General features: G+C 34.4%; 5 protein-coding genes and 2 pseudogenes across 6 annotated transcripts; 4 read left to right on the top strand and 3 right to left on the bottom strand.

Annotated features, from left to right (window-relative positions):
- Window positions 1-13,020: 13,020 nt before the first annotated feature.
- Window positions 13,021-13,731, bottom strand: LOC148575664 (uncharacterized). The gene has a single exon (XM_088502483.1). The coding sequence runs from the start codon at window positions 13,729-13,731 to the stop codon at window positions 13,021-13,023; it is 711 nt and encodes a 236-aa protein (XP_088358609.1).
- Window positions 13,732-14,086: 355 nt separating this feature from the next.
- LOC107645743 (chlorophyll synthase, chloroplastic-like) lies at window positions 14,087-18,584 on the top strand (annotated as a pseudogene).
- Window positions 18,585-21,199: 2,615 nt separating this feature from the next.
- LOC148575665 (uncharacterized) lies at window positions 21,200-23,119 on the top strand (annotated as a pseudogene).
- A 1,063-nt stretch (window positions 23,120-24,182) lies between these two features.
- On the top strand, window positions 24,183-25,176 carry LOC148575666 (uncharacterized). The gene has a single exon (XM_088502384.1). It carries the CDS (start codon window positions 24,370-24,372, stop codon window positions 24,766-24,768), a length of 399 nt encoding a protein of 132 aa, XP_088358510.1. The 5' UTR covers window positions 24,183-24,369; the 3' UTR covers window positions 24,769-25,176.
- A 6,619-nt stretch (window positions 25,177-31,795) lies between these two features.
- Window positions 31,796-38,738, top strand: LOC107619358 (ABC transporter C family member 3). Its single transcript, XM_021117121.2, has 10 exons — window positions 31,796-34,522; window positions 34,739-34,825; window positions 34,933-35,634; window positions 35,799-35,963; window positions 36,207-36,498; window positions 36,597-36,811; window positions 37,239-37,544; window positions 37,628-37,691; window positions 38,055-38,294; window positions 38,396-38,738. Exons 1-10 carry the CDS (start codon window positions 32,162-32,164, stop codon window positions 38,506-38,508), a joined length of 4,545 nt encoding a protein of 1,514 aa, XP_020972780.1. The 5' UTR covers window positions 31,796-32,161; the 3' UTR covers window positions 38,509-38,738.
- A 720-nt stretch (window positions 38,739-39,458) lies between these two features.
- Window positions 39,459-41,706, bottom strand: LOC107645755 (uncharacterized). 2 transcript variants are annotated; one of them, XM_088500976.1, is made up of 3 exons: window positions 41,450-41,706; window positions 40,627-41,341; window positions 39,459-40,462 (listed from the first exon to the last, which is right to left on the bottom strand). In XM_088500976.1, exons 2-3 carry the CDS (start codon window positions 41,273-41,275, stop codon window positions 39,714-39,716), a joined length of 1,398 nt encoding a protein of 465 aa, XP_088357102.1. In that variant the 5' UTR covers window positions 41,276-41,341; window positions 41,450-41,706; the 3' UTR covers window positions 39,459-39,713. The 2 variants fall into 2 exon arrangements, with proteins under 2 accessions (XP_088357102.1, XP_020963566.2); XM_021107907.2 differs by having other exon boundaries at window positions 40,627-41,706.
- Window positions 41,707-44,518: 2,812 nt separating this feature from the next.
- Window positions 44,519-45,821, bottom strand: LOC148575667 (uncharacterized). The gene is made up of 2 exons (XM_088502484.1): window positions 45,752-45,821; window positions 44,519-45,120 (listed from the first exon to the last, which is right to left on the bottom strand). The coding sequence occupies exons 1-2, from the start codon at window positions 45,810-45,812 to the stop codon at window positions 44,519-44,521; spliced, it is 663 nt and encodes a 220-aa protein (XP_088358610.1). The 5' UTR covers window positions 45,813-45,821.
- Window positions 45,822-72,089: the final 26,268 nt, after the last annotated feature.

Consider the following 72,089-nt stretch of genomic DNA (forward strand, 5'->3'; position numbering starts at 1 on the left):
AAAAAATAGAATAAAGATTATGTGAAAATTATAAATTTTTTAAATAATAAACATGAAAGAAAATTTACTACTTATTATATATACTAATAATATGTCAATAATTTTAAAAAATTACTAATAATACTAATAGTTTAAAGATAATTTTACTATAGTTATAATAAATTTAGTTATTACTCTAAATAAATAAAATATATATATATATATATATATATATATATATATATATATATTATTGCTATATAGGGAATATAGGGAGTCAATGCACAAAGATATGTTATCGTAATAAAATATCAAACTATGAATAATTATATTTGTCAAGTAAATTTATTTATACTCTATATCTATTATATTATTTATGTAAAATTAAAATCTACTCTTCTAATTTAATATTATATATATTTGCTTCTTACATTGTCTAAAATTAAATTGAAATTATGTCTAAAGGCTTAACATGCTAAACAGAATATATTTAATATCTAATATTTTAATAATTAAAAACTTAAAATAAGTTAATAAATAATAATAATTAATACCTAAAATATATATATATATATATATATATATATATATATATATATATGTTTTTGATATTGTCCAAAATTAAATTGAAATTATGTTCAAAGTCTTAATACCGTAATTGAGGTATAATTAATACCTAAAATTTTAATAAGTAAATACCTAAAATAAGTTAATTAAATAGCAACAATTAATACCTAAATTATTGAAAAGGAATTTTTAATAAATGTGAGGAATAAAAATAAAAAAATTAATAAATAATATTAGTGTTTAAATGAAAGAGTTGATAAAGAATAATAATTATAAGTAAAAATAGTATTTTTATTTTGAAAAAAAAAACACATGAAAAATTGTTTAATAATCCGTGCCATGTACATGATAATAAATTGTTCAATAATTTGTACTATGCACGTGATAAGTTTGAAATTATAATTTTAAATTATTTTATTAAAATTAATTTAAATTGTAGTAATTGCGTTTATTTTTTCTTAATCTAGTGTTATATGTATCAACTCTAATATAGTTATTAATCATTTTTGTTAATCTACTTTTTTTCTCTAAATTTATGATTTAAAATAACAATTATATATAAATATTAATAATTAAACAAATTATTATATTATAATTATTTACGTTTTATTCCCAAAATTGAAAACATACTATTTCTTTTTTATTTAATGGTTTTTTATTTATACTACCAGTATATATTAATCGATTAGTCAATGATTTTTTTATTCATAGGATATATTTATTTATTTTGTTTAAATAATTTTAAATTTTTCCTTGTTTAAGTACACATATATTAAGTTACATATATTAATTATTTTTTGATTTTTTATTATAAATAATTTTTTTAGCCTACAATAATTATATTGATTTTGTTATTCCATTAATACCATCATATATATCAATTGTTTAGTTAATAATTTTTTTATTTTTAGAATATATTTATTGTTTTAAATAATTCTTAATACTTCTTTATGAAGTATATATATTAATTAATTTTTTTATCATAATTAATTTTTTTGAGTCTACAATCATTCAATAATTTTTTTATTCTTTATTATTAATGTCATCGTATGTGTAATTTTTATAAATTATAATAATTTCTTTATTTATCTATACATATATATTAATTTTGTTAAATAATTCTAAATATTTGTTTATATATATATATATATATATATATATATATATATATATATATATTAATTGTACATATAAAAATTTAAGTCACATATGCTAATTATTTTTTTGTTATGATTATATATATATATATATGATTATTTTTTATTCTACAATCGAGTAATAATTTTTTTATTTTTTATATCCATGCATATTCCCCAATCTCTTTTCATATGTATGATTAACAATTTTTTTAAACGGTGATATTTTAATTTTTTTCACGTATTTTTATATATTAACAAGAAAGCAAAATCACGTATTGTGACTCTTTTTCCTTTTTCAAGCCTTAATCTTAATTAATCAATCTTGTGTCCAAAACAGATGTTAGTTAATCTTAATTAAACTTTTAATCATTCTAATTTATTGATGAATTGTATTTTTCTTAATAATCTAATCTGAAATACAAAAAAAGGTGATACATATATCAAAAAAGAAAACAAACTTAAAAAATATCATATTAAAAAGTTTAAAAATAACATATCCATAAAGAATAGTCATAATATATAAATTGAGACAACAATTTAAATTTCTCTAAAACTAATTTAATCAACTACCAATATTAGAACTAAATTATTTAAATAATATTTAATCTATTCTAATTCTTAGATACGTATAGATTAGATTCATTCTCGTAACAACCAATCGAAATAACATCATAAGATCAAATACTTAGAATCGGTACAAATTCAGACTATCTTCTTGTTAAAATTGTCAAATTAGATTGACTTTTATTCTCTTCAATGGCATTGCATTAATGCACCAAAAGACCGGTAGTTTCTGAAAAAAATACAATATGTTATAAAATTATTTTTAATACAAAAAGTTTAAGAGAAAAAAATTTAAATATAGTACCAATTTTTGAATTGCATCTTCAAGGTGGCACGAATTTTTCAAAATTGAACCTAAATTGAGAAAATTCGATCTCATTATATGCTCCACTTCGAATATTTTTGGACAAATGTAGAAAACGTAGAGGGGATGTGACTTGAACTTGACGTACAAAGCTCCTTAGAAACAATTGCCCAATCAAAAAAGAATAACAGATTAGAAAAAAATACTTTGATTCTTAGATTTAGACTCACAAACCACAAAAAAATTCTATATATAGCCTTTAGTAGTACAAAAATAATTATAGAAATTAATTATTGTAATATCAATATACCACTATGAACGTTAGTATCATATTTATAGCAATTAGAATTATAAATTTATGTCTAAATTTTTATATAATTATAATTAAGATATTTTTAAATTAGTATAATTATGCATTATTCATTAAATGCTAATTGTAATATAATTCTAATAAAGATATTTTTTAAAATAAATTTAGAAGAGAGAATAGTGCTTTTATTTTGAAAAGAAAATAAATTCATGAGAAATTGACACCTTACTTTCATTAGTCAGGGGAAAATCCAATTTTAGTATATTAAGTAAATTATTTTATATAATTATAATAAAGATATTTTTCTAAATTGGTATAATCATGCATTATTCATTAAATGCTAATTGTAATATAATTATAATAAAGATATTTTTCTAAAAATAATTTTAGAAGAGAAAATAGTGCTTTCATTACATGAGAATAGTACTTTCTAAAAATAAAGATATTTTTCTAAATTAGTATAATCAGGCATTATTTATTAAATGCTAATTGTAATATAATTATAATAAAGATATTTTTCTAAAAATAATTTTAGAAGAGAGAAGAGTGCTTTAATTACATAAAAATAGTACTTTCTAAAAATAAAGATATGTTCCTAAATTAGTATAATTATGTATTATTCATTAAATATTAATTATAATATAATTATAATTAATATATTTTTTATAAAATAATTTAGAATAGAGAATAGGAAAGTTTATTTTGGAGGGAAAACGGAGTCATGAGAGATCGACACGTCACCTTCATTAGTTGGGAAAAAACCCAGTTTTAGTATATTAAGTAGATAGATACACTCAAATATCTTCGTGTTACATCCAAATTTGCTACAAATACAGAAAAATATTTCTTTTAATGCTACATTTTTTTCTTCTTCATTTTTCCTTATTTATTTCTTTCTTTTAGTTAAATTAATGTAAGTTCATCCTCTTCCAAGTAATTTTGTAGCATTATGTGTTTCTTTTTCTTCTTTGTTTGATTTTTTTATTTTTATTCTTGTTAAGATAGTAAAACATAAGAAACTTGAGAAGATAAAACAAAAAGGAAAAGACGAATAAGAAAAAAAGAAGAAGAAGATGGTGATGATGATGAAAAAGAAGAAGAAGAAGCAGCAGAAGATGAGGAGGAAGAAGATGAAGAGTTTTGAATTATGCATAACTTATCAGCACACATACACAAAAAATTCTTAAATAATACACTCAAATATCTTTGTGTTACACCCAAATATCTTCGTGTTACGCCCAAATTTGCTGCAAATACAGAAAAATATTTTCTTCTAGTGCAGTATTTTTTTCTTCTTCTTTTCCTTAGTTCTTTCTTTCTTTTTAATTGAATGAATGTAAATTCATTCTCTTCCAAGTAACTTTGTACCATTACGTATTTCTTCTTCTTCTTTGTTTGATTTTTTTGTTTTTATTCTTGTTAAGAGAGTAAAACAAGAAGAAACTTGAGAAGATAAAACAAGAAAAACAAGTCGAATAAGAAAAAAAAGAAGAAGATGATGATGATGAAAAAGAAGAATAAGAAGCAGCAGAAGATGAGGAGGAGGGAGAAGAAGATTTTTGAATTATGCAGAACTTATTAGCACACATACACTGAAAATTTTTAAACAATACACTCAAATATCTTCGTATTACACCGAAATTTGATACAAATACAGAAAAATATTTTCTTTAATGCAGAATTTTTACATTACATTTAATTCAAACCATCAACGATGAACAATAATTTTCACAAACAAAAGCAATACTATTCACCTATAGAATCATAAACTACTAACAAAAACATTAACCAGAATCGAACCACACCTCAGCCACTTGATTGGATTCAAAACAATAATAAACTTGAATTATTCATTATCTTCAACAACGAGATAACTGTTCGAAACTGATTTTAGAACTTGATTTCAAAAACGTTGAGAACGAATAAAGAGAAACGCAGAGAATGCAGAGATAGAAGAGAACGTAGATCGAAAACGTTGAGAAAATTCAAAAACGGAAACGAAATCCTTTCGAAAAAGACAGTTATATATTCGCGCGTTGATTGAAAAGTTTGTTAAATTAAAAGGCGCATGAGGTAAATTATGGTAAAATGACTTGTATGGAAAAATGACTTGTATGTGGAGAATAATTGAAATATTATTTATATATTAAAAATAATTGTTATATATTAATATATATTATTTAATTTATTTTTAATATATATTTTATATTAATAATTAATTTTAGTATATATAAACAAAACAATCAAATGACAAGCATAAACACCACAAATCTCGTACACTTCATTAAAAGCTTTGTTTAATGTCTACCTAAAATAAATAAATAAAGAAAAAAAAAACAAAAACAAAAGCTTTCTCACTTACAGCATAGAATGATAGAACACACCACTTGTATTCTATAGTGTTCCGGCTGTGGAACCTTTGAAGCTTCTTCCTGAGTTTCAGAATTACAAGCTCCTATCTTTCTAAAATAATGGCTTTACTTTCTCTCAACATGGTTTCAGTTCCACCAAGAACAACAACAATCTTGTTTGATAGCTCGTGTACCGGACGGGTCGGGATGATACTTCGGTTGGTGAGATGGGGTGTCGCCTGATTCCGGGTTGCTGGGTTGGAGGAGGAGTAGCCGACGTCCCGAGTTCTTCGTGAGGAGAGGGGGGTGTCACCTACAAAGACACTCCGACGCTCTAGTCAGCTAAGTGTGCAGGCGAAAAAGGGATAAGATGACGTATGTGACGTACCTTGGGGGAGGGGTAGGACCCTCCCCTTATATACCTTGTCAGACGAGTGGGCCCCATAGGAGAAGGCCTCCTTCCAGGAAGTTTCCTTCTCCCCAGCTGTTGTGCAGCTGGCAAGGAGGAAACGTGGCCGGATCGCCAAACAGACGGATGCGATGACCGGCCCTAACGGACCGGTAGATCTCCGGGTCGGGTCGGCCTCTAGCTGGGCTAGGCCGTAACAGTGCCCCCAACGCGCCAGTTGGGGCCGTGAGTGCCGTAGGTGGCGCGTTCTGTTCCTCTTCGCATGAGGTGTCGGTTGGTTGAGTGATCGTGACAGGGGCGCATTTTCTGGGCGCGTGGGCTTGTTCGTGGCAGGGGTGAGCCGCTTCTCGCCTCATTTCTCGCGCTGCACATTAAATGCTCATAATGGGAAATTCAAAACCCCACGCACAATGACTATTTTACCCCTGTCTTTCGGGCTTCTTCACGCGTTAGTTATCCCCCTCAGTTTCCTTCATTCATCACTTGGTATTTGGTTTTCATCTTGTTACCATCGCATCCCCTGATCACTCTCCTTGTTAGTTCCAATTTGCCGCTGCAGTCTCCCTTCCTCTCTCTAGCCTCTCTAATCCTTTCGACTCCTTCGTTCCAATGCAACTATCCAGGTATGTTTCATTTCCCCTTCTTCAACTTGTTTAGTTTTGCTTTGTAATTGTGCTATTTCTGTGCGTGTGTGTTGTTTCTTTGGGCTGGATTGCGTAGTAAACACTGCTAGCGTTAGGTAGATACATTAGGGGGTTACCATTACAGGGCATCAGTTTTTTAGGCTTTACCTAGAATCTGCTTCAGCCATGGTTGATTTCAGTTGTTGAATAGGCTAAAATTAGTTTCTGGACCTTTTTCGAGCTCCCGACCTCGTAGACTAACCGAGTGGTGCCTCCACTGTAGGTATGCCTCGTATCGTCTCACGAGCTTCCTCCTCAAGCGCGGGTTACGACCGGTACGCTTGGGTGACCTCCGACGTGAAGGACTTCCCAAACCAGATGGGTGAGGAGGAGCTTACAGAGTTTTGTCAAGCCGAGTACTTGTGCGGCGGGACTGACGAGGAGGCCAACTACGATGTTTTCGTTCCCTCCCCACGAACGGTTATACGAAATCAACCTCCACTCCCCCCGAGTTGCCGACTGGATTTGGTTCTACAAGGCAATGTTCACCCAATTGGGGGTTCACATTCCTTTCTCTTCTTTTCAAATGGCGCTCCTTAACCGGATCTCCATGGCGCCGTCGCAGTTGCATCCGAACAGTTGGGCTTCCATCCGCTGTTTCGAGATGGTGTGTGAATACTTAGAGCTGCCGGTGTCTGTCGACATTTTTCTTTTTCTCTTCAACCTCACGAATCCTTCCAAAGAAGGGAAAGCAAGGAAAAGATTCATGTTCTTCCGATCTGCCCAGGGTCGGAGGATTTTTGGCTTGTTTGAGGACTCTTACCATGGATTCAAGGATAAGTACTTCAAGGTGCGCCCAGTCAAAGGTCGCCACCCCTTCTGGTTGTCGTTAGAAGGGCAACGCCTCATCCCGACGTATTGGAGTTTCGGGGTGGGTCCAACACCTTTATTAAGGTGACCTATAAGGGAATGTCCGCTGTGGACAAAAAGATTGCCGACGTGTTGTTGGCTGTCTTTGGGAGAAACCACGTGAACCCCCACCTTCTTATGGGTGACCGGGAGGTCGCTAGAAATTACATTTGTGAGTAGCTTTAACTTGTATTTCTTGCGTTACTGTTGCTTCGATTTGTTATGCCGATTTCACGACTAACTCGTTTTACTTTTGTTGTAGTGGGAATGTCTGCCGAGATGACAGGTCTTGAGAATTTGTATAACACCTTCCTGGCTGATGAAAGCAATGAAGATACGGTCGGCGGGAAGCCGGAGGCCCCGCCTGAAGATAAGAACCAAGCGGTGTCTCCACCCCATGATACCGAGATGAAAGACCGCAATGCTGAAGGGGCGCACATTTCTCCTATTCGTGAGGAGGTGGTCGGTACTGGGGGTTCGGCCTCCAATCCGCAAGTCGAGGAGGATGACTTAAAGGTTATCCACAACCCCAAGAGGCAGAGGTCGTCCTCCAGCCCTGAAGGAGCCCTCACCGTCATGGAGAGGAAATTTGATGTTGGGAACTTCATAGACTCCCAGCTGCTTCCCGGCACGGAGGAACATTTCCATGGCATCGACCTTGCGAGGCAGGCAAGGTGGATGTACCGGACCCTCCTCTGCGGCACCGCCATAGCTCGGAAGGCCGAGTTTGAGCTGTCGGGAATGCAATCGATGCATAGGAAGCTCGAATCTGCTGTTAAGGCCAATAACCAATTCAAGACTCAAGTTGAAACAATTCAGGAGTAGCTAACCGAAGCGGAGGAGAAGCTTAAGGCTGCCGAGGAGAAGGCCACATCCACTGAAGAAAAGTTAAAGGTCTCTGATGCCACCGTTTTCCAGCTAACCGAGCGGGAGATGACTTTGGAGAGCCAGCTCAATGCTGCACAAGGCCGAGTGGTTGCTTTAGAGAAGGAACGCGATGTGGCCGTCTCGTCGGCTAAGACCGCTTAAGCCGAAGCTGAAGAGTTTAAGAAGAAGCACAAAGAGACCGTGAAGCAGAGGAAGAGCGCGATCTGATGACTGAAGAGGCCCTTAAGGCTCAACTGAAAATTGTGGCTCCTGACTTCGACACATCGGCAATCGAGGTTTTCAAAACAATCAAAGATGGCAAGATTGTCGATATGCCGAAGAAATGATGTCTTGTACCTTTGCATATGTCTTGTAGTTTTGTTGTAGAACTTGTCGCGCAGTTTGATGAACTTTGTAGAACTTGTATTTAAACTACTTTGATATCCGCTTGGTTGGCTTATAATTACTGTCTTTTTCCTGCTTACTTGGCAGCGCATTCTCGTTTTATTTTGTTACCGTTTTGTTGGTACTGGCTCGTCGCTCGCGTTTGTTTACCATTGCGTTAGTAATTTTGACGAAGCCAAGTCGTGGCTTTACTATTGCTATAGCCGTTTGTTATCGTGTTGGTTTGGTTGGTTCCCAGGGTGATCAGTCCCGGGGTACCATGTCCATGAAAATTTCGTTGTCGCAGGACGCATAAGAGGGGAAAAGTAAATTTAACAAGTGAACATTAATCGACAGTTGAACAAGTCTATTGCAATGATAAGTTCTTAACAAAAGTAAATTATTTGATGGCAAAGGGGGACCCGGGTCTTGCTAACCTCGTCAAATCGCCTGCTCGGCGTGTTTGAGCTAAGAATAAAATCTTCTTAAGTTACTTGCATTTCATGTTCTCGGGACTTCCTTGCCATCGAGCCTCTCCAATTTATAGGCGCCCATGCCAATCACTTCTTTGACCCTGTAGGGGCCTTCCCAGTTTGCCGCCAGCTTGTCTTCCCCTTGAGTTGGCTGCCCGATGTCGTTGCGCCGCAGGACTAGGTCGTTTTGTTCAAATTCTCTCCTGAGTACTTTTGCGTTGTAGCACAGGGCCATTCTTTGCTTTAGTGCTACCTCTGACAAATGGACCATCTCCCTAGCCTCATCTAATAGGTCCTTCTCTATTGCTTCCTCCACTCCCTGCAGAAGTAATCGTGGGCTCGGCTCGCTGACCTCCACGGGTATCATAGCATCCACCCCGTATGTCAGGCGGAAAGGGGTTTCTCCTGTGGACGATTGCTCGGTCGTTCGGTAAGACCATAGAACTGAGGCGAGTTCGTCAGCCCATGCGCCCTTTTTATTATCAAGCCGCTTCTTGAGGCCTAGCAAGATGACCTTATTTGCGGCCTCAACTTGGCCGTTCGACTGGGGATGCTCTACGATTGAGAACTTTTGCTTTATGCCCAAACCGGCGAGGAACTCTACGAACTTCTTGTCGGTGAACTGCGTCCCGTTATCAGAGATAACGACTTTTGGGATGCCGAATTGGGTTATCACCTGCCTCCACATAAACTTTCGACAACTGGATGAGGATATACTGGCCAGTGGCTCGGCCTCTATCCACTTGGTGTAGTAGTCGATAGCAACAATGAGATACTTGACTTGCCCCGGACCAACCGGAAAAGGTCCCATGAGGTCAACTCCCCACTGTGAGAAAGGTCGGAAGGATGTCAACAGGCTTAGCTCGGAAGCCGTCGCCTTATGAAAATTGGCGTTCTCCTGGCACTTGATGCATTTCCTTACGAATTCTTTGGAGTCCTTCATCATTGATAGCCAGTAGTAACCAGCTCTGATGAGCTTTCTTGCTAGGGCTTTACCCCCGATGTGATGACCACAACACCCCTCATGGACTTCTCTAAGCACATAGTCCATTTGGTCAAGGTGTAAGCACTTCAACAAAGGTTGACTGAGTCCCTTTTTAAACAACTGTCATTGTATGGTCGAGTATTTGGCCGCTTCCCTTCTCAATGCTTTGGCCGCCTTCTCGTCGTCGGGGAGCTTGCCGCTTTCCAAAAAGTCAATGATCGGGTCCATCCAGGAGGGATTTCCTTTTGTCAAGTGGAGGGTGACTGTTAGTTCCTTTATCAAACCCTAAATGAGAGATCGGTTGCCGGCCCCTGGTTTAGTGCTTGCTAGCTTGGACAGAAGGTCCGCTCATGTGTTCCTTTCTCTCGAGACGTGTTGTATCGTGACCTCCTTAAATTGTTTGCTCAACTCTTTAACCTTCTCCAGATATTTCTGTACCAAGGAGTCCCTGGCTTGGTAGGTCCCGTTAACTTGAGAAGTGACAACCTACGAGTCACTGCATACTTCTAGCCTAGTGGCGCCGACTTCCCGTGCTAAGGTTAAACCGCCCAGAAGGGCCTCATACTCTGCTTGATTATTTGACACCGGGAACTCGAACTTGATCGATTATTCATATATGACCCTAGCGGGGCTCTACAGGATGATCCCGGCACCTTCGAACGTCTGGTTGGAGGCCCCGTCTACATAGAGCCTCCACCGTATGCTTGTTGCCTCGGCTGAGCCCCCTGTTACTTCTATCAAGAAGTCGTCCATGGCCTGTGCCTTAATCGCATGCCTGGGTTCATATTTCAAGTCGTATTGGGACAACTCGATGGCCCAAGTCATCATTCTTCCTGCTAGGTCGGGTTTCTGGAGTATCTGGCGGATTCTTTGATCTGTCCTCACGACTACCTAACGCCCTTGGAAGTACTGTCGTAATCTACGGGAAGAGGTTAGGAGTGCAAGTGCCAACTTCTCTAATTTGCTGTATCTCAACTCTGTTCCGTGCAGTGCTCACGAAGTAGATTGGTTGCTGAACCTTCCCTTCCTCCCGTACCAAAACCGCTGCCATCGCTTCCTCCATTATGGCTAGATACAGGTAGAGCGGCTCTCCGACCTTGGGTTTCCAGAGAACGGGTGGTGTTGCAAGGATCTCTTTGAAATGCTTGAATGCTTCCTCACATGCCAGGGTCCATTCAAACGATATCCCCTTTTTCATAAGGTTGAAAAATGGTAGCACTCTAGCAGCCGACGCTCCGAGGAACCGTGATAGCGTGGTGAGCCTCCCTGTTAGCCTTTGGACGTCTTTAATGCATCCCGGGCTCTTCATCTGGAGTATTGCTTCACATTTTTCTGGATTAGCCTCTACCCCTCTTTGGGTTACCATGAACCCCAAGAACTTTCCTGCTTCCATGGCGAAAGCACATTTAAGTGGGTTGAGCCTCATGCCGTGTTGCCGGAGGGAGGCGAATACGTTTTCCAGATCTCCTACGAGGTCGTTAGGTCGGGTGGTTTTTACTAAGATGTCATCGACGTATACCTCCACCGTTTTCCCTATGAGGTTGTTGAATATCTTATTCATCAACCTTTGGTAGGTGGCCCCTACATTCTTTAGTCCGAACGGCATTACACTGTAGCAGTAGGTTCCCCCGAGCATTATAAACGCTGTCTTCTCCTCGTCTGGCTGGTGCATCGGTATCTGATTGTAGCCAGAATAAGCATCCATAAAGCTCAGATACTGATATCCCACCACCGCATCGACGAGCGCATCAATGTTGGGTAGGGGGTAGCAGTCCTTGGGGCATGCTTTGTTGAGATTGGAGTAATCCACACACATCCTCCATTTTCCATTGTGCTTTCTCACTAGAACTACATTCGACAGCCAGGTCGAGTAGTCGAGCTCCCGTATAAATCCCGCTTCGAGGAGGCTGGCCGTTTGCCTGGCTACCTCATCTGCTATTTCTTGTGACATCTTCCTTCTCCTCTGAGCCACCGATTTGGCCTCTGCCTTGACGGCCAAGTGGTATGACATGAGTTGGGGGTCTATCCCCGGCATGTCGGCTGGCGTCCAAGCAAATAGGTCGCCGTTAGCCCTGATCATTTCCATTAGGGGTTCCTTCAGGTCGTGTGGGAAGTTTCTGTTCACGAAGGTGAACTTCTCCTCTGTGTCGCCGATTCTGAATTTTTCTAAGTTCCTTTCCGGCTCAGGTCTGGGTTTGCCTTCGACTCTTGCGTCTAGGTCGGCAAGGAATACTCCCGATGCTTCCTTGGACTTCTTCCTTAATGAGAGACTGGCATTATCACAAGCGACTGCCGTTTCCAAGTCCCCTTTTATGGATCCCACGGATCCGTCATCAGCGATGAACTTCATTACCAACATCTTCGTACTGATCACTGCCTCGAGATCGTTGATGGTCTTTCTCTCTAGGATGATGTTGTAGGCCGTGGAGTCTCACAGAACCACGAACTCAGCCATTACCGATCTTCGCCCCTGTCCAAGTCCTACGGATATCGACAGGGAAATTATCCCATCTGGCTTGATGAAATGGTCGCCTAAGCCTACAACACCGTGCTGGTGAGTCTTTATGTTGGCATCTCGTAGACCCAAGGCATCGAACACATTGCGGAACATGATATTCGAGTCGGCCCCGGTGTCTATGAGGATCCGCTTGATGAGGCCGGTTCCCACTCTGGCCGTGATGACCATGGGAGGGCTTTCCGTGACCTCATCGAACCACTGGTCTTCCGGACCGAACGAGAGGGGTGGAAACCTTTTGGAGCTTCACGCGGAAGATGAGGAAACTGCCAGGACTTTGGCGTCTTTCTTGTGTGCCAACTTCGACTTTGGGGCTGCGTCTCTTGCTGTTACCACGTTCACTATGGTAAGGTCGTGTTCGTTGTCGTCCGGCTCGTGACGTCACTTCACCGCGCGGGTCTTGTCCTCTCCCTCGCGGTTGCGATCTCGTCTTCTCGGCTCCCTGATGAGATGGGAGAATTCGGCCAGTTTTCCGTCCCGGATTGCTTGTTCTAGCGCGTCCTTGAGGTCGAAACAATCATGTGTCTTATGTCCATAGCCCTTATGATAATCACAATATAGGCTCTTGTTCCCTCTGGTTCGGTCCTTCAGAGGTCGGGGCTTCAACAAAATTCCCTTCTCGGCTATCTGCTGATAAACTTCTATGATGGGGGCGGAGAGGGGGTATAATTGGTGAACTTCCCGACTCGGGAAAACGGCCTGGACGTCTTGCCTGGACCGCTGTCTCTGGCGTGCTCCTTTTGTCTTTCTCCGCCACCGTGCTGCCTAGGTTGATTGTAGGAGGGCTGCCGCTTGTTGACAGCCACGACTTGACTGACTTCTTCATTGTTGATATATTCTCTGGCTACACTCTGGATCTTCTGCATCGTCCACACCGGCATCGTGGTGAGATGCTTCCTGAAGTCCTCGTTTAAAAGTCCATTCATCACACACAGACTAGCTACCGAATCAGTTAGCCCGTCGATCTCCAAGCACTCGTCGTTGAACCGGTCTAGATATTTTCTGGTCGGTTTGCCGGACCTCTGAGTCACCCCGAGCAAATTGATCGGGTGCTTTGCCTTTGCGATTCTGGTAGTGAATTGGGCTAGGAAAGCGCTGCTAATGTCCAAAAACCTGGCTACCGAGCCCTGCGGGAGGCTGTTAAACCACCATATTGCAGGTCCCACCAGAGTGACCGGGAAAGCGCGGCACCTTACCTCGTCTCCCACTCCCTCCAGGTTCATCCTGGCCTCGAAGGCCGTAAGGTGCTCCTGCGGGTCTTGGGTTCCGTCGTACCTCATGTCCGTCGGCTTGTCAAAGTACTTTGGTAGCCGGACCTCGAGGATGGAACGATGAAACGGGGTTGCGCCCATTATCACGGGTCGCCGCGTTCTCCTTGGTCTTCCCTCGCCGTCTTCCCGATGACCGTCTTCCCTGTCTCGCTTTGTGGCGCGTCTCCCTTCCTGCCGGGTGTATATGATGGGGTCGCGGTGTCTTCTTGGGCGTCCTTCCTCTCGGGCGCTCTCGGGTTCGGATCGTGGGCTAGGCGTTCGCCGGGAGTGACTTCTCGGAGGGAACAGGAGTAGCTTGATTCGGGAGTTTGTTGACGATGTTCCTGATCTGCCAGCTGGCGCTCCAGGTTCTACATCCTGTGACGCAGTTCCTGCATTATTCTAGCGCTGTTGCTGCCTGTTCCCCCAAAGGGGCGTCTTTCTTGAGATCGTGAAGATGGCTCGGTTCGTCGTGGAGGGGACCTTGTCCGCTCCTGGGAGGAAGCCACGGAGGCCTCCCCTCTGTCTTCAGCCCCGCGGCCTAGTTCTCCAAGACCCAGTACAACGTCCATTCTCTTATCCCCACAGACGGCACTAATGTTCGGTAGCTCGTGTACCGGACGGGTCGGGATGATACTTCGGTTGGTGAGATGGGTTGTCGCCTGATTCCGGGTTGCTGGGTTGGAGGAGGAGTAGCCGACGTCCCGAGTTCTTCGTGAGGAGAGGGGGGTGTCACCTGCAAAGACACTCCGACTCTTTAGTCAGCTAAGTGTACAGGCGAAAAAGGGATAAGATGATGTGTGTGACGTACCTTGGGGGAGGAGTAGGACCCTCCCCTTATATACCTTGTCAGACGAGTGGGCCCCATAGGAGAAGGCCTCCTTCCAGGAAGTTTCCTTCTCCCTAGCTGTTTTGCAGCTGGCAAGGAGGGCACGTGGCCGGGTCGCCAGACAAATGGATGCGATGACCCGCCCTAACGGACCGGTAGATCTCTGGGTTGGGTCGGCCTCTAGCTGGGCTGGGCCGTAACAAATCTCATGCACAAGAACAAGGGTGCCTTCACTTCCTTTCTCATTCACTAGTAGATTGACTCACCACAGCACTTTCTGGTTTTCTTGGTTGTTGAAAGAGTAAGACATTGGGGTTTTGCAAAGTACCATTTTTAGTGTTCTTATGTAACATGTACTAATTTGCTTAGGTTTTGTTTTTCATGAATCAAATGACACTCAATTTTGTTATTTTTATGCTTTTTTGGTGCTTGTGGCTTCATGGGGACTAATGGTTTTGGTGTTTTTGTGTGAAAATTGATTTCAGGGAGCAGATTAACTATTAGAGCAATAGATACCGATACAAAGAATGGTAATTTGTGCTTTCTTGAGTTACCATTTTGATGTTCCTTTTTCAATTGGTCATATTTTTCTTAACATTTTTTTCTTTCTTTGTTGGGGCCGGGGGGTGTTTGGGATTGAGCAGTTAAGTCTCAGGCACCGGATAAGGCTCCGTCGAAAGACGGTTCAAGCATCAATCAGCTTCTTGGTATTAAAGGAGCTGCTCAAGAATCAGTGAGTTAATCAACTGTGTATTTTTTGTTGAGTTGTGATGGTTAGAAATTTGGGTTTAAATTTTCATTATGAATGCACAAAATGATCTCAATTAGATTTAATAAATAAAGCTTGATTAGCACCACAATTTCATTCACTTTTATTTTCTTCACTTATTTAAAATTGAGAAGTAGGAGTTCAATAATGAATGACAAGCAAGTGTAGTTGTTCTAGACAAAATTTCTAATTCTTCATGCTGTTCTTGGCAAAATATTCCAAATCTGACCACAACACGACGCGTATTTTACCCAAAGTTATAGATGTTTCTTAACAGTGTTGATGCTATTTGAAACTTGTTTCTACTTTTATAAACTCTCTCCTCATGCGAAGGGTGAACTACAATGCACAACCTTGTGTATTAGGCTGCCATCATACATTCTTGAAAATGTAGTTGAACATGTTGATAACAAATTAAGTTTGAATCTGTTTATAAAGTACTAACCCAAAAGTTTTTTGCCGTTGAAAATTTATTGCTTTGTTTACGTGTACTTGTTAGTTAACATTATGAATGAGGAGACAACTCTGGTTTTGTAATTATTCTTTCTATTTATGTTGTGCAGAATAAATGGAAGATTCGCCTTCAACTTACAAAACCTGTCACTTGGCCTCCGTTGGTTTGGGGTGCCGCTGCTTTTGGTACTACATTTTAGTTTAATCTCATTATTCTAAGACTAATGTTTTATTTCTTATGTTCTTTACTTGTTTGGTCACCACATATTTCATTTTTCCACTCGAAATTCCACAGGTTATCACTCAAATATGGGTGCTGCTACTAGGAGGTCTTGGCTTGGCAAGCCTATTAGACGTATGGGTAGGTACTGCTTAGTCTCAAGATCCATCTGATTAAAAATTTTCCAGTTTGATGTGTATAATTACACACATGGAGCTCATTCATAAAAATCTTCATATCGTTTTTACCATGATCCCAGACATACCCTTAGCATCAATTTCCTGTGGGGTAGTTTCTAAAATATTTCTGTTATAGGCAGGACATGACTTCCCCATAGTTTTTTACCTTGCCATGGCCCGTGGGTGGATCACTTCTGTCATACATATATTCTGCTCCTCCTTTGAAGGTAAACATTTAAATTCTTCTTATTCTCTTTTCCATTATTGTTAATGTGTCATATTTTTTCTTTTTTTTTACTTTTATGGTCCTTTGGCTAAGTTTTACTTACAATTTAGTTAAAATAAAATGGATGGATCGGAAACTCTGCCCTCGAAGCAAGTTACATCAGTTTACCATGGTACAGTACATTTTTCTTCTATAATATTTGTATATTATGAGTTATAGTTTTGACTGATAACCTGATTTAGTTAATTCATTGGCTTTGTTTTGTCTATCTGCTGATCTTGATTCATGATTTGATCATGTTTGATTTGTTTCTAAAGCATCATTTCTATGATTGAACTGTCTTTGACAAGTTCTTAATCATTTTATTGCTGCAGGTGGGCTGGTCAGGCTTTGTTTGGGACACTCACATCCGACATTATTTTCCTGACGTTGCTATACAGCATTGCTGGAGTATGTCGTTAAAATACAATATTACTTTGCATAGTGTCATGATGTGATGTTAAGAGGGTGGCAGGGTGCAATAGATTTGTTGCTAATATCTTTGGTCTGTTACACTGTAGTTGGGCATTGCCATGGTCAACGACTTCAAGAGTGTTGAAGGGGATAGAGCTCTTGGGCTTCAGGTCAATGCTGTTACCCTCTTCCTTTCCATTACTGTAACATGAAATTTCAATTTTTTTCAAAAATTTTGGTCTTGCAAATTCACTAACACTCAAGTTGATGCTCTGACCTTTTCTATTGGCAATCTAATATGCACAGTCTCTTCCGGTTGCTTTCTGTACTGAAACTGCAAAATGGATTTGTGTTGGTGCTATTGACATTACACAATTATCTGTCGCTGGTATATTTGTTATCCCTCCAATACTTAGATATTTGATCTGCATTCCAAGGTTCTTTTTCGTTTTAATGTCCATTATACTCTATCTGGAAATTATTCGTCATACTAAACCATTATTGTGTATCTTTATTATTTGTGGGTTGTAACCTTGATGATAGTTAAATTTAATTTTGCAAGATAGAGTTGAAATAAAAATGCATTTAAAACTATAACGTCGATATTACAATAGGTCTAAATCATATTGAGCCATGCTTTTGTCAACAATGGTGTCTAATCTAATCTCTACATTCCACTATTCCAGATGGTCCTTTTGACATTTTTGGTACACTCACAAATCAATGTATATAAGAATTGGATTTATTAGTGTATCAGAATTGTCAAAAGTCAAACTGCTATTTATATGGAATTGACGGTCTAGAAGGGGCTCTTTTTTTTCTATATGATTTCCGTTTGTGAGTAACCCAGCGTTATGGAGATTGTGGGTGATTAACAAGGCTGTGACAGCGTGAAGCTGAAGTTAGGTGGGGGATAAAATCGGACCGTCCGATTTCAAGGTGGGAGAAAGGAAGGCAAGTCGGACAGTCCAATTTGTTGGTGGGTGGGTTTGCATTACATGTAATCGGTGGCAGGGATTTGTGGGAGGGAAAAATTTTTTAATCCCGTGGCACCTAAATCGGTCCCACCAATTTGTTGTCGGGTAATTCAGATGTAAAGAAATCGGTGGCAGCGATTTCTAATGCGTGGAAAATTGTGAATGTTGAGCATCCGGTCAGACCGTCCGATTTAGTGAGTCATGGGTACATAAACGAAGATTGTACCCAGAACCCCCATTTCTTCTTCTTCTTCAGTCTGTGAGTCTCTGCATTTAGGTGATGTTCTTCCTCTTCTCTCATCTTTCTTTATTTCTGTAGATTAGATTTTGTTGAGACCGAGAGTGTTTAAAGTAGTATAGTATTGTATTATGGATGATAGAGTTGTATTAAAAATTTATTGTTATGGACAGATTTTATTACAAACATATGAGGGAGTTCAATTTGTATGTGAAAATCCATTAGATGTTGTTATTCCATTCACGTTGTCATTGGATGAATTAAAAGGTGTGATTTGTGAGAAGATACATTCAGAAAGATCTAGAAGAATATCGTGTATTTTGTACAGGTATCCTTTACTTGTGTTTGGTGGATTCGTTCATTTTCAGACCAAATACGTGACAGATGAAGCGAGTATGCAGGAAATGTTTTCAATGTATATTGAGAATCGACACCGAATATCGTGCATCGAGTTGTATATTGAGTTCAAGCAATCTGAAGCGGACCAAAATATTGAGCTGGAAGATTATGATAGTGATAGCGAGGAGAATTTTGAAAGTAACTATGAGATCGTTGGTCCAGGTGAAGACGAAGATGGAGCTGACGACACCATGAACGCAGACATTATGTGACACTTTACATACATCTGAATGTGAATATCATCAGTCAACACTATGCGATCTTTCAAACCCCTAAACCACGTCAACTTTATAAAGCTTCCTCTACAGTCTGCCTTCCTCGGTGCAACTCCAAACTGGTGCAAGCACTCGGCCTCCATCGCCTCAAAACAACTCATGGTTGGTCCTGTAACTGGAAGACCATTTGTCGGCAGACCTAGAATCATTGCCACATCCTCCAATGTCACCGCACACTCACCAACCGGAAAATGAAAGGTGTGCGTCTCAGGCCGCCATCTCTCAATCAGAGCATTAATCATTGCTGACTGACACTGGATTACCCCAATTTGGAAAACATAATAAAAACCCGTCTCCCGTAAGTAACCCTCAACAATTTCGTTGTACCGATCGGGCGGCTTCAAGTGATCACATATCAACATCCGTAAACCTTACAATATCACATTTCCTTTATATAAGTACCAATGTAACATAACTATCTTAACAATAATATAATTTCCCTCACATGTCTATTATTATAACTAACTACCTGCATACAGTTGCCTATCAAACATACATACATTGTAAACATACATACCTACTAATAAATGTGCCTAATTATTTGTCTAAATTATACTAAATAATGTTAAACTCAATCATTAATAATAATAATAATAATAATTAACATAATGTACCGACACCGACAATGATAATAGTAATAACAGTAAATATTGTTGTTAATAATAATAATAATAATATTTTTCATTAAAATTACTTCATTGATAATAATAATTTTTAAATTTATCTACAGATCTCATTCATTAACATATTATTCAATAATAATCATGATAAACTCAAATCAAATAAAAAACCTAACATTCATTAACTATTCCTACAAGCTTTACAAGGATAAATACTAACTAATTAACTCTACTTTATTTTTTATGTCTAACATCTAACAGTAACCATATCATACATATATATTTTATGAATTTCTACTAGTGCTATAATAATATATATTGCTATTAAAAATAATAAAATAATTTTTATTTTTATCATTACTATTATTTATTTACTAAATCAAAATATTATAAAATAGAAACTTACATAACTAGAATGTCCAAGATAATTAATAATATGAAACTCCGGTTGATTTACATCTTTGATCTTTCTTCTTTTTGGCATTGTTTCTAATTTTTTTTTGCTGTTTTTCGGTGATCCAACAATGGTGGTGGGGTTGGGGAACAGAGAGGGAAAGAGACGAGAGTGATGGGGAACAACGAAAGAGAGAAGAGAGTGAAAGGGAAAGGAAAAGTGAAAGTGGGTGGGAAGCTATTACACTCTCTCTTCAGGTGGAGCCAACGCTGGACTGAGCTGCATGCTCGCCACGTGGCAGCAAGCCTCAAATCGGACCCACCGATTTGCTGTCCGTCCGATTACTGAAATCGGACCGTCCGATTTCAGTGACCCAATTCGGTCCGTCCAATTTTCTTTCAGCAGCCATTACAGCTCGGTGATACACCCAGATCTCCCATAACCCTGTTATACACTATCCCTACTTCCGTATCAAAATTAAAAAACTCTCTAGAAGGTGGCAGATGATTTATAATCAATGTTCTAAAAACCGGTTCGAACCGGCCAGTCGAACCGTGAACCGAACACTAAAGCGGTTCGAACATTAAGGAAAACCGTAAAATTAGGAAACCGGCATTGAACCGACGAACCGACCGGTTACCGGTCGGTCGAACCGAACCGGGACCCGGCTAGTTTTTTAGCTGTGCAGCAAAACGCTGTCGTTTTGCGTTTTGTGAACCCTAATTCCCTTTGCCCTTCGCACTTTCGTTTCACGTCCCACAGTTCAGCACTTCAGCTCCACTCTCATCAAGGGTCAGAGAGACATAGAGAACGCCTGAACGCCATCACGATCCGTCGTGCCGTCAGCACCGTCGCACCATCAGGTCCGTCGCGCCGTCAGGTCCGTCGCGCCGTCAGCTCCGTCGCGCAGTCAGCACCGTCGCGCCGTCAGCACCGTCGCGCCGTCAGCTCTGTCGCGCACTCAGCTCCATCGCGCACTCAGCCACTTCGACCAGTCACCTCCGTTGAGCTCTGAGAGAAAGCAATAGAGTTCGGTTGAAGCGTTGAAGCCTAAAGCCTCAAGGTGCCTTCGAGCTCTGAGAGAAAGCAATAGAGTTCTATGTAATTTTTATTTTAGTTATGAACTTATGATTGTTTGATTGAATCAGTGAATCACTGAATAACTGTTGCATGATGAACTGACTATGAGTCTCTGATACTGTGATGAAATCTGATACTGTGAACTCTTTGTGAACTCTGATGAAACTGTGAAATCTGATGAAACTGTGAACTTTGATTTTGTGAACTCTGATTTTGTGACATGATTTTGTGAACAAAGAATTTTTTGAACTCTGATTTTGTGACATGATTTTGTGAACTCTGATTTTGTGAAATCTGATTGTGTGAATTCTGATTGTGTGAAGTGTGAACTCTAATTTTGTTAACACTGATTTTGAGACATGATGAACTGCTAAACTTTGAATTTTGGATGTTGTTTGTTCATTTGTTGTAAACTTGAGAGTTGAGATTATTGGGTTGGTTGCTGGTAATATTTAGGTATGGATGAAAGTATCAACCAAGAACTACCTAGGAATAATAATGCTGATTCTGCTTCGAATGAACGTTCTCTTCCTCCCGCGAGTAACGAAAGTCAGTCACAAACTTCTAATGTTCAGGGGAAAACTGATCCTTCTTGGAGATACGTTGATTTACAAAATATAAATGGAAAACTGCATTACCAATGCTTATTTTGTCTGAGTACTTTTGGGGGTGGGGGAATTAATAGAATGAAAAAGCATTTGGCGAAGATAGGTGGAGACATTAAGAAGTGTTCTAAGGTCCCGTATGATGTAGAAAAACAAATGGAAGGTTTATTGAAAGAGATTCAGAAAAGTAAAACTAGTAAAAGGAAAGTAAGTTTCAACGAAGAGGGTACCGATGAGTGTGAGGATGCAATTGATGAAGCAATAGCGCAAGAAGAACAACAAACTCCGAGTCAGTTACCAACTAAGGAGGTTGTTGGAGGCGATCCAAAAAAGAAAGCAAAAATCATTATTCTTCCTATCTTTGCACCAAGAACAACTCCGGGAAGTCAACCAAGTCTGAAAAGCGTGTTTTAAAACAAAGAGGCGCTTCGTGAAGTTGATAAGCGAGTGGCTAGATGGCTTTTGGATTGTAGGATTCCTTTCAATGCGGTTATGTCACCTTTTTTTCAAGATATGTTGGATGGTGTAGCTGGCTTTGGGCCTGGTTATAAAGGTCCTTCTTATGACTCTTTGAGGGTTAACTTATTAGCCGATCTCAAAAGGGAGTGTCAAATGGTTGTTGATAGCTATAGGTCTGCTTGGAAAGAAACTGGATGTACTCTCATAGCTGATGGTTGGACAGATCAAAGGCAAAGAACGTTGATTAATTTTTTGGTTTATTGTTTGAAAGGGTTGTGCTTTGTGAAATCTGTAGATGCCTCAAGTATGGTTAAAAATGCTTCAAGCTTGTGTGACTTGTTTTCAGAGATGATTGAATGGATTGGACCTGATAATGTTGTTCATGTAGTGACCGATAATGCTGCGAATTATGTTGCTGCTGGTAGGCTTATTAATAAGAAATTTGAAAATATTCACTGGTCACCTTGTGCTGCTCATTGCTTGAATCTTATTCTAAAAGATATAAGCAGCATGCCACATATTTCTAGCCTTGCAACACGTGCTTCGAAGACCGTGTTTGTATATAATCATACGGTGTTCTTGTCCTGGCTAAGACAAAAAACTGATTGGAGGGAGATTGTTCGTCCAGGTGCAACTCGTTTTGCCACTGTCTTCCTCACATTGATGAGTATCTTTGAGCGCAAATCGGAATTACAACAATTGGTTGTTGATACACACTTTACCGGACACAAATTAGGAAGGAGTGCTAATGGTAGAGCTGTGAGTGCAATTATCCTAGACAATAAATTTTGGGATGATTGTTTTACTGTATGCCAAATTGTGAGTCCGTTGATTAAATTGTTGAGGTTGGTAGATGCCGATGATAAACCATCATTGGAAATTGTTTATGAAGGTATGCTGAGGTCAGAAAATGGAATCAAAGAAATGTTCAAGCATAGGAAGAATGCATATCAACCTTACACAGAGATTATCAACTCAAGATGGGACAAACATTTGAAAAAAAAATCTTCACGCACAACCTATTTCTTGAATCCTGATTGCTTTTTTTTTTCTGAAAATTATAGAGAATCACCCGATGTCATGCGAGCTTTACTTGATCTTGTTACATTGCATTGCAAGGTTAATAATTTAGATTCAGTTGTGGCAATGAAAGAAATACACTTATATAGAGATCAAAAGGAAAGCTTTGATAGGCCTGAAGCTGTTCCAGCTGCAAAAAAACTTCAACCTGGTAATAATATCTGTTTGATAATAAGCTTTAGTTATTTACTTATTTTATGTTTTGGTTTCCTTAATTTGATAACTAATACTTGAGATATGGGATTGTAATTTGTAGATGAATGGTGGAGGTTATTTGGTAGTTCTGCTCCATGTTTACAAAAAATGACAGTTCGCATTCTTAGCCAAGCATTGCTTCTTCAGGGTGTGAAAGGAATTGGAGTCTTTTTGATCAAACTTATACAACAAGAAGGAATAGATTGGAGTATGATAGGCTAAGTGATATTGTGTATGTTACATATAATTTGCGTCTTAAATCCAGGTAATATATATTTCATCCTTTCATTTCATATCATTAGATTTTGTATAGCTAATATACTAGGCTTATCATATATTGTATTTAATTTGTTAGGAAGGAAAGAAAAAAAAAAGAAAGCAAAAGTCGCAATATGATCCAATCGATATTGAAACTATTGATAAGGTTGATTTTTGGGTGACGGAAGAGGTTGTTGAAAAAGAGCCTGATCTTTCAAGTAATATTGAAGACTTGCTTGGTGAGTATTATAGTTTATTGATCAGACAATAAATTACAATAGCTTTGATCTTTAATTTATTGATAGTGTTATATTTTCTTAGATGAGATTGATGCTGATTTAGATCAAGGTGGTGGTGGTGGTAGTACTAGTACATTTTATGCTGCACCACTTGCTTTTTCTGGTCCAAATAGTGGAAATGAAGGCGATGAAATCAATGACGCAAATCTGCAGCAAGTTATGGAGGATTTTGATGATTGATGACAAACTTGGATCATTTTGATGCTGCTATGTTATGTTTGATTGGTTGTTTTGTTTGTTGACTTTTGATTTTTGAATTTGTATTTGAATGAGATTATAACATTTGGTTTATGTAGTACTTTTAATTTGAATGATATTTTAAAATTTAGATTAGACTATAATTATATTTTCATGTGCTTATTTATATTTTATTTATTATTTTATTATAAAACGATTTTTACGATTTAATCACGGTCGAACTGATTGAACCTATAAATCAGTAAACCAGTACCTAAAACGGTTCGATGACCGGTTCGGTTTTCAGAACCTTGTTTATAATTTAAAAACGTAATTATCTAAAATCCCGCCTCTCTCACTATCCCATCCCCGCTCTTTCCCTATCCTCCCTCATTCCTTTCCCGCCTCTCCCTCTCTTTCTCTCTCTTCCCCATTTTCTTCCTTAAAATCCCTAATCCCTCCATTTCTTCACCATTCTCTCTCTCTCTCTCTCTCATACACACACACACGCGCGCACACACACACGCGCGCACACACACACACACAGCCGTTGCCATGAACCGAAGGGTTAGAACAACCATCCCTCAAAACCACCACAACTTCCACAAGTACCTAAAACCGGGTGCCCTAGCTCGAATCCGCGATTCGCGCATCATCAGCGCCAGATCTCACCGGATCGGCTCCATCTGCCAGATCCCTCTACGTCGCACTTCTCCTCCTTCCTCCCCGTTGCATACGCCGCAGGACACCGCCGCCGCTCAGCCTCAGGCCAACGCTGCCGCTTCCTTTGACGGTTTCCCGTTCTTCGTTGCTAGGATCTACGGACCTCGCTGTCCGCAGCGGAAGAAGCTCATGGCCGCCAAGTCCGTTATGTTCGTTCCCGTCAGTCCCGCCGCGGACTCTCCCGATCTGGTCATTGACTCCTTCGGCAGTGACTTCATCGTGGCCAATTGAAAACGTTGCTTCGTTTCTGATTTTCTTCTTTCAGAGGCGGTTATTCGGCTATAGTATGTAGAGTGGTTTAGATGTGTAGATAGACGTGCTCTTTGTAGTACTTCTGTTCGATTATATGTGCAAAAGAATTGTTTAGATAGGGTTCAAACTCAAATTAATAAAGTGCAATCAAATGTTGATCTATGGACGTGTTGATGATTTATCTGCGATCATGATGATTGGGTTTGAATGGTCGATAGATTCGATTTTGAGGAAAATTGGAATTGCAATCTCTGATTTTGGTATTTTCTTTATAATGCTGATCCTCGTAAGGGGCTTAAGATTTCAACAGTATGCTTGTTTATAAGCATTTACTTCAATTTGTTTGATGATCAATTGACTTATGATAGGTTCATGTTGAATTTACTATGTTCTGATGCCATTAGTAATCAGCGATAATAGTTCTATTTATTTTGCCACTTGTCTGTTACGGTTTTCTCGTCTTTATTAATGTGATACAATTATTACTGTTTGTGATAATAATGTTGAATTTACTGCTATTTATGTTGACCTAGGGAGTTTATATGTTATTTTAACTTTTTCTTTTCTCCATTGCGAAATGACATTCATGTTAGTAAGAATTCTGATTTCTCTGATAAAGCTGGAATGATATAACTTGATTTACTTTACTCTTGTCCTGCTATTACATGGAAGCTTTGAAAACTCAGGTTAGAATTCTAGGGTTCTTTTTTTTTTTATAATTTTTTCCCTTTCCCCTAATCTGTTTTTTGTTTTTGTTTTTAATTTATACTCCATTATTTGTGTTAAAAATCCTATATATTTGAACCATTGTAAATTTGTAATAATGTGTCTTCCGTGGTCTGCATTTCTACTACGGTCTTCAGTTATTGAAGAAATTTAACTATATATGTCTGGAGATTGTTGAGATTTTGCTTGAACATGCATTGCATAAGGGAAGAAGCAATAACTCTCACATTGAGGTACATGAAAATTTGATCCTAACTTAATACGTTATTTCACTAAGATGTTTGATACATTAATATACCGTGTAATCAATAAAACCAGGACATGTAAACCAATTATATGAACAGGAGTTTGGCTTCCATGTGTACAACTAATTTAGCAAGAGCTGAAGATTTTTTCTTTAAGTAGTTTCTTTGGTCAATCATATTCCCTAACAAGCTTGCACTGCAGGATCAAATGAAAAGAAATATTCAAGATTTAAAAGAAACACGATGAAGGGCTGAAGGCTACAAAGATAAAAGAAAAGACAAACCTGCGTTGGTTAAGAACCAGAACTATGTCACCATTGAGGATTAAAGTTATTCTATGAGCAATGTAATAGCTGCATTTTTGAATCTTGCTTTGCTATTTTATTTCAGGTATGAATTCTTGTGAGAGTCAACATTGTGTGTGTCTGTGCATCTTTTGCTGGCTTCAGTACATGAATACAAGAATATATTCTGTATGCATATATCATTTTTATGGGAGTATTCTCTCCCTTTTGCTTGAATTTCTTGGGTGAATACATCTAGGTGGTAAAAGGTACATAATGTATACATGGTGAACCTATAGCATTTTTTTTCACATCTCAGATATACTGGCATGCTATCTTAAGTATACAACATGTGATCTTTTTACTTTTTTGCCTTAACTAAGCAACAAAATCCACAGCTAATGAATGTGGGAAGGATGGAAAACTCTACATGATGGTGCATAGCTTGCTAATGTTGTTGGTTCTGTGAGTTGTATTCAGTTGTAGAGGAGGAGCCTTGAAGAAACAGTTACGTTCTCTCTGTGGAATCTCAAGGTCATGGGTTCAAGTTACGGAATCAGTCATTGACAGTTAGATCAAGTTAGATTGCTTACATTACACCCATTGCCTTCCCAGATCTTGTCTAATGCGGGATTCTTGTTTTTTGCAATTTGTATTCAGAAGGTGCGATCTGTGTATTAGTTTCTAATTTATGCTGTTTTCAATTGTGAACTTCGACCCCCACAATGTTAGTTTTTAAACTAACAAGTTTGGTTTTGATAGGTTTGTACAGTACAGAGGGTATAGAATATGTGGATGTTTTGGTGCGCAAAGCATGTAATATTGTAATGTATCACTGATGGTCTTCATAGCAATATTAGAGTGGTGACTCAAGAAGTATAGAAGGATATATGTAATGTCTGATATTGTGTTTGTTATGGGTATTGTATTGTATTAAGGATTGGCGAAGTCTATGGTGTAGATGCCAAAAGACATCCACACATGTAGAAGTAACGTGTTTTTCTTTTCTAAGTGACATTTGGCGTCTTTTTTTGGGACTAGTGAAATTTGATGTCTGCTACTGGTGTTCTCTTTCATGACTTAAAGTAAGAATACTACAACTTTCAGCTTTTGTCTATTTAAATATAATGTTAATTATATTGTTAAATTTTAATGACATTCATTTTTTTGTCACATAATAGGCCGAATAAAAAATTGAACAATGCATTCAGTTGGGCTAATAAATCTGCCCAAGCATAGCTTTTTCTGTTTTTCCTTTTTCTAGTTATGCACAGTAACAGTATAAAGTGTAAAATAAAACCATGCAACATATTATTTGGTTCCTTTATCAAATTTACTCATCTAACAATTATTTTTTTATTATAAAAGTAGACTTTATAATGTCATGACTCCTTTCAAGAAATATATAATGGTAAAAAAGTTGCTAAATTTTAAAGATAAAAAATTATTTTCTAATCATACTTACAAAAAATTATATTAAAATAAGATATTAACTAAGTGATACGTGTTTTAAATATTCGTGATAAAGAGTTCAAGTATTATTTAAAAGTTATTAGTTTATATTTTTAGAATGTTCAATTTAATTTGATGTATTTTGATTTTGTTTAATTAGTTATTAGATTGGATTTTATATTTATAGGTTTATGTTTTTTTTAACCTAAAAAAATGTTATAAATACTTCCTAAACTATTGTAATCGTGATATTGAGTGATTAGAAGTGTGAAAAGTCTCTTTTGGTTTCATGATGAAATCATGATGTAAACAAGTGAGGTTGAGTAAGTCTCTGTTGTTGCATCAGAGAATTGGACAGAAGGTTGAGTGTGTCCCTTCGATTCAATTCTCAAAGTATAGTATGGACAAGTTAGGATGAGTGAATCTCTTGTTGCATTAAGAAATTAAATTAAAAGTCAAGTAATTCTCTTTGTATTCAATTTCAATTTATCATTTGTTTTCTATTTTAATTTTAATATATCTTTTTATTCAATTTCAATTCTTGTTTTTTGTTTATTTTGAGTTCTGTTCTGTACCTATTTTAGAATATATGTTTAACGGTTAAATACTTTATCGCATTTTAAATTTGAGCTTTATTCTAAAGTAATATACTCTTAATTCTTTAGAATTGAATACTAATAAAATTGTACAATAATAATATAAATCTTAGTTAATATATAAATATTGATTAAATTACCAAATATATTTTAACCTTAAATAAAATTAATTGTTTCCATGTAAAAGTAAAATAAAAGGATATTTATAAACTATATATATTTTGTAAAACTTAAAATTCTAACTATATAAATCGTATATCCTAAATACTCACCAAATTAATATATATATATATATATATATATATATATATATATATATATATATAGCAATAGGACTAGAAATTTTAGCATTGAACCGAATAACATATTCTTTCGTTTAAAAAAGAAATTAAGGGGCAACTTACTAGGCCCAACTGAATGATTTTATTTGGCCCAATATATACCAAAATCTGAATGTCATTAAAATTTTAATAACATAATTAATGTTACATTTAAAATAATAAATTCCGAAGATTACGGTATTCTTACTACACAGTATGAAAGATAGCATAAATTACAGACACAAAAGTGTCACTCATAAAACCAAAACACGTTGTTATTACATGTATAGATATCCATAGACTTCGCCTAACAAATATCAAAATCGCATATATGAGTTTATGGATATACATATGTACTTACATGAGAGATCGATTCTATCAACACAACTTGAAAAGTTTGTCTTTTGTCATATTAGGAAAAAAAAAAAAAATAATAAATAGTTAAATTCGTTCTTAAAAAATTAATTATTTTTTAAATTGGTTTTTAAAATATTTTTTTAATTAAATTCGTCTTTTAAAATTTTGAGTTAGTCACATTAATTTTTCGGTGACCTTAAAATTTGTTGTTACATGCTAAATGATACAGGTATGTCTAGAACGAGTATAATAATTTTGTGCGTATTAAATGTGTCACAATTATATAAACTATCATACTTTATTAAATAAAAATCAAAAGCTAATATAAAAGAAGAGTATTAATGGATTAAAGATATTTTAGTACACAAATAAATATCTTTTAATATACAATACTTTAAATAATAATATAATTTTTTATTTTTAAATAAATAAATATAAAACACATAAATACAAAAAATATGAGTATTTTTTATCAATTAAAATTAATTATTATACAATGAAATTTTATAATATTAAAATAATATTTTAAACTACAATATAAAAATATAAAATAATTAAATTTTATTTTATATTACTCAATAAATAATTAAATTATTATATTCAAAATTTATTAACAAACTACTTTTGTTAAAAAAATATTTATAATTTTTAATATAAATTATATAATCTAACTTTTTATCAAAATATTTGTAAAATTTAAAATATTTATAATTTTTTTAAAAAAATTATTCGTTTATCTTTTTGTACTTCTTTTCCTTTATTTATTTTACAACAATTTCGGTACATTTCAGTTTTCACCCATTTTACTTCAAATTTTTCAGCCAAAAATTGGTTTGCAGATACTATTGAATATTTGAGTCAACTAATTTGGTTCAGGCAAACCAAATTTAGAGTATACGCTTGACTAACCAAATGGCGAGGTCCCATGCTCCATGTGACATTCTAAGATTAGCCAAAACTTTATTGCTGTCACTGAAGCCAGTCAAAACTCGTGCATTGATTTTTTTTTTTTTGGTAACTAAAACTCGTGCATTGATAATATGTAAGTTGGTTATATGGTCCGAAATTGCTTGATTGGAGGCTTGGAGACCTGAACTTCTCTTGAATAGGACCTCACAAGAACTAAAAGATATCTAATGTGGCGCTTTTAGTTTTTAGTTGAATAACATTTATGGAAGTAAAATTTAGATTAAATTTTCATACGATGATTCGTATTAGTTTTTCAGATTCAAAATTTACTATATTAATTTTTGAGATTCAATTCTACGCATCATATTGGACCTTGAATTTTTTTCTGGCCTTGAGTCAATAAACGAAATAAGTTAGCTTTAACTTGTCACGTTAGACACGTGATTAAAGCTTGATTTGATAAAATTTTTTTCAAGAGGTGACAAGTAAATAAAAAAGATTATGTACTTGTGTAGTTTTTAAAAGATCGTGGTACTTTTAAAAACGATTAAAGTAGAACTTTTTAAAGTTGGCTTGTATTTTTCAAAATTTAAAAGTCTAATATAATCTCATATATTAACTAATTTTCAAATTTAACGCTTAAATTTATGTCTTTTATAATATTTTTAAATTTTAAAAGTTATTTTACCAAACTTAATTGTTATTGCTTGTGTTTATTAAAAGTCATTTTTAATTTGATTATGGGGAGACTATGCCATTTGAGTTATAACTCATTGGCAATAATTTTTTATATCATTTAACTTGGGTTGCTGCATGCAAATGCAGGCGCAATTCAAACCCCCCAACACTTACTTAAGCAGACGAGTGAGTTGACCACTCGACCAAACAAGGCAAAAACGAGAAATTTTATGAGAATAAAAGGAGATTAAATGGTTTGCACATCGCATTAATTCTTTTTCGTCTTCTCACTTTTATCTTGTTTAACCGACAAAACGAAACGACGTGATTTAGCCCAATTTTCAGTGTGACAAGTCAGAACTAACTTAACACTATGTCTATTAATTTAGTGCGAGAAAGAATCTAAGAACCAATATAATGCCCAAAATTAGATTTTGAAAACTAGTATAGTGAATTTTAGATTTAAGGGACTAAAATGGTGAAAACTATTTGAGGAATACTCTTGGAGATTTAGTCTAAAATATTTATGTATTTCTCTTTAAAAGTTCAAGTAATTATTGTTAAAAAAATTTATGTGTTTGATTTCTTTTTTCTTTTAAAAAATTTAAGTGTTTATTTTTAAAAAAAATTATGTTTATCTTTACAAAATTTTTCTGCTTTAACATAAAATAAATTTCATGTTTATTTTTTATAAAATTTATGTATTTATTATTAATAAATCTTTGTATTTACTACTTATTTTTCTTTTAAAAAATGTATATTTATTTAAAAACAAAATTTCTGTATTTATGTTCAAAAAGAAAGATATTTCTCTAAAGTAAGAGTGATAATAAATAGGATAGAAATATAGAATAGAATAAATTTTAAATTCAACTCTAATTTGACCCGTGGATTTAAACTCTTTAATCTAAATGCTATATGTATTTAAAATTTTTCAATCTAATTCTATTTAACCTAATATGTAAAAATAAATTTATTTTTATGCAAACATAATGTCTAGGTTTTTCACATTTCATAATATTAAATATTATTTCTGTATAATTAGCAAATTAAATTATTTGTTTATTAATACTAAGTATTTATAAAAAAAACCAAAATTTGGGTACAAGCATTCAACGTATGTATATTTTTTTATGAATATTCACATTATATGTTAACAATACGCATAGACTTAAAATTGCATCAGAATTTAATTTTACGCACTCTAATAAAATAGAAGCGAGTTAGATACTCACAAATACAGACTATCAATTCTACTAAAAAATAATTTTTTATTAGACTTGATTAAAATTTGGTTACAAATTGACTGCAATTTAGAATTTAAATATAAGTATTATATTTCTTATCACTTATCTTGAATAACATTCATAACTAAACCATTTTATGAATTTACCAACACATGGAAGACTTTCCTTTTCTTTTTCTTTAAAGAGAAGAAAGAAAGAAAGAAAGAAAGATAGAAAACGCAACCTCTAAAGTTGGCGCTACTCTCCTGGAGTGAAGAGTAATGCGGAAACGTATTGCGTTGAAAGCAATATGATCATCTTCCCATCATTGCTTCATTCATCTCCAACGGCATTCATCAACTTTCTGACGTCATCTTTTCCTTGTCTTCAGTATGTCCTTCCAAACTCAAACCTCTCTTTACTCGTCACTTCTATCTTTAATAACTTCCACTCTTCCACTTTGGAGCAAAAGTCAACAAGTCAACCATTTCCAGTAAAAAATCTTCTCCTCCTTCTTCGTTTTGCTTCAGAGTAAGCTTAGGTACTCAGTTTCTCTAATCTCACTATTCCTCCATAATCATGCACCTTGCAACTGTTGATGATTTTCTCCTCCAACCGCTTTTCACGCGTTATGTATCTGCTTCGTTGAACCTAATCCTGTTAATTGCGCTTCTTGTGTCACGGATATGGGAGAAAGTTCATGCGAATGTGAACCATAGAGAAAACAACGAAAGAATTCGATTACGTAGTGGTGGATTCTTGTACTTCAAACAAGGTCCACTTTGTAGCTTAGCTATTTGTGTGTTCAACCTTGTGCTGTGCTTGCTAACCTACTTTTACTTGTATAAAAATGATGGTGGTACTGGTTCCTCAAATGAAGTTATTGTTGCAATTTCTGATTTTGCTCTTAGATCACTTGCTTGGGCTGTTGTTTGTGGTTATTTGCAATTTGGAAGCTCCGGTTCTTGGGGACCTTTCCCCTCAAGTTTCTTGAGGATTTGTTGCTGGGTATATGCTGTTGTTTGCTTTTGTTGCATTATAATAGACTTTATAATCTATGAAAAGCAAGCTTTCTTGCCGATTATGTATCTTGTTTCCGATATAAGTGGTTTTATTAGTGCTTTATTTCTGTGTTATTTGGGGTTTTCCGGAAACCATGTTGTTAAGAATGCCCCTCTTGAAGAAGCCCTTTTGAATGATGAATCTTTGGTGAGGAACGGTTGTAATCGCAATGAAACCAGAGGAGATGGAAATTCGTCGAGCTATTACAATGCTGGATTCTTTAGTTTTCTTACATTCTCTTGGTTGAGTCCATTGATATCTCTAGGCAATAACAAGGCTTTAGATATCGAGGATCTTCCTGTTCTTCATATCAATGATAGTGCCTATGGGTCTTTTCCAAATCTTAGAGACAAGCTTGAGTCACAATGTGGTGATGATGGGAAAGTAACCACTTTTAAGTTGGTTAAGGCAATGTTCTTGTCAACATGGCAGCTGATCTTACTGTCAGCCTTATTTGCATTCCTGTACACTTGTGCTTCTTATGTTGGTCCTTATTTGATTGATTTCCTTGTTCAATACCTCAATGGGGAGCAAATGTTTGAAAATGAAGGCTATGTTTTGGTATTGGCATTTGCTGTTGGTAAGTTTGTGGAGTGCCTCTCGCAGAGACATTGGATGTTCAGGTTCCAGCAGATTGGGGTTAGGATACAATCAATGTTGGTGGGGACGATCTATGCTAAAGGTTTGAAGCTTTCGTGTAAATCGAAGGATGCTCATAGTAGCGGAGAAATCGTGAATTTGTTGACTGTTGATGCTTCAAGGGTTGGTGAATTTTGTTGGTACATGCATGATCCATGGGTGGCTGTTTTGCAAGTTGCTTTGGCCTTGTTGATTTTGTATCGGAGTGTTGGGCTTGCTTCGATTGCTGCTTTTGTTGCCACCGTAATTGTGATGTTGCTAAACCTGCCAGTGGCATCATTGCAAGAAAAATACCAAAATAAGTTAATGGAGTTCAAAGACAAACGAATGAAGTCAACATCTGAGATCTTAAAGAATATGAGGATTCTGAAACTGCAAGCTTGGGAGATGAAGTTCTTAGAGAAGATCATTCAGCTTAGGAAGGCTGAGGAGATATGGCTAAAGAAATTTGTCATTGGTTCAGTGATTATTAGATTTCTCTTCTTTAATGCCCCCACTTTTGTTGCTGTGGTAACTTTTGGTACATGTGTTCTTATGGGCATACCACTTGAATCAGGGAAGATCTTATCTGCACTCGCAACTTTCCGAATTCTTCAAATTCCCATATATAGCCTCCCTGACACAATTTCAATGATAGCACAAACTAAGGTCTCACTTGATAGGATCACATCATTTCTTTGTCTAGATGACTTGCAAGCCAATGCAGTAGAGAAACTTCCCCATGGTAGTTCTGATTTAGCAGTTGAATTTATAGATGGAAATTTCTCATGGGATTCCTCTTCCTCTAGTACTACTCTGGCGAACATAAATCTCAAAGTTTTTCATGGCATGAGGGTTGCTGTTTGTGGCACTGTTGGATCTGGCAAGTCAAGTTTACTTTCTTGTGTGATTGGTGAAGTCCCAAAGCTATCTGGGACCATTAAAGTGTGTGGAACAAAGGCTTATGTTTCTCAGTCACCATGGATACAAAGTGGTAAGATAGAAGATAACATACTATTTGGCAAAGAGATGGACAGGGAAAAGTATGAGAAGGTACTAGAAGCATGTTCCTTAACAAAAGACCTCGAGGTTCTATCATTTGGTGACCAGACTATTGTTGGTGAGAAAGGAATCAATTTGAGTGGTGGACAGAAGCAAAGATTACAAATAGCTCGCGCTCTTTACCAAGATGCTGATATATACCTGTTTGATGACCCTTTCAGTGCTGTGGATGCTCATACAGGATCTCATCTTTTTAAGGTCTTATTTTTCTATACTTTGAATTCTTTTGCTTTTAGTGCAATTATTTCTAATCCCCGAATAAATTCTGTCATTGTTGCTTGCATTGTTGATCAAGTAGAAATTTCTGAAATATTGATCATATGTTTATTGTTAATTAAGTAGAAATTTCTGAAATATTGATAATATGTTTGCACAAACGTTATCTGATTTTACATTACTGCTTTATTGCTTCAGGAGTGTATACTCGGCCTTTTACAAACAAAAACTGTGATATACATTACTCATCAGATAGAGTTCTTACCTGATGCTGATCTAATATTGGTGAGTTATTATTATTATTTTCTTTTACAGGTTCTCATGTTCATGAACTCACACATTTAATTTACTTTTCTCTGACTTTGTGTCTGTCTTGCTTATAATTTATTTAGGTCATGAAAGATGGAAGGATAACTCAGTCTGGAAAATACAATGACATTCTCAAGTCAGGCACTGATTTTATGGAACTTGTAGGGGCACATCAGGAAGCTTTGTCTTCAATTAAATCTTTAGAGAGAAGGACTTCAAGTAAATCTTTAGAGAGAAGGCTTTCGAGTAAATCTTTTGAGAGAAGTCCCACGTCTAAGACATTAGGTCTCACCGTGGAGGACAGTGATTCACTAAGTTCTTTTGGAGAGCAAGACTTGGAAAACATTGATGAACAAAATGGTAAACCAGATGAAATAGTTGATAAAAGAGGCCAACTTGTTCAAGACGAAGAACGAGAAAAGGGTAGAGTTGAGTTTAAAGTCTACTGGAAATACATGACAACAGCATATGGAGGTGTTCTTGTACCCTTCATATTACTTTCACAAATACTTACTGTAGCTTTGCAAGTTGCGAGTAATTACTGGATGACTTTGGCAACTCCAGTTTCTGCAACTGCAGAACCTGCTGTTGGAAGTGTTACGCTTATGGCTGTCTATGCTGCTTTAGCACTTGGAAGTTCCATTGGCAACCTTGTCAGATCAATGCTTACTGTGATATCTGGATATGTGACTGCAACCATACTCTTCAATAAATTGCATATGTGCCTTTTTCGAGCACCAATGTCATTTTTTGATGCCACCCCAAGTGGGCGAATCCTTAATAGAGTATGTCCTAATAATTGATGATGCTTTGCTTGCTATTTTTTGAAGAGACAATTTCTTTGCTATATCAGAGTTTTGTTGATTACCTTACCTTTTTGATGTATCTCTTCTTTTTAATTCTTGAATAGAATTGTTTGTCTAAACTTTAGTTCTGATTTTTGTTGTAGGCTTCAACAGACCAAAGTGCAATAGATATTAACATTCCAAATATATTATGGGCAGTTACCTACAATCTGGCTTTCGTCTTGGGAAGTATTGCAGTGATGTCTCAAGCTGCATGGCAAGTGTTTATTGTATTTATTCCGGTGGTCGCAGCATGCATTTGGTACCAGGTAGTTTTCTAAATTAGCTCAAAACAAACCTGATGTTTATTTTTATTCTTATTCCTCCTCCATGTTTTTCTGAAGTACGTTTACATCATGAATCAAATGTTTAAAAGTGCATTGAATTTTATTGCTTGTTCTCGAAAGTTCTTAGACGTAGAAAAAGAAAAATGCATATGAATCTTACTGATGATATTGTACAAAACATAGCAGTATGTATGGTAAAAATATAAGTAAGTTGATATTGTGCAGCAATACTATTCAGCATCGGCACGGGAATTGGCACGGTTAGTTGGTATATGCCAAGCTCCAGTAATACAACATTTTTCTGAAACCATTTCTGGATCAACAACCATAAGAGCTTTTGAGCAAGAATCAAGATTCGGTGACATAAACATGAAATTGACGGATAGATATTCCCTACCAAAGATGTTTTCTGCTATAGCAATGGAATGGTTGTGTTTCAGATTGGATATTTTATCCTCCATCACATTTGCGTTCTGTTTGATTTTCTTGGTATCTTTTCCAAATGCAATTACTCCTGGTGAGTTGTTCAAAATTCAAATTACATACATACAACAATCCTTGTGACACTTTGGAAGGAAACCTCATTTTACTAATTCACCTTTATCTTTTGTCAAGGCATTGCGGGGTTGGCTGTGACGTATGGGCTCAATTTAAATTCACAAGTGGTTAATATAGTTTGGTTTCTTTGCCAATTGGAGAACAAAATTATATCTGTAGAAAGAATTTTTCAATACACCTCCATCCCAAGTGAACCTCCTCTTGTCATAGAAGACAACCAACCTGATCCTTCATGGCCACCATTCGGGGAGGTTCATATCCAAGATCTACAGGTACCCACAAAGAGTTACTCACTTGTTTTGTTTTAAAGCGACTGCAACTACTCGTCAAGAATCATCTCTATTAAAAGTTTTAAAATTTTTGGTAGAACCGTAGAAGCATATGAATGAGTTTATATCTTAAGAACATGTGCTCTTACACATGTCCCTTATGGCTTGACGCACTGGCAGTGTACAGTTCCTCCTATTTTGTGATGAAATTCGACCATTTTTTATCTATAAAAATCAGTTTAATAAGAGATGGGTATGTAAATTACTTGGCTGTAGAGAACTAGGATCATGTTCTTGGCTGTTTCTCTCAAAAACTTAAGCTATTATTGCTGGGTCACATGGATGACTTTATGTGTTGACTATATTGTTATTTGGTTCATGGTTTTAATGTGGTAGAGTGAGATCTTCAATTAGACTTTGTGTGATTTAGGTCAGGTATGCTCCTCACTTACCACTTGTATTGCGTGGACTTACTTGCACTTTCGCTGCTGGAGCAAAAAATGGCATTGTGGGAAGAACTGGAAGCGGAAAAACAACTCTAGTGCAAACACTTTTCCGGCTTGTTGAGCCAGTTGCTGGAAAAATATTGATTGATAGCATCAATATATCTTCAATTGGAATTCATGATTTAAGATCCAAACTAAGCATTATTCCACAGGATCCAACAATGTTTGAAGGGACTATAAGGAACAACTTAGATCCACTGGAAGAATACACAGATGAACAAATTTGGGAGGTAATATGGTTTGCCTTTGACACTTTGAAGAACTGATCTTTTTATTAGTATATAATACTAATATGCTTCGGAAAATATTTTAGGCTTTAGATATGTGCCAACTTGGAGATGAAGTAAGGAAGAAAGAAGAGAAGCTGGACTCCATAGGTTTGACTTCTCAAAACCTAAAAGATGAATAAGATCTTACAAGTCAAATTGTTATGTATATTTATAGCAAGAATATATTATAATCCTTTCTGTTGTTAATATTTGTCACGGTATATGCACATTGATTAAGAAGCACATTATCAATATTTGACTATAAATTTGTTTACTTAATAACTAGTTTATGGTGTAAATGCTTTGTTGTTTATTGTGCTTAACATTGTGTGAAGGGTACATTTGGAAAATGCTTAATAGATGTGACATTGAAATATGAGAACAATGGATATATTGAACTAAGTTACGGATATTGTGAATCGAAAGAATTATTATATTATATTATATTGCATAACATTATGAATTCTACAGTTACCGAGAATGGCGAAAATTGGAGTATGGGTCAAAGACAGTTGGTCTGCCTTGGCCGCGTCTTACTAAAGAAAAGCAAGATCCTAGTGCTTGACGAGGCTACGGCATCAGTTGATACAGCCACAGATAATATTATTCAGCAAACAGTTAAGCAGAATTTTTCAGACTGCACAATAATTACAATTGCTCATAGAATAACTTCAATCCTTGACAGTGACATGGTTCTGTTTCTTAACCAAGGCAAGAATCACTTCCCTTCTCTTTCGTTGCCTTTCTCTTTTTTGTTTGCCATACTTTTTCTCTTGCCGGGAACATGAGTTATGTTAATATTGATCCTTCAGGACTTATTGAGGAATATGATTCACCAAAAAAGTTGCTTAAGAACAAATCTTCAGCTCTTGCGCAACTAGTTGAAGAATACACTCGAAGGTCAAACTCTGGTTTTGAAAGTTGAGACACCACTGAATTGAACCTTGTGTGGAACCAATGTCCCGTGGCCTATATTTTAGTGATCTTCACATATTTCATTGTTGCTGAGATTTGTATAGGAATGGATCAATGGAACTTATCTTATGTCATGGAATGAATGCTTATGGCTGTAGTAGAAATGTGGAATGAGTAAAATTTCTATTTTATGTATTGTTAATTAATAATAAATTTATAATAGTGACATATGTTAAACCATATACACGTTCATCACATATGTATGGAGAATGAAAAATTGAACTAAGATCATGGCGAAGCCAAGTAAAATGACTATCGGTTCCAAGTCTTCTTGATCACAAAAATTCTGACTGAGTTTATGAAAATCCTTAATACAATACAATACCCATAACAAACACAATATCAGACATTACATATATCCTTCTATACTTCTTGAGTCGCCACTCTAATATTGCTATCGAAGATCATCAATGATACATACAATATTACATGCTTTGCGCACCAAAACATCCACATATTCTATACCCTCTCTACTATACAAACCTATCAAAACCAAACTTGTTAGTATAAAAACTAACATTGTGGGGGGTCGAAGTTCACAATTGAAACCAAACTCCTGTTCATATAATTGGTTTACATGTCCTGGTTTTATTGATTACACAGTATATTAATTTATCAAACATCTTAGTGAAATGACATATTAAGTTAGGATCAAATTTTCATGTACCTCAATGTGAGAGTTCTACAATGTTGTTCTGTCATTAAAACTGCTTGATTCTTACGATAACTACCTTAAAAGGTAATATTTATTTAATTTGATCCGTCATTGAAATAACAAGAAAGCACCAGCTTTCCTCATCCTTAGACAATAGCAGGTGAAATTTTGGCATCAAAGCTATACAAATTCAAGCATTTTCAAGCACCTACAAATTCATGCATTTTACCATAAGTACATGGTTCTACAATCATCTTTGTTTGTTTATTCTTTCATAAACATCTTGAAATGTACAGTAGCAAGATATAAAGATTGTCTTCTTTCTATTCTATACATGGAAATTTCTCTCTTGAGAATGCAGGGGAAAAATAACCCTTGCAGGGGAAAAATAACCCCTCTCCTCATTCTCATGACATATACATCTATACCATACCATATAATTTATATTTATACAACTAGAGATTCAAACTACTATGAAACACAGAGATCGAAACAAAACCTTAGGTTATTTGATCTGAATTCCAAGCGGGAAGATCAATATTCATTCTTTCTACAGGAGCACGCTCATTCGTTTCACGAAGTTGAGCCAGCCGATTCTGCATGCTTCTGAATGAAGGAACATCAATTATATGAGATACACTATCATGGTACAATGGATCTTCATAAAAATTGACAAGAGCCTCAGCTGCATTATCCCTTAGTTCCTCAAAATCGTCATGCAACAAGTCAATGAAGATTGGAACCACCCCAGCATCGGAAAGTGCAATTCTATTCACCCTATCATAGCTCATCTGAGAAAATGCACCAGAAACATTCTCCTTTACGTCATTGCTTCCACTCCCCAAAAGCTCAACAAGTACCGGAATCACGCCTGAATCGCGCACCACTGGTATTGAGTGGTTGTAAGTTGATAGATCCCACACCACATTAGCAGCTGCAGACTTCGCCTCATTATCACCATCTCTCATAATCCTTACTAAGTGCCCAACAATTTCGATGGCGTTAGCCTCATCAACAGCCAACACGCAAAATGCGTCCTCCGCGATGTCCTTACCAGAAGGATCGCCCCCTTCAAGAAGCTCGGAATAAAGGGGGATAGCCCCAGCTTGAGCAATTGACCTAATGCAATCAACATAGGCAGAGATCACACCAAGAGTATTCCCAGCCACAAGCTTCGTGGTGTGATCTCTGCTGCAAAATAGCTCCACAACTGGGAGTATTGCACCCAATTCAACAACAGCCCGCCTACCTATGTTGCACAAACACAAAGACAATTATTTAATACAACACGTAAATACAACAATTTAATGATAGCATCAGTCACAAATTTAGCAAGTATTTGATGCAGACACATAAAGTGCACAACTGAATACAAATGAAGTATTTGTAATTTGTGCAATCATAGTCGCCTACCTTCTCTTGTAACTCCAAACATCCCAATTGCTTGGCATGCCCTTTCTCTAGAGACCATACTACCAACACCAACAGCCTCCACAACATAGTGAAGAGCATCAAGCCTAACTATTTCCCTCCTAACATTCCGCCGTAGCGCCAACAAACTCAGAATCTCCAACAAATACCTTCGAATTTCCCGATCCTCGCAAGAACTCAACTTATTTACAATGATACCTAACCCACCACCAGTTGCAACAACAGCCCTACTTGTGTTACAAAAACCAACCACAACCAACAAGCATTTCACAAGAACTTTCAGAAACATCCCATCAGAATGAGGCAACAAATTCATAAGCAATTGCGCAGCACCGTTTGCACCCATTTGAGTTACCAACTCGTCACTCCTGCAAGCTATGCACTTCAAGCAATAAGCTGAAGCCATTTGAAGAGAGAAATTGGCAGAATCATTTGAACGGTTATTGTGGCCAAGGATCACCATAAGAAAGGGTATGGTGCGAGCCAATACATGTTCAGGGGCGTGTTTGGAGTAACGAGCAAGCATTGCCATGGCTTTGATTCTCTTGGACTTGGTCCCTGTGGCTATTGCATTCTGAAAATTTCTCAGTTCATTTTCCCAATCAATGTCACCACTTTCACTTTCATCCATTTTTCTTCTCTCTCTTGTTTCTTTCCCCAAATGACTTGGAACTTCAAGCCCAAATTAATTGTGGGACTAATAGAAAAAGTACCGATGAAATAACACAATCAAAACCTTCATAAAGTTCTAAAGATAGAGAAGGGCCTGAATTGAAGAGCAATGAATTGAATTTAGGTATCATACCTCTGGAAAATCGAAATTGCCATAAAAATAATGGTTGGTGCTAAGGAAACCCAACTGAGGCAACGCTTCAGGAAAAGAAGAGGTTCGGTGAGCCATTCTCGGACTCTCAGCAGTGTTTAAAGGGAAAACTCACGGGCAGTTTCCGTTGCGTTGTTAGCTGTGAATCTTGATTTGACATGTTGTGACCAAAATTTTATGGGTTCTCAATTATCAAGAGATAATTGTATGTAGGTACTCACTATATTCAAAAGTAGGACAATACATTTTTTCAAGTAGATGTTTAATATCTCACTACTTGTCTTGGAAAGAAAAGATTTTTCACAATTTAAAAAATTTTAATTAATTTTCAATTATTTAAATAATTAATCTAAAATTACGTATATATGATTTTTAAAAAATAAGAATAAATTATCTATAAAAAATAAAAACTAAAATTTTATTCATAAACAATGACTTCTGTGTGTTGAAATTATCTAAAGTTTATATAGTAAATGATCTCCATAATATCATTAATAACTCTTTTTATGTAGCATATTAACGGTTTAGTGACAAATGGAGCACTTTTTTAATTTTAATATGAGGCTAGTTTTGGTGTATTCTATGATTATTGGGGTCTGACGTGCATTACATGGGTGTGGGACTGCGTAGGTGAAATTGGACGGTCCGATTTATGGAGCATGTAATCGGACGGTCCGATTACTGGTGTGGAGGGTAAACAAATCGGACCATCCGATTTGCGTACCACTGCCACGCGTCGCGCATGCACGAACCAGCCACTAGACCCCTTCTCACATTCGAGTAAAACCTCAGCTTTCCATCCAGTGCCCCACTTCGTTCCTCTCTCACTCTCAGACCCTTCTATCTCTTTCAAAATCTATTTTCTTTCTTTCATTGAAGCTTCAGCAGTAGCAAAAAAATTCAAGGAGGGGGGACCAAGTTAAACAATGCCAAGGAGACGAAGAACAAAAGATGTTAATCGTCCAGAGTTACACATTGTTAATTATCTTGATCATTCTAATTATGTAAGTTTATTTTATTAAATTAATTTTTTTTAATTTAAATAATAATAATTAGGTTACATATTATTTGAATATTTAGTTAACGTATGCTGTTAGTTAGTTCAAGTGTTAGAGTTGTGTAAGTATAATTAGTGAACTAACTAACATAAATTTATTTTTCCTTGATTGAGGTATTATTATTATTATTATTATTATTATTATTATTATTATTAATTTTTTTTATCTAGTGACCGTTAGTTTAGGTTTAGGTTACTAAATTAAACTAGTTTAGATAGTTAATTACTTTAGGAATAATGTGGCTAGTTAGTAGAATAGATTATGTATGGTTGTTAATTTAATTTTTATATGTGCCCGTACAGTGATAATAATAATAATAATAATAATAATAATAATAATAATAATAATAATATATAACAAAAATGAGGAATCAGTTATATAAATATAAATTAGGTATTATTAATAGTTATTAATATAAACCAAATAGGATTTAGTTTAGATATTAGAATTAGAATATATATTTTTATATTGCTGTCGAGTAATAATAATAATTGGATTTAATTTTAAATTTATTTGAGTTTAACATTCTATTTATATTAAACGAATGGAAATCGTTATTAAGAAATAAATAGGATCTAGATATTAGAAAATATAGTTTTCATGGAAATAATAGTAATAAATAGATGTTTATTTTAGTTTCATTTAAGGTTTATTAATTATGTTATGTTGCTTATGTGATAATGAGAATGGTAGAATGTTAAATATGGTATGTTAATTAAGTATGGTTATATTTGATTAATGTGATATACGGCTATGTTTTGTAGGGTTCATGAATGTTAATATGTGATCATTATTTGCCACCGGATCCATATAATCCAATTGTGGAGGGGTATTTGCGGGAGACTTGATTTTATCACGTTTCACAGATCGGAGTTGTCCAATGTCAATCGGCATTGGTTAATGCTCTGATCGAAAGATGGCGGCCCGAGACTTATACTTTCCATTTTCCAATTGGCGAGTGTTCCGTAACGTTGGAGGATGTGGCGGTAATTTTTGGCCTTCCGACAAATGGTATTCCAGTTACAGGACCGACTCTGAGTAGTTATGAGGCATTAGAGGTCGAATGCCTCCATCATTTTGGTGTTGCACCCAGGAAGACAGAATGTAGAGGAAGTTTTGTAAAGTTGACTTGGTTTCGGAGACTAAAAGAATATATAGTCTTAGATAATGATATTCAGATTCAGAGGTATGTAAAGTGCCACATAATGTTATTATTTGGGACGATTATGTTTGGGGACAAGTCTCGGGTAGGAGTGCACTGGAAATTTTTGCCGTTGCTCCGTAACTTCGGCGGGATCAGAGAATTTAGTTGGGGTTCGGCATATTTGGCACACTTGTATAGAGCATTGTGTAGGGCTACTCGTGTCGACTGCAAGGAGATTGATGGACCACTGACCCTTCTGCTTACCTGGGCTTGGATTCGTTTACCATTTCTCTCGCCTATACCAGGCAATCCTCGAGTCTTTCCGCTTGCTAATAGGTAAGTTCAAGCATCATCTGCTTTGAATAAGTGCATCACCTTTTAATTGAGAGTTTTATCATAAGTTTTTTATAACGGGCTGTTTGATGTCAGATGGCGTAATTGGGACCGTGATGAACGGCCTTACAGATATCGTTCTCTGGCTCACTATAGGAGGGTATTGGACGATCTGCAGGAAGGACAAGTATGTGATATTCAGTTATTTTTATATTTTTGATTAGTCGTATTATTATCTGGTGTGTAATACTCTGTTACCTTCAATGTATTCAGTTTGTTTGGGAGGCTTATGCAGTTGATCGCATTGAGGCGGGTGTGATTCCGGCTGAGAAAAAAGTGCCACGCGTCAGATGTCTCTCCCTCCACTATCGCAGATGCAATGGGCACAATATTGTTGTTGCCGTCCTGAGAAACTGCCACCAACAGACAACCTTTATATTTTCCATACAAATGAGTTCCGTCTACCTGCACTATTGGCTTGCAATGTCGGAATGCTCTAATACAAGGGTAATAACTCTAGAAGACTCGATGTAAGACACGGATGTCAGGAACCAAGTCATCACCCTGGAAAGCAGGCATTGTTTCAAAGTGAACGACCGCTGATGGCTCTTTGTGACACATGGCCTCAAACCATATGGGCAAAGCTTCATACGAAGCTTCCCACCCGCCGAAAATTGACTCCACTGCCTTCTGCTTTGCTAACCAGGCTTTGCGATAACTTACGGTGTAATTAAACTTTGATTGTACCTCCGCAATGACTGATTTTACCTTTATAGATGGGTCAACTTCTACCAACGGCTTAATTGCTTCTGCAATTGTGTCGGAACCCAATTTGGAATGATCTTGAGAAATGGTTGCTCGAGTATACGTGTGACTACCATTGTACCTCCTTATCTCCCAACAGTACTTTTTGGACATTTTACTCACCCTGATCAGCCAGTCACAACCAGCACCGTACTGTGTACATTTAGCATAGAATGTTGTTGGCTCCGACTCGTACACCCGATAATCCACGCCTCGACGGATTGTATAATCTTTCATCGCCTTAATCACTACCTCCCTAGAACTGAATTCCATCCCCACCATAAATTTACCATCCGCTACAACAGGAAGCTCTGCTACATTCACACCAGAAATTATGTACTCTGATTCATAATTATAAATTGGTCATATAAATATAAATAAGTAATTAAATACATAAGAAATAAAAAATCAACCAAAAAACTAAACGCTAATTACCATAGTTATCAGAACCGAACTGGTCATCAACCAGGTCAAATGACCGGGTCACTGGTTTATCCGGTTGAACTGGTCATAATTAAATCAAATTATTAAATTATAAGAATAAAATTAAATTGAAAAAGAAAAATAAATAATAACACAATCAATATCAATATACCAATATACCAATATACCAATATATTTATATCCTATGTGTTGTTACTTGTTTGGTGTTCGTGTCCATGTGCGGTCCAACCAACCAACCGAACCGGTTAGACGGCCGGTTCACCTTTTAACCAGTCGAATCGGTCCGATCGATCTGGTCTGGCCCGGTCGAATCGATCTGGCCAGGTCAAACCGGTCCGGTCCGGTCACACCATCCGATCCGGCCCGATTTTGACAACTACGCTACTTACTAGATAAAAAAGCTCGCACAATCAACTACCATTTCTACTGATCACATGTTTGTCATGCTAACTAATCAATCTGTCATATTAATCTATCATACATTGTATAAAAACTACATACTTGCATTCATATACTCAAGAAATTCTGGTGTATGCATGGCCTCTAAATCCAGCGAGCGCATGAAAGTAGGCTCCACAAATGGATGCTGGTTTACTAGTGCATTTGCCACATCCGCCACATCTGCCTGCATAGTGTCGTCGACCTGATCTCCATCTCCACCCGGATCAAGGCATTCATAATTACTTTCAAACTCCTCCTCACTATCACTATTATAATTTTCCAGCTCAATATTCCGGTCTGCTTCTGATTGCTCAAACTCAATATACAGCTCGATGAATGATATCTGTGACCGAGTTTCCATGTACACTGAAAACATATCTTGCATGCTCGCTTCATCAGTTACATATTTGGTTTGAAATTAAACGAACCCACCAAATACAGATACTGGGTTCCTATACAAAATGCACGATATTCTCCTACATATTTGAGAATCCATCTTCTCACAAATTACTCCTTTCAATTCTTCAAACGACAACGTAAATGGAATAACAATATCCAATGGATTTTCACACACAAATTTTACACCTTCAGCTGTTTGTAATAAAATCTGCCCATGATAATAAATCTTTAACAATACTCTATCATCCATTATGATATACTCACAGGAAATACTCTCAAACTTGGAAAAATAGGATCTTCAAACAATGAACATGAAAGCTGGTGCCGAAACAATGAAGAAGAAGAAGAAAGAGCTAAAGGGGTTTCAGAAGAGACATTTCAAAGACTAACAAAAAATGGAGACTTCGGGTAATGTTGAGGTATATATAAAACCATAAATCGGACGGTCCGACCGCATTTCAACAGTTAACTTTTATTACGCTCTGAAATCGGACCGTCCGATTTTGATCACATTCAAATTCAAAATTTTTAGCATGCAGCAAATCGGACCATCCGATTTAAGTGAACTAATCCAAAAATTTCTCGGCCTCATGTAATCGGACGGTCCGATTACTATGCTCGATTTTTTCTCTCACCCACAAATCAAACCGTCCGATTTGTGCACCCCTCTCTCCAACAAAGAAATCGGACGGTCCGATTTCTAGTCCCTATTCAGCTAACTAACACCGTCACATTACTGTATTATCTCCTCAAACCATCATAACATTGAGTTACACACGTTACTTTATCATATGTAAATTAATGAGCCACAAATGGAGTCATCAGGTATTTTGTAGTGAGTAATGTGACTATTATAAGCAATTATAAATTTTTAAATTTTTCAAATTTTGAAACGTTTTCTAGGAATTTATTCTAACAATGAATTCTAACTCCAAAACTTCATCTGATACACTTGAATGTCAAATCAAAGATTGTTTACCCGAGTGTGAATAGAAATTGTAGAACATCTAGAAGCTCAGTTTCAAAGAGAAAGCAAGACTAGAAATTTAATAGAAAATGTTTGTGCGAATTGGATGGGGCGCTGCTGTAATCTTGGTACGTCATTGAATCTTGGGAGATAGTTGTTTCGTTATCTTTTATGAAAAGTAAATTTTTGTACACTTTGTTTTATTGCAATTGAATGAGTCTCTCAATTTTTTTTGTTATTAATAGAGTTCTGACTGTAATTACTTTATCTGAATAGACAAAATTGAAAAAATGGGAGAATTTAAAAAAAAAAATTTAAAAGAAAAGACACGTCAAAATGCTCATGAATTGAAGTTAGAAAAAGTTAAAGTTGAAATTATAAGATTTAGGGTGTGATTTGTGACTTTTTTTGTTGAGTAAATAATTATTTTTTACCGTAAAAAATTCAGTTGCTGACATTTTTATTTATAAAAAACGAAAATTAAAATTATACCTATGAAAGATATATTTTTACAAATAAAATTATCTAAATCCAAAAAAATTAAATAAAATTCACAAATTACCTTCTAATATAACTTAACTCTAACTTCTAATTTTATTTCACACCATCACTTTCCCAATCTTAAATCCTACCATCACTTTCATCCTTAAGAGAGAGAGAGAGAGAGAGAGAGTCTGCCTATGTAGTTGATGGTAAGAAAGGTCATTACTAGATAGAACTCATAGATTGCGGCATTGCATTCCCAAAACCATGTCACATAACCAAATCACGTCGTTTCTTGCATCTTACAAATGTCTAAATGGCCTACCTTTAACACCCAGTTGATGTCGTCCAACCGTGCGCTCACATCCACCGAACCATCGCCGCACCTCCGCAGGTAATCCGCCGACGCCATGTGCTGCGGCTCTGCATCGATAAGTTCGTTGATGTCGGAATTATCATCATAAGGCTTCCAGAATGTTGTCAGTGAGGGCGGAGAAGAGTGGTCGGAGATTGTTTCACTGACGTCTTTGACGCACAACATGCTAGTGGCGGTAGGGGAGTGGTCTGGAGACGAAGAAGACATTGCAATGGTGGTGGTGGTAGATGAGGGTGTGGTAAGAGTAGTAATGGGGGTGCAGTGATGGGTCATTACTGGTCTTTATGGATTTGTGTTTAACAAATTAAGTGCGCTCTCTCTCTCTCTTGAAGATGGTGGTGGTGGTAGTTGAGGATAAAAGTGGTAGTAGGGTTTAGAATTGAGAAGGTTAGAATTAGGTTACATTAGAGAATAATTTGAAATTTTAATTTTTAGATTTTGAATAATTCTGTTTGCAAAATTTCGTCTTTTATGGATATAACTTTAATTTCCGTCTTACATGTATAGAAATATCAGCATTTAAATTTTTCATGATAAACAATGATTATTTACTCTTTTTTTTGTGGTGTTTTGTTTCATTCGTATTGTGTATCTAATAAAGAGGATACGAGCTGATAATTGCTCTATGTATGTTCTAAATTGCAATGACATTATCACTTTTGTGTTGTGAATGTTAATTGTGGTTCGTCTTTGTTAGGTAGACAATGGAAAATCTAAATAATGTGAATAATGAGCTGGAAATTTGGCTCAATGAAGGTAAAAAAAAACACCACTTAAATTACTCAAACAAAAAAAAAAACACCACTTAAATTACTCAAACAAAAAATCTCATTCAGTTATTCCAAATTTTAACCATCTCCTATATCCTAATTTACCAAATCAATTTACTAAATCAACATCTTCTCCAAACCCTCTGCCGTAGTGCCTTCATCAACCATTCCCCTTCACCGGCTTCAATCTCTCCCTCATTGGACATCACTGAATCGAAAAAATAACCATCAAATTAAGAATTAAAATAACCATATGCATACCTACTGAACTGAACATTCAGCATATTTTACTTGTATTTACTTAAATTAACCATCCTCGTAAGAAATACAATAACTATTCGCCAACTTAGTGAACTAAACAACCGGCATATTATTTGTTATCAATGCATAAACTTTCGCTCCTTACCTTGTTAGATTGTTCACCCTCCACGTCAATGGACACGTGAGGGGGAAGGCACGGGTGCGGCTATGGCTTCCGAGGGAACTGCCGCACACAGTGAGGCTGCAACGGTGTTGGTGAGGGGCTGTGCTGGCGTCGGCATGGGTGGGGCTGCGGAGGGATCTGCCTTTGCTATGAAGAGGCTTTAGACTCTCAACAGTGTTTAAAGGGAAAACTCACATGCAGTTTCCATTGAGTTGTTAGCTGTGAATCTTGATTTGACATGTTGTAACCAAAATTTTATGGACTAAATTTCTAAAGTAGTTCTAAAATTGACATCCTGCATTAAAATTGTTTCTGAGATTCTAATTGTATTAATTACATTTTTTATATTAGAAAAATTGCACCATATTAGTTCTTGATCTATTTTTCGTTAATGACACGCTGACGTGGCTTGATGACGTGGCTTGATGACGTGGACCTTTGGTGATGTGTCACTTTGGCCACGTATAACGGTATGATGACGTGTCGGTCAACGACACGTGGCATGCTGATGTGGATGGTTATGCCACATGTCACAATGTTATTTTGCCACGTGTCGGATTATGTCACGTGTCACAATGTTATTTATCCACGTGTCATCCACTATGTCATCACTACATATACATCAAATTGGTCTCTTAATTTGCATCAAATGACTCATTTTAATTCCTGAAATTGAATGTCGTGCACTAAATTAGTCCCTTCATTAGTTTTTCTCTTTTTTTTTTTATAAATTCAAAATTTTTAATATCTTTAAATACACTAATTTTAATTTTATCTTTTCACTAGTTATTTAAATACAAGTACTTTTATAAAATATTTTTTAAATTTTAGTTTTAATTATACAAATTTTTTCTACAATATTTTATTAAAAGAATTATATGAGACTAGCGGCTTAACAGGTACTACTTCAGCCGTTTTTCTATTGTTTTAAGAGATTAATTTTTATAATTTTATTTTTAAAATAAAAAATTTGATAAAATAATTTAAACATTAAGAATAAAAAAATAAAAATAAAAATTTTATAAATTATTTAACTTTTAGAATGTATAAAAGTTATAAATTTAAATTAAATAAAATATTAAACAAATTTATTATGTTGTTATTATGTGTAACAAAATCAAAATAAAAATTTAAAAATATTATTTACAAATTAATTATTTATAAACATTATTAAGTTTATTTATTTATTTTTAATAATATTTAATTTAAAGCAAAGATAAAAATTTATATTCAAAGCACTCTTTGTCTTCGTGCATAATTCTAACTAATAAAAAATATTTTATTTTTTAATTTTATATTTAATTTTTAAGTTATCTTTAATTTCATTATTTTTTAAATTATTAATTTATATTTTTATTATATCTCCTTACTATATCATACACCATTATTTCTCTTACTATGATTCTCTATACACATATTTGTCATTATCTCATCGCCACGAATATATTAGGAGTAAATAGCCAAATTGGTCCCCGAAAGATAGCTCATTCTTCAAACGAGTCCCTGTAAGAAAAAGATAATAAAATTTGTCCCCGAAAAATTTAAAATTGGTAACGTTAGTCCTTCCGTCAGTTGGATGATGACGTGTCACGTTAAGTGCCACGTGGCATATGATGACGTGGAGGGCTAATGCTACGTGTCACAATATGATTGATTGACATGTCAGATCGGTGACACGTGGCATGCCACGTGTCAGGTCAGTGACACGTGGCATGCCACGTGGCACTTGACATGTAAAAAAGTTATTTATAATCAAAATAGTCCTTGAATGTTCAGACGTAAGTCATTTTCATCCCTAAAATTTTAAAAATTAATCAAATTAGTCCTTATATAATTTTTTTTATTTTTTCTTGATAATATTAAATTTAAAATATTTTTTGATACTACTAATTTTAATAGAAATGTAATTGACAATAAAAAAATTAGTAATTGTATCTTTTCTTCTTAAAAATTTGTTCAATAAAATTATCTCTCTCCTCTAATTCTTGTCAAAATCTCTCTTATTCTTTTCTATTCTAAAATATTTTTCTTACATTATTACATTTTGCTGGAATATATATATACTCAAAATTGAAATGTATGTATTTATTACCCTAAATAAAGTTATATGCTCAAAATAAAAATTTATGTATGTTAACCTAAACAAATTTAATAAAAATTTATACATCTATTTTTTCATTACGTTATTACTTTCATTTAGATTAACATACATAAATTTTGATTTTGAGCATATATATATATATATATATTCCAGCAAAATGTAATAATGTAAGAAAAAGGTTTTAGAATAGAAAAGAATAAGAGAGATTTTGACAAGAATTAGAGGAGAGAGATAATTTTATTGAACAAATTTTTAAGAAGAAAAGATACAATTACTAATTTTTTTTATTGTCAATTACATTTCTATTAAAATTAGTAGTATCAAAAAATATTTTAAATTTAATATTATCAAGAAAAAATAAAAAAAATTATATAAGGACTAATTTGATTAATTTTTAAAATTTTAAGGATGAAAATGACTTACGTCTGAACTTTCAAGGACTATTTTGATTATAAATAACTTTTTTACATGTCAAGTGCCACGTGGCATGCCACGTGTCACTGACCTGACACGTGGCATTAGCCCTCCACGTCATCATATGCCACGTGGCACTTAACGTGACACGTCATCATCCAACTGACGGAAGGACTAACGTTACCAATTTTAAATTTTTCGGGGACAAATTTTATTATCTTTTTCTTACGGGGACTCGTTTGAAGAATGGGCTATCTTTCGGGGACCAATTTGGCTATTTACTCAATATATTAGCTTGTTCTTCTTTCTTTTTTTTTTCTTCTCCTTCCACATTCTCTTCACCTGATCGTAATTAATTATTACCAAGTATTATTATCGCAACTTTTAATCTTGTCTATCACTTTGATTTATAACTATCTATTCTGGTAACTTTTATGAGTTGTTGAAGTTTTGCTAAAAAAAAATTAAGATATAAAGCATTTAAAATTTTTGTCCAAATTATTAAAAGTTGATGTTAATAATCCTAAAAAATAATATCAAAATATATCATTTTCAACTAAAATAATAAAAAAAGTACAAAATTATAAATTTTTTTATTAATAATTATAAATTTAAGTCATAGTTTAATATAATACCTTGGGACAGAAGACAGCCATTATTATCTATATTTGACTACGACTATATAAGTTTCACATTTATTTTATTGTGCACATTAATTAAACTGTACTTTATTATTTCATTTTATATGTTTTAAAATAATGCCATCGTATTATAAGGATGAGATTAATTTTCATAATCTAATGCGAATTTTCTTATTATTTTATTTGTCATTTGAATACTATTCATAAAAAATAATTACTTAAAGTGAAATACTATATAAAAAGAGACAAAAAATTTTTAGATTTATCGTTCTGATTTGCTTCTTAATCCTTACTTAATATACTCAAATTTAATAATTTTGATTGCGGTTATATTTGTAATTAGTTAGAAAGTTTTAACTTTTTCTTTCTCTCTCTGTCTCTCTTTACGATTTTGAACAAACTCAATTTTGTTATTAAATATTTTTTAAATTTAGAATATTTTTAACTTTCTATATAATAAGTATCTTTTAAATTATCTAATACATAAAAAGTCACATTTTTTTATTTATTTTAAAAGTTAAAAATTAAAATTAAATAATATTAGTTCTTTTTTTAAGCACAAAAATAAACATAAAAGTAGAAGAACTCCATGAAAAAATGATATTAAGTTTCATGTTCTTATATATTCGGTTTATTATATTATATATATATAATTTTGTATCACATAACAAAAGATGAAAATTTATATCTTCTTTTTGTTACGTTTTTTTTTCTTTCTAAATTAGCTTGTATATTATCAATTTATTTATATTATTTATGCAATATTTTTTTTCTGGTAGTTATCCATTAATAAATGTTGAATTAATGATTCTATTTATTGTATTTTAATGTGTTTATTTCTATTAGATTCAATAAATTACCAAAAGTTAAACATATTCTCTTGAATTATTTCTTAATCATATGGTTGGAATCGTTTAAACGGGATATCTTTAGATCCTAAAATCTTTAAAATAAAAAATATAGTAAAATAAAATAGTTTAAAAAATAGTATATATATATATATATATATATATATATATATATATATATGAAAAAATAATTAAAGCTTACATGGCCATGAAATAGAAAAAAAGAGAAAAATAATAATGAAAATTGAAATAATGAAAAATACATAACACAGTTCTTATCTTGTCACATTTAAATGTTATATGTCAATCTAATAATCAATAAAAAATAATATTATCCAATATAAAAAATAGATTAAAAATAAAAAAAGATATTAACAAAATTAATTAAGAAAGTTCTTATCTTAAGTTGCAACAAAGTTCTTATCTTATCATATTTATTGTGTTATATATCAATCTAATAATCAATAAAAAATAATATTATCTAATATAAAATAGATTAAAAATAAAAAAAATTAACAAAATATGTGTGGAGATTTTTCTTCATTCTACCATTAGTAGATGCAAAACTTTTTGCATCTTCTATATGCTAATCAGGTAACAAACAAATAATATTAAATTAATTAATTTTTTTGTAATATAATTTAGAAAAATAATAAATGTCAAATCTAGTATTCTATATAATTAAATGTCAAATTCAGTATTTTACATAATTAATAGTTTAAAGAATTAATATATTAATATTTTTAACGAATTCTCAATAGGTGTAAACTTTCTTGCGCTCTTTATATATGTCAATCAAATAACTTAGCCAATATACAAAACAAATTAAATGATATTGTGATAGACAAAATTAATAATTTAATTTAAATTTTTAAATAAATATTTATGTACTGAAATTTTAAATATAGTACTCTACATAATCAATAATTTAAAAATTAAAAAAATAATATTATTATAAAGCAATTAAAAAAATAAATTAACAAAATATTTATAGAACTTTTTTATCTCATTATTAATAGGTAAAGACATTTAAAAAAAAATAAAAACACATATTAAATAAAAAGAAATTATTTTCTTTGATAAGATAAAAAGGAACGATTTTTTTTTACATCAAATTGATAAGAGAAAGAGATATAATACTATTTTTGTATGTAAAAAGTTGGGATAAATTGAAAGGAGGGAGAAATGATTAAAAATATAGATTAGATAAGTAAACCGAAGAAAGGAAAAAAATTAAATGAAAGTTATGCGTAAAAGTAATAACGGTTGCAAAATCGAATGAAATTTACAACTGCAGTGGATGAAGGCAATGAAAAAGAATGGAGCCAATGTCATTGAGAGTATTGAAGAAAGGAGAAGAGCGAGTAAGAGAAATATAGAAAAGTGCATTAAGAATGCAGATTATTTTAAAAAATCACAAAAAAAAACTTTAATAGAATAATTAGATACAACGTATTCAAAACAAAAATAATATAAACTTGAAGAACTTTAAATTCTTTTTATTTTCGGCAGGAACCAGGAGATTGGATCTAGCCGTAAGAAAAATAGAATGTTTGATTAATAAATAACTCACTTTTTGGTCTTCAACCCCTCAAATAATCTTAATCACTACGAACGCCCCGATCAATGCAATGGGATGTGTCTATTTATCACGTCATCCTCACATTCTTCTGACTTATCACCGATAGTTTATTCAGGATTTCAACTTCATGTTGGTAACAAAGCACAAGGGTTGCGCTCCTTACGACAGCCATGCACCACGTGTTCATCATTAACATAGAATTAAACAAAACATAAAAATGGTGAAGAATGTGAAGACATTGATAAAACATATGATATAAATTAAAACTAACATAGAATTAAATAAAATATGAAGATGGTGAAAAATATAAAGACATTGAACATCAGTCTATTTTTTTACTGTCTCTACACTTTTTTGTTGGGAGATGTGTTATTATGGTTATAGGAATAACAAGATTGTTTTTATTTTAGTGGGAGATTATTGGATGTTTAAAATAATTTTTATGACTATTTTGTCTTTATAACTTACTTTATGAAATAATTTATTAGAGGGTAAATATAGTCTAAAAAAATTAGACACCAAAATCATAATTAACTCTTTGTATTGGCTTTATATATTGTTATAAATATTGATATTGATTTAGTAAAGAGTGTAAGTTAAGAGTATAATAATATTTCTTAATACAAATTTTTTAATATTTAACACCTTAATAAATATTTTAAGAATATTTGATAAGGCACCTATTAACTAATATAAATTCATTATTCTCATCCGTTTTAAGAATGTCCGATTCCCCATATAATTGACTTCTCACTAAATTAATAAGATAGATTTATACTGTCGACTATAATAATTTATTGTATCTATAACTTAGCTAGGAGGCCTTTTCATATATTACACTATTAATTAATATAAGTACTTATTGTAACATGACTTAAACAATATTAAAATAGATACAAATAAACACAAGAGGCAATAATGAAGTTTTGGATTTAGCTAACATGTGCTCTAGTGATACAAGTTAAAATTATTAATTAAAAAATTATTATAAAAATTTGTATAATAAAAATATAATTAAAATTAGTGTATAAAAAAATATTGAGAATTTTAAATTTACAAAAAAAAATGAGAAAAAACTGATGAAAGAACTAATTTAGTGCACGACATTCAATTTCAGGAATTAAAATGAGTCATTCGATACAAAGTAATGGATCAATTTGGTGCATATGTAACAATGACATAGTGGATGACATATGGACAAATAATATTGTGATACATGGCATAATCTGACACATGACAAAATAGCATTGTGACACGTGGCATAACCATCCACGTCAGCATGCCATGTGTCATTAACCGACACATCATCATACCGTTATACGTGGCCAAACCATAAGGTGACACGTGCACCAAAGATACACGTCATCAAGCCATGTCAGCGCGTCATTAACCGAAAACGAGTCAGGGACTAATATGGTGTAATTTTTCCAATCTCAGGGACGTAATTGGTGCAATTGAAATCTCAGAGACGATTTTAGTGCACGGCTTCAATCTCAGGGACCACTTTGAGGATTTAGTCAAATTTTATGGGTTCTCAATTATCAAGAGATAATTGTAGATGAGTACTCACTGTATTCAAAAGTAGGACTACACCTTTTTTTAAGTAAATGTTTAGTATCTCACTACTTGTCTTTAGGGCTAGAAGTAAGTCAAACTAGTTCATGAGCTAGTTCGAGCTCGATTCGTTAATAACTCAATAAGCTGAACTCGTGAGCTAATGAGCCGAGCTTGAGCCTGAAATTAAGTTCATAAATTAAATGAGACGAACTTGAGCTTGGATAAGGTAAGTTCATTGGCTCGTGAGCTGGCTCGATTATATATATAATATTAAAAATATATATTAAATGCATATAAGATATTCGTATTAATAATTTAATATATATATATATATATATATATATATATATAATAATATATAATTTTACATATATATTAATATTCTTAATTATTTAAAATTTTATAGTTATTTTTATATATAATTTTAATATAGGACAAATAAAAAATTTATAATTGATAGATAAACAATATATAAAATTTATCTTTTTAAATATGTTTTAATATATATATGATATGATTTATTGATATCGAATTATAGATTATGTTTCTATTATTTGAGCCACCTCGTGAGTTCGAGCCAGCTTGTGAGCTTTCGTTGAGTCGAGTTTGAGCTTACGATATAGGCTCGATTGTTAATGAGTCGAGTCATGAGCTAAGCTTAATTTTTGTAAGCCATGCTTGAACTTGTTCTAACTCAACTCAGTTCGACTCACTTCCAGTCCTACTTGTCTTAGAAAGTAAAAACAAAAGATTTTTCACAATTTAAAAAATTTTAATTGATTTCCAATTATTTAAATAATTAATCTAAAATTACGTATAAATGATTTTAAAAAAATAAGAATAAATTATCTTTAAAAAATAAAAACTAAAGTTTTATTCATAAATAGTGACCTCCATATGTTGAAATTAGGTTTAATTACTCTGTTGGTTCCTCTAGTTTCATCAAATTTTCAATTAGGTCCCTATACTTTTTTTTTCAATTGGATCCTTGCACCAATTTTTTTTTAATTAGGTCCCTCTTGACAGTAAATGTTATAAAAAAAGTTAAGGATAGGGAAATTGACCATTATACCCATCATTTACCTTTACAAATCATTGACACTCAGTAGGGTTCTAAGTTCTGACTCTCTACGCCTCTTTCTCACCCTTCTCCTCCTCTGTTTGCTTCTCATACTCTGTGAATACTTATGGATCAAAGTCACTTATCTTCAAAAATCTCTAGTTCTAAAACTCTCATCAAGAGGAGACATCTTTGTTTTTGTGGTGAGACAGTTACTGTCATGTCTTCTTCGGTAGTAGCAAACCATGGAAGAAGGTATGTTGATTGTGGGAGAATGCCAAAATGCAAGTTCTTCGAGTGGATTGATGATGAAGAAGATGAGAAGAGTGGATGGTTGAAGCAAAAAAAGGAGGGTTCGTTGCTTTTGTGGAGACACTCTCATTCTTCGGAGTTCAAGTACATCAAGAAATCCAAATAGAAGATTCATTTCTTGCCCTAACAAGAGATGTAAATTTTTTAGTGGGTTGATGAAAAAGAAAAAAATTCTGAGGATGATGGAGTAGTGGGTTCACAGTAAAATTTTGGAAGGATCAGAGAGTTGGAGGCACAAGAAAAGAAGAAAGAGAGATTAAGTGTGGATCTAGAGAGATTAAATGCGGAGATCGGAGAAATAGATGCTTGTGTAGAAAGATTGTGTGGTGAGCTTAGTTCAGTCCAAGAGCAACTTGGTAAAGTGGAAGACACTATAAAAAAGCAAAACAAGATGCAAATTATGTTGATATTGATATTTGGTGTTTTGATTGTTGCAGTCTTATATGTAAAGGTGTAGAAAATATGGCTGTCATGAGAATGTAATAGTCTATATAACTCAAAAGTGTACTGTTTATTTTGAATGCAATGAAGATATATTATATGTTGTTTAATTTCTTTAAATGAAAGTTGATCATTTTCTATTTAATATGTATAGAAATATGATACAAAGAAAAAAATAGTGACAACAAAAGATGCATTGAATTATGTACAATTCATAGTTTATAATAAACACAAAGTATTTTTGCATTATATATTGCAAGACACCTAGATAACCATAAAATAAATGATCGACCAACTCATAACAGTGGTCCACCCACATAACAAAAGTGGTCCACACCACATAATAAAAGTGGTCCATACCATAAACAAAGCAGAGTCACATGGCATAATATGACTAAAAACCCTACATAATAAATTATATATCAAAAGAAAACCCTAAAAAGTTTGAAATCTTAATCAAGTTTGAAGTCTTAATCAAATGTGAGGTCAACATGTTTAAGTGGCTGACTTGTTGTCTTCCTAACTCCTAACTTGAGTCTTTCACTTCTTCTCATACCAAAGACTTTGGTCTTAGGCAAAGGTTGAGATGCTGGTGCAGCTGACAGTGGTGGCTGAGATGATAGTATACATTGAATGGGTGGCTGAGATGGTGGTGTAGGGGTGTTTAGCAGTTGAGATGGTGGTGTAGGGGTGTTTGATGGCTAAGATAGTGGTGCAGGAGTATTTGGTGGCTAAGTTGGTGGTACAGTCATGGGAGTAGTCCTCCCTCTACCCCTTCCTCTGTCCATCCCTACTGCTCTTTTTCTACCTCTCCCTATAACTACCCTGGATCTAAGAGTAGAAGTAGCATTAGATCCATTTATTGCAACAGCCAACCTTTAACTATCTATATCTAGTCTCATATCCATCAAAGATGCCCCCCAACTTGCTTATCAACCTCCATTAAACTTTCATCACCCTGAGTTGATCTAGCTGCTGCAGGTCCTCCATCATTCAATGGGCCAGTGAATTCCCCAAAAATATTTGATTGTGGATCATTATCCTCCACCTCAAACCCAAAGTGATCCTCATGATCACCATCATCGGCACTGTCATCAAATACTTCTTTATCAGTAGAAGGCTCTGACTCAGCATCCACTTCAACCTCTATCAACCCACTGCCACTGTTCTGACCTTCCTCTAGCACATAATCAACATCACTAGAAGTGATTTCAATCCTGTTACCTTCTCTGACTCCATCGACAACATACACCTCGCAATGTTTTAATAACTTGACACCAGTGACCTAGCCATTCTCATCGCATCCCATTGGACTTTATCTCTCTAATACCTAACTTTAAATCCATCCTTGGTTTCTTATACCATAACCTGGCATATCCCTTATACTCTAGTTACTTTAGCTCACTCACAATCTCTTGCAATGACCATTCATCGACATCAAAATGTAAATTCTCTACAACTATTCCACCTAAATACTCTAACCCGTGTCCGGTATCAACAAATTTTTCACCATGGTGGACTTCAATGGTAAAATCTGAATCTCCCATAACTACATACCAAAAATAAAAAATATAATAACATAAATCCCTATTCAACCATTTTCATAAACAAAAGGAAGCTCTAATATACAATCGAGCAAAACCCCCCAAGCAGAAAAAAAAGAAAAACATTTCAATGACTGACAAGGTTAAGCATTGTCTTACCTAGAAGCAGTAGAAATGCCTACAACGATGGCGGTGACAACGGAGAAGCGACACCCTGCAGAAATGTTCCAGTAGAGTTGATCTTGGCTGATGACGAGGTGTGCAACGAACGAATGAAGGAGTGGTGAAAGTGAAGAGTTTTTGTCTAAGTATGGGAAAGAAAGTGAAGAGTTTTCATTTAAGTCCAGGAGGGCTAGTTTTGTCTATATGAAAATAGGAGTGAGAGAGAATTAGGGATTCAGAAAAAAGTTAGAGTATCCTTAATTTAGCAACGGAATATTCTGTTAAATCAAACAGTTTTGTCACGGTAGGGACCTAATTCAAACAAAAATTTGTGCAGGGACCCAATTGAAAGGAAAAAAAGTATAGAGACCTAATTGAAAATTTGGCGAAACTATAGAGACCAACAGAGTAATTAAACTTTGAAATTATCTAACATTTACGGTAAATGATCTTCATGATATTCATTAATAAACCTTTCTATGTAGCATATTAACGGTTTAGTGACAAACCGGCTCACCAGGCATCTAATAGTGAGTAATGTGACTGTTATAAGCAACTATAAATCCATAAATTTCTCAAATTTTGAAACGTTCTCTAGAAATTCATCCTAACTATGAATCCTAACTCTAAAACTTCATCTGATACACTCAAATGTCAAGTCAAAGATTGTTTATCCGAGTACTTAATAGAAATTGCAATGCATCTAGAAGCTCATATTCAAAGAGAAAGCAAGAGTAGAAATTCGATAGGAAATATTTGTGTGAATTGAATGGGGCGCTGCTATAATCTTGGTACGTCATTAAATCTTGGGAGATAGTTCTTTCACTGTCCTCTATGAAAAATAAATTTTTGTACACTTTGTTTTATTGCAATTGAATGAGTCTCTCAATCTTTTATTTTTGGTCATTAATAGACTTTTGACTGTAACTACTTTATCAGGATAGACAAAATTGAAAGAGAATGGGAGAATTTCAAAAAAAAATGTTTAAAAGAAAAGACGCATCAAAATGCTCTTGAAGTTAGAAAAAGTTAAAGTTAAAATTATAAGATTTAGGGTGTGACTTGTGACTTTTTTTTCTGAGTAAATAACCATTTCTGACCATGAAAGATTCGGATGCTGGTATTTCTATCCATGAAAAATGAAAATTAAAGTTATACCCATGAAAGATGGCCTTTTACAGACAAAATTATCCAAGTCCTAAAATATTAAATAAAATTCTCAAATTACCCTCTAATATAACCTAACTCTAACTTCTAATTTTATTTCACACCATCACACTCTCCCAATCTTAAACCCTACCACCACTTTCATCCTTAACTATCACCATCACTACCGCCACTACTATCACCACCATCGTCATCGCCACACACACACACAGAGAGAGAGAGAGAGAGAGAGAGAGAGAGAGAGAGAGAGAGAGAGAGAGAGAGAGAGAGAGAGAGAGAGAGAGAGAGAGAGAGAGAGAGAGAGAGAGAGAGAGAGAGAGAGAGAAGCCCATGTAACTATGGTAAGGAAGGTTGTTACTGGATGGAACTCATAGAATGCCTGCACTTGCATTGTATATTCACAAAACCATGTCACATAACAACCAAATCACGTCGTTTCTTACATCTTACCAATGTCTAAATGGCATATCTTTAACATCTAGTTGATGCCGTCCAACCGTGTGCTCACATCCACCGAACCATCGCCGCACCTCCGCAAACCGCAGGTAATCTGCCGACACCATGTGCTGCAGCTCTGCGTCGATGAGTTTGCTGATGTCGGAATTATCATCATAGGCCTATCAGAATGTTGCTAGTGAGGGCAGAAAAGGGTGGTTGGAGATTGCTTCGCTGGCGTCTTCGACGCATATCATGCTAACGGTAGTAGTGGAGAGGTCCGGAGACGAAGAAGACATTACGGTGGTGGTGGGTGGCGGGTGAGGGTGTGGTAGGAGTAGTAATGGGGTGCGGTGATGGGTCATTGATGGTCTTTATGGATTTGTGTTTGACATATTAAGTGTTCTCTCTCTTTCTCTCTCTTGAAGATAGTAGTGGTGATGGTGATGGTGATAGTAATGGTGATAGTTGAAGATGATAGTGGTGGTAGGATTTAGAATTGAGAGGGTTAGAATTAGATTATATTAGAGAATAATTTGAAAATTTAATTTAATTTTTAGAGTTTAGATGATTTTATCTGCAAAATTTTATCTTTTATGAATATAACTTTAATTTCCATCTTACATGTATAAAAATATCTGCATCTAAAGTTTTTATAATAAAAAATTACTATTTACTCTTGTATTATTTGTGGTGTTTTGTTTCATTCATATTCATATTGTGTATCCAATAAAGAGAATACGAGCTGATAATTGCTCTATGCATGTATGTTCTAAATTACAATGTCATTATCATTTTTGGGACATGTTAATTGTGGTTTGATCTAATTGTGGGTGACAGTTTATACATCTAGTTGTAAAATCCTGAGAAGATATTATTTAGAATTTTAGACAAATCTACTCATATTTGATTTAAAAATTGGCATTAATTAGTACACACATAAAATAAAAAAAAATATGTGTGCATGTTATGAATCAATTTTAACATCAAAACATTAATCACCAACTTGCTTTATACTAGATAACTCAGGAACCCATACCTGCAATATAGTTAGCATTAGGGATAAGTACTTTTTTCGTCCCCAAGGTCTGAGGTCGAAATCAAAATCGTCCCCGACCTTTTTTTTTATTAAAATCATCCTCAACGTTTAAAAACGCTTTAAAATCATTCTTTCCCGAATTTTTGGACCAAAATACCCTCATCATTATCATTCTCCTCTTCACATTCCTCACCCCACCACCTCCACTGCCACCAACATTACCACCACAACCACCACCACCAACACAAACACCACCACCAACACCAACACTAAGAACACCAAACAACAACAACAACACCATACCACCACAACCACCATCAACACCACCACCACCACCACCAACACCATCAAGCCCCTCACCGTAACCCCCCACCCCTCACCCCCTAACCCCCTCACCGTAACCCCCCACCCCCTCACCCCACTTCCTCACCCCCTCACCGTAACCCCCACCCCCTTCCTCATGCCTCTCTCTTCATGGTCATCATCATCATCATCAACAGAAAATTCAAGAAAAATTCAGTTCACTGTCACAAAAGAAATCCAGAAATTTTACCAAAAATAATCAACAAATTAAGCAACAACAATATTCTACAACAAATTTCACCAAAAATTCAGAAATTTCACAAAAAATCCAGTTCACAGTCACAGAAGAAGAAAAAGAAGAAGAAGAAGCGGTGGTGGGGTGGTGCGGTGCGGTGCGGCAGGACGGCAAGATAGCGGTAAGAAGAAGAAGAAGAGGAAGAAGAAGAAGACGGTGGTGCGGTGGTGCGGTGCGGTGCGGTGCGGCAAGACGGTAGGCGGCGGTGTGGTGTGGTGCGGCAGGACGGCAAAGCAGCAGGGCAGGGCGGCGGTCCCCCTTCTCTCCCCCTCCTCCCCTCCTTTTTTTCTGGCGGCCTCTCCCCCCTTTTCCTTCTCTCCCCAGTCTCCAGTCCCCACCTCCTTTTTTATTAATTTATTTTATATTTATTTTATTTTATAATTTTTTAATAATGAAAGGTAATTTGATAAAAAAAAAAATAAAATTAAAGTAAAAAAGGACGATTTTTAAAATTGGAGACGATTTTGATTTCGACCCCAGACCTTGGGGACGAAAAAAGTACTTATTCCTTAGCATTATAAGGCAGAGAGTCTAGCTAATTCTGTAACTAAATTACTTATGTGGCATTTGCAATTAATTAAATCAATGTACAAGTTGGAAATGCTATACAAATAGTTTAACTACAGAGTTAGTTACGCTATTCAATTCAGGTGACCACTTTAGTCTTATATTCATTAGAAATAAATTTCGATAAAATGATGGACATGCTTATTAAATTTTAGAATTATTTAAATTTTTTATTGATAATATTTTTTAAAATTTTTTTTATTAACACATGAATCTTTTAAGTACTAAATTGATAGACAAATAAACTATACAATTATGCATATATAAAATTAGCATTTAAATTTTTTATAAATTGATAAAAAAATTTAATTAATAAGTTTAAGTTGTGTTTTTTTTCTTAAGATATATGTTAGCTAAATTCATAAAATTAACAAAAATATTTGAAAGATAATAAAAAATTAACTCAAAGCTATTAAGTATTATATATTAAAAATATTTATTTATGTACTATAATATTTTGTATTTATTAGAGTCCATTAATATTCTTCTGTTATATTAGCTTTTGATTTTCATTTAATGAAATCTAATGATTTATATAAATGTGGTACATCTAATGCGCATAAAGTTATTGTACTCGTTTAGACATATCCAAATGAAACCACACTAATCACAGCACATACGTCTTAATTGGCTACTAACTTGATAAGTTTATGAAATTATATTAAATCAATTTCAAATTAAGGGAGACCTTGAGACATTGAAATTTTTTATTTTAAAATTGATTTGATCTAATTTCATAAACTTATCATATTAGCAGTCAATTATGATTGTCATATGTATATTATGGTGTTACTTAATATGCTATATCAACAAATTCTGACGCTATTATCAATAAAAATGATAAAAGTCAATAGAAAGACTAACGTGACTTAAAATTTTTGAAGGACAAAAATTTCATAAAAAAATGATACCTAAAGCAGTTTTCACGCCCTTAGATTTGTCGCATAAAAATAAAGCAAGCTTCTTATATGTTAGGAAAGTCTTGAAGCCCATATACCAAGAATTCACCAATATACGTTCTTTCTGCTGTAATATGGATGGATGGATGCCTATTTAATAACTTGTGATTTTTTTTAAAGAATGAATGGCTCAATTTTTCTAAAGTGAATGGTTCAAGTTTTTAAGATGAACTGAATTTAATAAAGTTTTAAAAAGTAAATTTTATATGTATATAAATAAAAAAGTATAGTCTGATATACACACACAACAACAATACATAAAAACACTCCTTTCTCTCTCTCTATATGCATAACAATATATAATATTAGTAAATATATATAAATAATCTCTATTATATTGAGATAATAATATTGGTGAATTTTAATATTAGAGTTCTCTATTTATATTTTTTATTTTTTATTTATTTTATTTATTTATTTATTTTATAACACATTATCAGCACGAGGTTCTGATCAAAATTTAGAAAGACTCAAATAATAAATTTTTCATTATATTAAAACTCTCTTGTCTTGAATTTAATACTCTTGATATATCTAGAAACAACTACTTATCATGGGTATTAGATGCCGAAATTCATCTTAATTCAACGGATCTTGGAGATACCATTAAGGCTGAAAATAAAGCATCCCAGAAGGATAAAGCCAAAGTCTTGATCTTCCTTTGTTGTCATCTTGATGAAGGATTGAAAAATGAATATCTCACACTAAAAGATCCTGTAGATCTGTGGAAGAACCTTGAAGAAAGGTATAATTATCAAAAAATAATGATACTTCCTCAAGCCTGATATGAGTGGACACACTTGTGTCTACAGAATTTTAAATCCATAAATAAATACAATTCAACAATGTTTCAAATTACCTCACGAATGAAATTATGTGAGGAAAAGATAACTAATAATGACATATTAGAGAAATTTTTTTCGACATTCCATGCCTTGAATGTGCTCCTGCAGCAGCAGTATCGAGAAAAATAATTTAAAAAATATTATGAACTAATTTTTTGCCTTCTTGTTGCTAAACGAAAAAATGAATTGCTTTTAAGAAATCATGAAGCGCGCCCAGCTGGCGCCGCCCTATTTCCTGAAGCAAATGCGGTAAATTATAACCCCAAAAAAGGTAAATAACAAGGCTTTAGTAAGAAGATGAATTATGGAAGGAAGAAAAATTATGTTCACAAGAAAAAATTTTACCAGAAGTGGGATAAAGAAAGAAATAATGGGTAAAATAAATCAACAGAGAATAAATGTTTTCGTTGTGGTGGAAAGGGTCATTGGTCACGTACCTATCGTACTCCAAAGCACTTGGTTGATCTTTATCAAGCATCCTTGAAAAAAGATGACAAAGAAAAGGAAACAAATTTTGTTTTAAATGATGTTACTGAAAATTACATAACTCATTATGAAGTATCTGATTTTTTTAAAGATTTTGAAGGAAATATTGGTCATTTAATCAATGATGGAAAAGTTTAATATTTGAGTTCGTTAAATACTTATGTAAATAAATAATGCAAGAAACTTCTTGTTAAGCTTTATTTTCTATGCATTTTAATTTCAAATATGATGTATATAAATCACGTTTAATAAAATATTAATGTTTATGTTTAAGAATTTCAAAATCACTAAATGTATCAAGTTCTATTATAATAATAATAATAATAATAATAATAATAATAATAATAATAATAATAATAATAATAATAATAATAATAATAGTAAAATTTTTAGTATATAATACTATGTAACAATTCCAATCAGGAATACAATTTTACTGCGGACGTATTTTTATTTTTATTATTATTATTATTATTATTATTATTATTTATCTTTGAAAAAAATGGAAAGAACATATAATGAAGATGTTTGCCTTGCGGATAGTGCAAGTTTGTATATTATTCTCAAAAGTAAGATATATTTTACTCATCTTGTACCAAAAGAAAAATGTGTTAATATCATTATTGGCTCAGGCAATGTGATAGAAGACTCCAAAAGAGCTATAATTCTATTTTTTGGAGGAACAAAATTCATAATAGCTATAATGCACTATTATCTACTAAGTCTCTAAAGAATTTGTTGAGTTTTAAAGGTATTCGTCGAAATGGATATTATATTGAAACCATGAATGAGGAAAATTATGAGTACTTATATATCACAACTTATGATTCAAATAAAAAGGTTATATTAGAAAAGTTACTCTCACTTTCATCTGGGTTATATTATACTAAAATCAGTACAATTGAATCACATGCCATTGTAAACCAAAAGTTTATTAACCCAAATGAATTCATAGTTTGGCATGATCGATTAGGTCATCCTAGAATAACCATGATGCAGAAAATTATTAAAAATTTCCATAGACATTCACTAAAAAACTAGAAGATTCTTAAATTTAGTGAATTTTGTTGTGCTGCATGTTCTTAGGAAAAGCTAATTTTAAGGCCATCACCAATAAAGATTGGATTTGAGTCTCCTGAATTCTTAGAAAGGATTTAAGGTGATATATGTGAACATATTCATCCATCATGTGGATCTTTTAGATTTTTTATGGTCCTATTAGACACATCTTCGAGATGGTCACATGTGTCCTTATTATCTTCTCGCAACGTGGTGTTTGCGAGATTACTTGCTAAAATTATTTGATTAAAAGCATAGTTTCTGAAAAATCCAATAAAAATAATTTTTCTTGATAATGTTGGTGAATTTACCTCTCAAGCTTTCGATACTTATTGTATGGCCAATGATATAAGTGTTGAACATCCAGTAACTCATGTTCATACACAAAATGGACTAGCAGAGTCACTTATTAAACGGCTCCAATTGATTTCTAGACCCTTACTTACGAGAATAAATCTCCCAACCTCTGCTTGGGGCATGCCATTTTACATGTTGCAGCACTTATTTGCTTAAGGTCAACAAGTTACCACCAATTCTCTCCTCTGCAATTAGCTTTTGGCCAGTAGACAAATGTTTCTTATTTGAAAATATTCGGGTGTGCGATATATGTTCTAATTGCCCCGCCTTATCGCACCAAAATGGGATCCCAAAGAAAATTAGAAATATATGTTGGATATATATGATTCTTCCTCTATAGTGAGGTATCTTGAAATACAAACTGAAGATGTATTTAAAACCCAATTTGTATATTGTCATTTTGATGAATCAAAATTTCTAACAGTAGGAAGGGAGGGAATAAACTTCTTGAAAAGGAACTTAATTGGAATGCATTATCTTTGATGCATTTAGATCTTCGATAAGGGCAATGTGAACTAGAAGTTTAAAAGATTATATATTTGCAAAGAATAGCAAATGAATTGTCTGGTATATTTTCTGATACGAAAAGGATAACTAAATCCTATATGTCAGCTGAAAATGTCCAAATTCGAATTGATGTCCCAGTCGGACAAATAGCCACTAAAACAAATTCACGTCAGAAGCGTGGTAGGCCTGTAGATTTTAAAGACAAAAATTTTTGAAAAAGAAAAGAGGTAAATATTATTCCAGTTGAGAAAGATAAAGATATAGTAAAGATACCTGTAGTTGTCCAAAATTCTGATATAGTTTTAACGTCAGAAGACATTTAGGTACTTGAAAATTCTAAAAATTGTGAAAATGATAAAATTTCGATAAGTTATGTCTTTACAGGAGAAAAATGGAAATGAAATAAAATAATTTCAATGAAATATTTGCATATAGTGTGGCATTACACATCATGAATGAAAGTAAGGATTATGAGTCAAGAACAGTCGAAAAATGTCGACAAAGGAATGATTGGCCAAAATGGGAAGAAGCTATGAAGGCTGAGTTAGACTCACTTGCAAAACATGAAGTCTTTAGACTTGTAGTCCGTACATCAGAAGACATAAAATCTGTTGGATACAGATGGGTATTTGTGAGAAAACGAAATGAGAAAAATGAAGTTGTACGCTACATAACTTGACTTGTGGCACAATGATTTTCACAAAGGCCCGATATAGATTATGAAAAAACATATTCTTCTGTAGTAGATGGAATAACTTTGCATTAATTGGTCAGTTTATCTGCATACCATAAACTACATATGCATCTAATGGATGTAGTGACAGTTTATTTATACGAATCATTATATTTATATAAAAATTTCTGAAGGATTAAAGATATCTAAACCATCCAATGGATATTCGCAGGGATTATACTCAGTCAAATTGCAAATATCTTTATCTAGTCTGAAGCAATTTGGACGAATGTGGTATAATCGTCTTACTGAGTATCTAGCCAAAAATGGATTCAAGAATGATAATATCTGCCCATGTGTTTTCATAAAGAAATATGTATCTGAATTCACTATAATTTCTGTGTACGATGATGATTTAAGTATTATTGGAACTAATGAAGAGATTCCAACAATTATAAAAGCTCCAAAAGAAGAGTTTGAGATGAAAGATCTTGAAAAGACTAAATTTTGTCTCGACCTGCAGATCGAACATAAAAAAATAGGATTTTTATTCATCAAACAACATACAAATAAAATATTTTGAAGAGTTTTTATATGGATAAGTCACATCCATTAAGTACCCCAATGATCGTAAGGTCTTTGGATGTGGAAAATGATCAATTCCGTCCTAAAGAAGAAAATGAAGATATCCTTGGTTCTGAAGTACCATATCTCGGTGTCATTTGGAGCACTAATGTATCTTGCTAATAATACACAACTTGATATATCATTTGCTATGAATTTACTAGCAAAGTATAGTTCTTCTCCCACCAGAAGGCATTAGAATGGAATCAAACAAATCTTTTGATATCTTCATGGAACAGTTGATTTGGTATTATTTTATCATATGAATTTAAGTCACAATAGCTATGCAAATGCAGGATACTTGTCTGAACCACACAAAGGAAGATCTCAAATACAATACCTATTCATATATGGTGATGCAGCTATATCATGGAGGTTCATGAAACAGACGATAGCAGTAACATCCTCTAATCATGCTGAAATACTAGCGATAGCTGAAGCAAGTCGTGAGTATTTTTTGCTTAGGAGTTTAATCCAAAATATTCTATCATCATGTGAACTAACTGATAGAAAAATAGCTCCAACTGTTCTATTTGAAGATAATACAACATGTATTGCTCAACTTAAAGGTGGATACAATCAATGGTGATAGAACAAAGCATAGTTCTCCCAAATTCTTCTTCACTCATCATGACCTTCAAAATTAAGGAACAATTGATGTCTAACAAATCCGCTCAAGCGATAAATAGCAGATTTATTTACAAAGTCGCTTTCAAAATCCTCCTTTGAAAGATTGGTACATCAGATTGGGATGTGCCGATTTCGAGATATTAAATAATGTCGACAAGAGGGGGAGACTGTACTCTTTTTTCTTTGGTAAGGTTTTTCTCCCTATTGGGTTTTTCTTGACAAGGTTTTTAATGAGACAGTCCTTATCACAAAGGATATTGTACTATTTTTCCTTCACTAAAAATTTTTTTTATTGGATTTTTCTTTATCAAGGTTTTAATGAGGCATAATCCTAAATGGACATCTAATGGGAGTGATGTGATATGGATGGATGAATGCCCATTTAATAACTTTTGATTTTCTTTAAAGAATGGGCAGCTCAGTTTTTCTAAAGTGAATGGTTCAAGTTCTCAAGAGGAACTGAACTTAATAAAGTTTAAAAAAGTAAGCTTTATACATATATAAATAAAGAGGTAAATACCAAATCAGTACTCGAAAGATTCTGATACTGACAAAATGGTACCTGATCTTTGTTTTGATAAAATGATCTCCGAAAGATTTTAAAATTTGACAAAAGTGACCAACTTTCAATTGAGTTACCTGGAGTTAAAGTTTAAGGATGACGTGTCAGTTAACAATTTTCATAATTACAAAATTTACCACTTTTAACTTTTATAATTTTAAAAATACCCCAATTTTAATGTTTAAAAAATCATAATCCCCTTTCTCTGAAACTCTTATCTCTTCTTCTAAATCATCATCGTTTTCAAAAAATCCTAATATTTTTTTTTCTTCTTTTTTACGGGAGATACCTCAAGTAAGACCGCTAAAAAGGATACATAAAATATTTTAGACAAAATGCCAATGAAAATTGGGAGTGGGAGCAAGTTGACAGCGAAAATCTGATTTCTTTTGGGGCGGATTAAGAGATTGAACGTGAGTTGAACCACGTTATCAAGGCGTCAGTTTCCTTGGATGACAATGGTAATGAAAATGCGAACATTCTGAGTGAAGAATTGATGGAGTTTTTGTTAGTTTTGCTACTACTATTTTTGCTAAAAATTTCTTATTGGACATATGTGAAACTGTCTTGATTGACAAAGAAGAAGAAGAAGAAGAAGAAGAAAAAGCGTTAAAGTGTTGGGCCTGAGTCTGAGAGAGATGCCATTTCTTGCACAGCGTTCTCTCCAGCCTTGGAAGTGGCGAAGCTGCTGCTGCTGTTGTCGTTTCTATAACAACTCATCATAAGCATCTTTGGTTAGAAGAGAGAGAAGAAGGAGGAAGAAGGAGGGCGGCACTATTGTAGTAAGCCAGAGCTGGAGGTTGGTCGGAGGAACAAGGAGGAGGAAGGTAGAGGCGGCGACGAACGAAAATGAAGAGGAGTTTATTGGGGAAGAAGAAGAAAATTAGAGGAGGATACTGAGGAAGAAGAAGAGACGAGGGTTCCAGAAGAAAGGGGATTATGGTTTTAAAAAAATTGAAATTGGGGTGTTTTTAAAATTATAAAAATTAAAAGTGGTAAATTTTGTAATTATGAAAATTGTTAACTGACACGCCACCCTTAAATCTTAACTCCAGGTAACTCAATTGAAGGTTGGTCACTTTTGTTAAATTTTAAAATCTTTCAGCAATCATTTTGTCAATAACAAAAATCAAGTACCATTTTGTCAGTGTCAAAATCTTTTGAGTACCGATTTGGTATTTATCTCATAAATAAAAAAGTATAGTCTAAGATATACACACAACAATAATACATAAAAACACTCCTTTCTCTCTCTATATAGGTAGCAACATATAATATTAATGAATATATATATGAATTATCTTTATTATATTGAGATAATTTTTTTTTTGAAACAAGAAGAGCTCAACACAAATGTGGAGCGTTAGAGACATAAACCAACATAAAAATACCTATAGTAACCACCTAAAATTCTCAAACAAATGCATATCCCTATGTCATCTCCGACATTGCCATCAACAACAAAAGGGATCGTCGCTCCTCCACTCCTTGTAGCTAAGCATAGTCATGTTGATGATGTCTTCAACATGTTTTCCTGTATTCTGAAATAATCTCCTATTCCTTTCCAACCAGACGTTCCAAATTACCGTGAAGAAACTTATAAACCACTTCTTACTTTCCTTCTTCCTCGTGACACCTGTCTAGCTTTGAAAGTGTTCCTTTAAAGTACCCGAAACGGACCAATTTTTGCCAAATTCTAATAACCAAGCGCACCACACCTGCCATGTAAAATCATAACTAAGAAACAGGTGGTAGACATATTTAACATCCTTATTACATAAAACACACACATTATCACCCTGATTAATA

The sequence above is a fragment of the Arachis ipaensis genome, chromosome B1 (genome assembly GCF_059453495.1).
Source record: "Arachis ipaensis isolate K30076 ecotype BB chromosome B1, ASM5945349v1, whole genome shotgun sequence".
Lineage (NCBI taxonomy): Eukaryota > Viridiplantae > Streptophyta > Magnoliopsida > Fabales > Fabaceae > Arachis > Arachis ipaensis.

Excerpts from the sequence above, each read along its gene's own strand:
- LOC107619358 (XM_021117121.2), top strand. The coding sequence starts at position 32,162 with ATGCACCTTGCAACTGTTGATGATTTTCTCCTCCAACCGCTTTTCACG. Across the intron at positions 36,499-36,596 it reads TCCAAATGCAATTACTCCTG|GCATTGCGGGGTTGGCTGTG; the intron begins GTGAGTTGTTCA and ends TCTTTTGTCAAG. Across the intron at positions 37,545-37,627 it reads CAGATGAACAAATTTGGGAG|GCTTTAGATATGTGCCAACT; the intron begins GTAATATGGTTT and ends AAAATATTTTAG.
- LOC148575666 (XM_088502384.1), top strand. The coding sequence starts at position 24,370 with ATGAACCGAAGGGTTAGAACAACCATCCCTCAAAACCACCACAACTTC.
- LOC148575664 (XM_088502483.1), bottom strand. The coding sequence starts at position 13,731 with ATGGGCGCAACCCCGTTTCATCGTTCCATCCTCGAGGTCCGGCTACCA.
- LOC148575667 (XM_088502484.1), bottom strand. The coding sequence starts at position 45,812 with ATGCGCTCGCTGGATTTAGAGGCCATGCATACACCAGAATTTCTTGAG. Across the intron at positions 45,121-45,751 it reads TCTTGAGTATATGAATGCAA|CAGAGCTTCCTGTTGTAGCG; the intron begins GTATGTAGTTTT and ends GTGTGAATGTAG.
- LOC107645755 (XM_088500976.1), bottom strand. The coding sequence starts at position 41,275 with ATGGATGAAAGTGAAAGTGGTGACATTGATTGGGAAAATGAACTGAGA. Across the intron at positions 40,463-40,626 it reads GTTTGGAGTTACAAGAGAAG|GTAGGCGGGCTGTTGTTGAA; the intron begins GTAGGCGACTAT and ends TGTGCAACATAG.